The 72,089-nt window shown below is 32.1% G+C and overlaps 3 protein-coding genes and 1 non-coding gene across 6 annotated transcripts in view; all 4 read right to left on the minus strand.

Annotated features, from left to right (window-relative positions):
• Nucleotides 1-13,984: 13,984 nt before the first annotated feature.
• On the minus strand, nucleotides 13,985-15,001 carry LOC107175441 (vinorine synthase-like). The gene has a single exon (XM_015526849.1). It carries the CDS (start codon nucleotides 14,999-15,001, stop codon nucleotides 13,985-13,987), a length of 1,017 nt encoding a protein of 338 aa, XP_015382335.1.
• Nucleotides 15,002-22,630: 7,629 nt separating this feature from the next.
• On the minus strand, nucleotides 22,631-26,544 carry LOC102627975 (probable WRKY transcription factor 13). Of its 3 annotated transcripts, none has more exons than XM_052444141.1 (4): nucleotides 26,282-26,544; nucleotides 26,098-26,188; nucleotides 25,406-25,627; nucleotides 22,631-23,327 (listed from the first exon to the last, which is right to left on the minus strand). In XM_052444141.1, exons 1-4 carry the CDS (start codon nucleotides 26,391-26,393, stop codon nucleotides 23,153-23,155), a joined length of 600 nt encoding a protein of 199 aa, XP_052300101.1. In that variant the 5' UTR covers nucleotides 26,394-26,544; the 3' UTR covers nucleotides 22,631-23,152. The 3 variants fall into 3 exon arrangements, with proteins under 3 accessions (XP_052300101.1, XP_006464514.1, XP_006464513.1); XM_006464451.4 differs by having other exon boundaries at nucleotides 26,098-26,191; XM_006464450.4 differs by having other exon boundaries at nucleotides 26,098-26,544.
• A 17,791-nt stretch (nucleotides 26,545-44,335) lies between these two features.
• On the minus strand, nucleotides 44,336-44,441 carry LOC112496374 (small nucleolar RNA R71). The gene has a single exon (XR_003062912.1). It is a non-coding gene; the product is annotated as a small nucleolar RNA R71 (small nucleolar RNA).
• A 27,154-nt stretch (nucleotides 44,442-71,595) lies between these two features.
• Nucleotides 71,596-72,089, minus strand: part of LOC127898889 (disease resistance protein SUMM2-like) — a 3,441-nt gene continuing 2,947 nt past the window's right edge. The window contains exon 5 of the mRNA XM_052431393.1: nucleotides 71,596-72,089. This exon is cut by the window's right edge and continues 484 nt beyond it. Coding sequence (XP_052287353.1) covers nucleotides 71,596-72,089 — 494 coding nt within the window.

The following is a 72,089-nucleotide window of genomic DNA, read 5'->3' on the forward strand; positions in this document are numbered from 1 at the left end:
TTCTGTTGTTAACCCAATGGGCATTAGAGTGTTCTATTCACTTCACAGATCCTAAAGTGTAAAGTTTTGAAATTGTTTGAATATTTAATCCGAAAAGTATGCAATTACTAATTTGCCTTCTTAGCCTAACCTTATACGAAACTATATACTAACGGTAGGGGAGGAAAGTGGAGATAAGTTGATACAATCTCTCAAAGTGGAGGTACGGCAAACCTCAAGGGAGGAAACTGGAAATTACCCAAGAAAAAAATTGGTGTTTGAAGCTTTTGAAAAGGGGGGCGCCATTTGACAAAGTTGTGCATCGACAGGAAAAGAAAAAAAAATCATTTTTTGGAGAGAAAAGAGAGAGAAGTATGTGGACATTCTAGAAGGATTGTCAGTGCCTGGATTGTTTTATCACGTGGTTTTTCTTTTTCATTCAATTCCTTGGAACTTTGAATGTCGTTAGCTTTTATTTTTGCTTTCTATTTCGTCATACTGGGTTAGGATTTTATTTGATTAAGGTTCATTTTAAAGGATTAAAATTCTCTTCTGATCTGATTTTATTTTGAGTAATTTTTATTAATATGATTGATGGTTAATAAATTAAAAAAAAATTTAAATCTTAATCATACACTAACATTAAAAGACATATAGCACAATATCTGTAAAAGATCAGGAGTGCTCATATCAAGAGAAGATCTTAATCCGATCTCAAAACCCCAAACATATTATACAATTAATAATGAATTTCAAAAATTTAATTTATTTAATTGAGATTGTTTATTTTCTTATATAATTATTGTTTATGATTTTAATCTTATCTTACTTGAGTGGCCAATTAGATAAGACTTGAATGAATTATATTATTAGACTTAAATACTTTATTTGTAATTGTCTTAATATTTTAATCATTAATAGCAAATTGAAATCGGCGATTGCAATTGGATAACATAACCTAGGTTATATAATCCTAGCTTGTGTGGTAATTGCCTTCATAAACTTAATATCTTTCTCTACTTGATGCTTCCATTATCTTAAATTTAGAGAGTTTGTTTTAAATTATTTAATGGTTAGAGATTAGATGAAGTATTCATTTTGCCTAACGACATGTTAAGAAAAGATATAGATTAATAGAGCTTATTGTTGTCTACAGTTGATAGTTTCAATAGAAATTAATGATAAAATTGATATATTGATTATGTGCTTATTTGGTGGTGGCGAATGATCTTTCAGCAAAAGTTCTCATTATTATTATTTTTTCTCCTTTAATTAAAATTTTTATTAAATTATCATTTTTGTAGTTTTAGTTTCTTGATTTCTTGCAATTTAGTTAAAAATTCATAAAACCATTTTCTTTTTTGGTTTATTATAGTTGGCATTTTCTTTAGTTAGATTTATTATTATTATTATAAATCTTTGTTTTAGAGTTGATAATAAATAAAATTATGCTGTGTTTACTAAATTGTAATCGAAATGTTCAGGAATGAGAATTAAAATAAGTTGTTTACTTGAACTGTAGGAATCAAAATCAAAATGAGTTGGATTGCTATAAATGTGTTTATTTTGTCTTGGAATCGGAATCAGAATGAGTTATATTGTAACAAATTACTAAAAAGTACTTAATGAATTATTGTCATAATTATTATTTTATATTTTAATTATAGTGATTATTTATTAAAAATTATTATTATTATTATTAATTGTTGTCAATAATATATTGATATATTAATTAATTGTAAAAATTATTAATTAATTAATTATAATAATATACTAATTAATTATAATAATTATATTAATAATTATTATAAAATATATTAATCAATAATATTAATATTACTTATTTAATTATAATAGTATATTAATTATTGTGATTATTTATTCAAAAACTATAATTATTAATATATTATTGTTAATAATGTATTAATATATTGATTAATAATAAGATACGAATTAATTATAATAATTATATTAATGATTATTATAATAGTATATTAATTAATTAATTATAATAATAAAAATATATCAATCATTGTATTTATTTATTCAAAAACTATAATTATTAATATATTGTTGTTAACAATGTATTAATATATTAATTAATAGTAATAACTATATTAATTAATTAATAATAATATATGAATTATTTATAATTATTATTATAACAATATATTAATTAATTAATAATTATATATATGAATTAATTATATTAATGATTATTATGATAGTATATTTATTAATTAATTATAATAATAAAATATATTAGTTATTGTGATTATTTACTCAAAAACTATAATTATTACTATATTATTGTTAATAATGTATTAATATATTAATTAATAGTAATAATTATATATATTAATTATTATTATTATTAATTATAGTTTTTATATTAATTAACAGTAATAATTATATCAATTAATTAATGATAATATATGAATTAATTATAATATTATAGTAATTAATTAATAATAATAATATATTAATTATTGTGATTATTTATTTAAAAATTATAATTATTGTTAATAATGTATGAATATATTAATTAACAATAATATAATAATTAATTAATTATAGTAATTATTAATTAATTACATATTTGGCTTTTTTATTTTTGATATTTATATTTTTTATTTAAAGGAGGGCATTTTAGGAATATTTGAATGTTAATGGGGGCAAAATGGAAACTCTAAGGATTGGAAGATTGATTTCCGCCTCCCTCCGTGGGAATCAATCTCCCATTCCCCATTCCCAAATAATGGTGGGTCTATGATTTCGATTTCGATTCCTGCTTCATTTTTGCGAAGTAAACACCATCAATCATTCCGATTTTGGATTCTAATTTTCCAATCCAGAAAGTAAATGCAGCATGAGTGTAGTCTTCGTGGGATTGACCCTTACTTACTCTATACTATTTGTTTTTATTATTAATGAAGTTTTAAATTTGGTGTAACCCAACCACACCACCACCAGGCTTGTTGTTTCCATAGTTGTTTCTTGTACTATAGTTTTTGACTAGGTCCTCTTCCACGTGAACCATGCTTACCACCCCTTCGATTTCTACCTCTTCCCTGCTATTAAAAAAAGGCTTGATTCTGGTTCACATTGACTTTATCTTGCTCTCCTTTTGGGATAACAACAGTCTCCTCGTGATTTTGAAGAGCCTGAATTAAGTGTTTTCAGAGAAGGATAGGACAACTTGGTGAGCATGGTCGTTTTAAAATCTGTGTATTTTGGCCCCAAAGCTCAAGTAATCTGAAGTATTTGATCTTCATTATTGACCAGCTTGCCAGTAGCAACAAAGTTGTCACATAATCCTTTAAATTTCTTTGGAAATTCTTCTATTTTCAACTATCCTTTCTTCAGCGAGAATAGGCCATCTTTCAGCCAAGTTTCTTTTGCCTTTATTGCTGGAAGCATGTTTTCTTCGACCGTAAGCCAGACTTCTCAAGCACTTTTTGCTCCTATAGTCATGCTTATCACGTCTTCTGTCATCATGCCCTTTAAACATGTCATAAGAAGGCAGTCGTTTGATTTCCAAACTAGGAATTCAGGATTGATTTTCTCAGTTTGTTCTTCTTTAAGAACTGTAGGTGGAGTCTCAACATCTGTGATATAGTGTTCCAGCCTAAGGCTGTTTACTAAGGGCAGAATTTGGGAACTCCACAGAAGGTAATTGTCACTTGTGAGTCTGATTGGAACCAAACTTGCACATCGGTGGAAGAATTGGAGACGCACATTTGGTCCAGATTTTGATCTAAAAGCCATAAGCTCTATACCAAATAGAATTTGAAGATTGAACGATATTGTTTTTAAGCATGAGTACAATGATACATATACATATTGTGGGGTTTTACAAGATGGAAAGCAAATGAAGTCTGTTGATGCGAGATTCTGGTTGTCCTCGTTCTACGACCAGGGTTTCTGCTCGATCAACTTCACCACGACCAGGATCTCTCCTCGTAAAGCTTTTTCTCCAGAGGTTCCTGCGCACACAGACAGGTCAGAGTACGCTGGTTGTTTTTCCGGCGCAAATCCTCCGACGCTCAAGTCAGATATGAAGGTTCGGGGAATGCTTGCCACAAATCTTATGGCTGTTAGGTTGTTTTCTCTCTTTTAGAATCAAAATTCCTAACCCTTTTACTTCGTTGGCTACCTTTTTATAGGCTTCCTCTGAATCCCAGTTTTCCGCAGTCTACGTCTGTTATCCTCCCACCTCTCGAACGTGGATTCTCCATTTCCGTAGTCGTGGGTGGTTGCGTGGCCTTCGTGCCTAGATTCACGGGCTGGAGAGCATGCCTCGCCAACTGTCGTTGACCGGGTCTCCTCGAATCAACCTTTAGCAAGAATACAGCAGGAATGGCTTTATGCTTCTTACAGGAAATTGGCCTCGCGAATGACGTGCTCGTGGATGAGCAGGATATTCCTGCCCCTGTTTCCCTGCTACCTGGCTCTTACAGGACACACCTGCTCGCAGACTTCTGCCATAAAAAATCTGCTCATCACGTCTGGTCTCGTCGGAGTATTTCCCTCAAACACCGGTCCCCCAGTTTCTGGTGTTGGGTAATGTAATGGACCAGCAGTAGAAACTTAGCGGTTCTTGGTCGCGTGGGACTGGAAGAGGCCTCGAGGAGGAGCTGACCAGGGTCAAGGAGGATCTTCAAAGGCAGAAGGCTATGTATGAGGCTCAGCTCGAATCTCTCCGTGATTCCCACCGGGTTCGGGTCGAGAACTTAGAGAAGGAGGCTGACAACTAGTACGACCAGGGACTTCGGCATTCCTATCGTTGCATCATGGCCGTCCTCGGGAAGCAACACCCTGATCTGAAGATGGATGACCTTGCAGCTGGTGTTGCTCAACATATGGACAAGGAGGCGGCCAAGGAAGACGCTGAAGGGGTAGAGCCGATCGTGATTGAGGAGGAAAACTCTCCTCCTCGTGCAGTACTTGCTGATGTTGGCGAGGCGAGCACCCCTCCCCCGGACGCAACTGGTGATACCCCCCTGCACCTGAGGAGGTCCAGCCAACCGATGCTGCTCGGCTTACTAATCCACCATCTTCTTGATACATTTCTTGTATTGTAATGAACAATGTTTGTGAAGATTATCTCCTCTGTTAATTATTAACAAATTAATAAAGATGTTTTTTATTACTTTCTTGTGTTGTAATCATGAGTTATTTTTCGTTTGAGAATCTGCTCGTCTTTGTCTGGTCGAGCAGGTTCTGGCTTAGCACATGGTTTTGCCACATGCCTTTGAAAATTTTTCAATGCTTGGGATTCTGCTCGCCTTCGCGTGGTCGAGCAGATCCTGGCATGCTTGGCTTCGTGTCTCGCCATAAGACAGGCTTTGAGACTTGGTGAGCCTTTGCATGCCTTGGGAATTTTTTCGAATGCTTTGGACTCTGCTCGCCTTCTCGTGGTCGAGCAGATCCTGGCACGCTTGGCTTCTGGTCTCGCCATAAACAGGCTTTTAGACTTGACGAGCCTTTGCGTGCCTTTGATTCTTCAAGGATTAGGATTCTGCTCGCCTTCTCGTGGTTGAACAGATCCTGGCACGCTTGGCTTCTGTCTCGCCATAAAACAGGCTTTGAGACTTGATGAGCCTTTGCATGCCTTAGTAAATTCTTCAATGCTTGGGGATTCTGCTCGCCTTCACGTGGTCAAGCAGATCCTGGCACGCTTGGCTTCTTTCTCGCCATAAAACAGGCTTTGAGACTTGACGAGCCTTTGCATGCCTTAGTGACTTCTTCGATGCTTGGGGATTCTGCTCGCCTTCACGTGGTCGAGCAGATCCTGGCATGCTTGGCTTCTGTCTCGCCATAAAACAGGCTTTGAGACTTGGTGAGCCTTTGCATGCCTTCGATTCTTCAAGGATTGGGATTCTGCTCGCCTCCGCGTGGTCGAGCAGATCCTGGCACGCTTGGCTTCTGTCTCGCCATAAAACATGCTTTGAGACTTGATGATCCTTTGCATGCCTTAGTAAATTCTTCAATGCTTGGGGATTCTGCTCGCCTTCACGTGGTCGAGCAGATCCTGGCACGCTTGGCTTCTGTCTCGCCATAAAACAGGCTTTGAGACTTGGTGAGCCTTTGCATACCTTCGATTCTTCAAGGATTGGGATTCTGCTCGCCTTCTCGTGGTCGAGCAGATCCTGGCACGCTTGGCTTCTGTCTCGCCATAAAACAGGCTTTGAGACTTGATGAGCCTTTGCATGCCTTCGATTATTTAAGGATTGGGATTCTGCTCGCCTTCTCGTGGTCGAGCAGATCCTGGCACGCTTGGCTTCTGTCTCGCCATAAAACAGGCTTTGAGACTTGATGAGCCTTTGCATGCCTTAGTAAATTCTTCAATGCTTGGGGATTCTGCTCGCCTTCACGTGGTCGACCAGATCCTGGCATGCTTGGCTTCTGTCTCGCCATAAAACAGGCTTTGAGACTTGGTGAGCCTTTGCATGCCTTAGTGACTTCTTCTATGCTTGGGGATTCTGCTCGCCTTCACGTGGTCGAGCAGATCCTGGCATGCTTGGCTTCTGTCTCGCCATAAAACAAGCTTTGAGACTTGGTGAGCCTTTGCATGCCTTAGAAGATTTATCACAGTTTCAAGTGAATGACATTCCTCGACGTTCCATTAATTGCAGGTTTTGATTTTACATGAACTTGCTTTGACGTAAAACATAAAAATAAAAGATAAAGAGCACGAGCAGAAATTGCTTTAAAATGTGAACAAGTCTTACTGGAAGTATTTTCGGAGGTGTGCTGCATTCCATGGGCGTTTCACCTCGTGGCCGTCCGTGCGAACCAGCTTGTAAGCTCCTGGTCCAACTAGCTGCTTGACTCTATACGGCCCCTCCCAATTCGGACTGAGCACTCCTTGAGTCGAGTCTTTGGTGTTCTGATTCACTTTCCTTAACACCCAATCTCCGACCTTGAACTGACGTATGTTCACCTTCTGGTTATAATAACGAGCAACCCTTTGCTGGTAAATGGCAGATCGACCAGCTGCTTGCTCCCTCTTTTCCGTTAGCAGATCAAGATTCAGACACATCTGCTCATTGTTGTCCTGCTCATTGAAATGATCTGTTCGGTGCGTGGTCGTTCCTATCTCAGCTGGCACGACCGCTTTATGTCCGAAAGCCAGGGCGAACGGTGTCTCCTCAGTTGCTGTTTTGTGGGTTGTTCTGGATGCCCATAGCACACCTGACAGCTCATCAACCCATGCACCCTTTTTTGCTCTAAGCCTGGTTTTCAAAAGCCTCTTGATTGTCTTGTTGGCTGCTTCTACTTGTCCATTCGATTGGGGGTGAGCAGGCGAGCAATACTTCAGCTCTATCCCGAGGTTCTGGCAGAAATCCCTGAAGCTGTGATTATCGAACTGCCTGCCATTATCCGTTACCAGGGCATATGGGATCCCATATCGACATACCAGGTTTCTCCACATAAAGTCTGTTGTTTTCTTCTATGTGATCCTGCTAAGGGCTTCGACCTCAATCCACTTCGTGAAGTAATCTATGGCAACTATTGCATGCGTTGCTGCTCCTCGTCCCTTTAGCAGCGGGCCGATCAGATCAATCCCCCATTGAGCAAATGGCCAAGGGGAGGCCATAGAAGTGAGCTTCTCTGGTGGTTGGTTGGAGAAACTTGCAGAACTCTGGTAGCTTACACAGCTCCTGGCCTTCTCTTGTGCATCCTGGTGCATTGTCGGCCAGAAATATCCCTGCCTTAGAGCCTTGTGGGCCAGGGACCTCCTACCAGAATGATTCCCGCAAATTCCTTCATGTATTTCCCTTAGAACGTAATCTGCGTCGTCCTCATCCAAATACCGAAGGAAAGGTAGTGTATACCCTCGCCGATACAATACCCCGTCAATCATCGTGTATCTCGAGGCCTGGGCTCTAATCTTCCGAGCCCGCAGCTTATCTGGTGGCAATACCCCGTCTCTAAGGTATGAAGTTATCGGGTCCATCCACGTGCATTTTTGTTCTATCTGCAATACCCCCAGATTCTACTCGATGCTCGGGCTGGACTTCACCTCTAGAGAGATCGGCTTTGGCATTTTTGGGTCTGCTACCGCTGCCATCCTGGCCAAAATATCTGCTCGACTATTCTGCTCTCTGGGGATTTGTATCACCTCCACTGCTTCAAATTTCCCCATCATCCGTCTGACTATCTTCAAATACTGTTCCATCTTCTCCTCTCTTGGTTGAAATCTTTCACTGATATGATTCGCGACCAGCTGGGAATCAGTTCTGATCTTCACCTTATCTGCTCTCACGGCCTTAGCCAACTCCAATCCTGCTATCAAGGCTTCATACTCTGCCTGGTTATTGGTGGCTGCGAATTCTAACTTTACAGCATAAGAGATCTCCTCTCCCTCAGGGCCTTCCAATACAATCCCTGCTCCTGAACCCTGCTCCCCTAACGACCCATCCACAGACATCTGCCATACTTGAGCTTCGCCACTATCTGTAACTACATCTTGCTGGTCTAAACACACTTCAGTTTCTGTGAATTCTGCTACGAAGTCGGCCATTGCCTGAGCCTTTATCGTTGCTCGGGGTTTGTAGTCTATGTTGAACTCGCTCAGCTCTATAGCCCACTTGACGAGCCGACCAGAAGCATCTGGCTTGTGCAGAGTTTGACGCAATGGCTGGTTTGTTATTACCGAGACTGGGAATGCTTGAAAATATGGCCTCAACTTCCGAGCCGCAACTACAAGGGCAAGTGCCCATTTCTCCAACGGTGGGTATCTGGTCTCAGCGTCGAGCAGGGCCTTGCTGGTGTAGTATATCGGATACTGAACTCCTTCTTCCTCTCTCACCAGAATAGAACTGGCGGCTCGATCCGATATCGCCAAATACAGATATAACTTGTCCCCATCCCTTGGTGTGGACAGCAGTGGAGCTTGCTGCAAGTACTGCTTCAAGTTCTGGAAGGCTTCCTCGCATTCTGGTGTCCATTCTATTTTCTTCCCCCTCCCTATCACTTGAAAGAATGGCTGACACTTATCTATAGCCTTGGATATGAATCTATTCAACGCCGCCAACCTCCCCGTGAGGCTCTGCATTTCCTTCAGGTTACGAGGAGACCTCATCTGCACAATCGCCTGGATTTTCTCGGGATTTGCTTCAATCCCTCTATGGCTCACCATGAATCCAAGGAATTTCCCTGACTCGACCCCAAAAGCGCACTTCTCCGGGTTGAGCTTCATCTTATACTTCCTCAAAAGTCCGAAGGTCTCCTCGAGGTGTCTGACATGTTCCTTCGGGATTTTGGATTTGGTGATCATGTCATCCACGTACACCTCCATGGTTTTCCCGATCAATGGCTTAAAGACTTTGTTCACCAGCCTCGGATAGGTGGCCCCAGCATTTTTGAGACTAAATGGCATTACCCTGTAACAGAACAAACCCTGGTTAGTGATGAAAACCGTGCTCTCCTCATCCTGCTCGTACATGGGGATTTGGTTGTATCTCGAGAACGCGTCCATGAAACTGAGCAGACCGTGTCCAGCCGTTGAATCTACTAGCTTATCGATCTTTGGTAAAGGGAAGCTGTCTTTTGGGCACGCCTTGTTAAGGTCTGTGAAGTCCACACACATCCTCCACTTGCCATTTGCTTTCTTTACCAACACCACATTCGATATCCATTCAGGGTAATTGACTTCCCGAATGAACCCTGCTCTCAAGAGCTTCTCCACCTCGCCATTTATGGCCTCATACCTCTCCTGGTTGAAGCACTCCTCTTCTGCCGTACTTCCCGAGCACCTTTCTTTATTGCCAACTTATGACATGCTACCTCAGGGTCAATCCCTGGCATGTCTTCGTGTATCCAAGCAAACACATCTGCATGAGCCTGTAAGCATTTCACCAACTCCTGCTTTTGCTCTCCCTTAAGAGTCTCGACCTGATTCTGATCGTCTTTCCCGGATTCTCTGGTCACAGGCTTACTGTTTCCAGATCCTCTACAGGTTCTTGTCTGCCGTTCTTGTTTTCCACTCGGGTATCGAGGGATGTTATCTGCATTGTTTCCCTTGCTGCCGAGGAGTAGCAGCTTCTTGCGATCCTCTGGTCTCCTCGTACTACTCCAACTATCTCATTCACCCGGTACTTCAGAGCCAGATAGTGGTTGGACAGCACTACTTTGCTCATCCTTAGAAACGGCCGGCCTAGGATCATCTGATAAGGACCTTCTTCGTCTACCACCACAAAGTCCAGCATCATTGTCCTTTCCGTCGAGAAGCTTCCGATTGTGATCGGCAGCTCGACCATGCCCAGAGGGATCAGTTTTCTTCCTCCAAACCCTTTCAGGGAGGTGTTGGTATATTCCAGCTTCCGGTCTGCTATTCCCATCTCCTCAAGGGTTGACTTAAATAATACGTCAACTGAGCTCCCTGTGTCAACCAATATCCTATCAAACTTCTTGCTAGCAACAGTGGCCTTGATGACCAAAGCATCCTCATGAGGGTATAAAATCCCTTCCTCATCCTCATCTGTCCACATGATTGGCACTTGCCTAACTCTTGCACGTTTGGCTGCTGGGGTGTTGAAGAATACCTCTTTCCTGGTCATGGCGTATCTAGCATAATTCTTCCTCGACCTGTTGGAATCTCCAGCCAATGTTGGGCCCCCGGCTATCACCCTTAGCGTCACGGAATCATTAAGCCTCATATCACCCCCTTGTGCACTACTTCCTCCTGCCTCCATTGCTTTTCAGCTACTTCCCTTCTCTTCTTGCTATCAAAAGAAGCTTTTTGCTCAGCTCCCCACAGACGGTGCCAAAATGTTGATGCGAGATTCTGGTTGTCCTCATTCTACGACCAGTGTTTCTGCTCGATCAACTTCACCACGACCAGGATCTCTCCTCGTAAAGCTTCTTCTCCAGAGGTTCCTGCGCACACAGACAGGTCAGAGTACGCCGGTTGTTTTCCCGGCGCAAACCCTCCGACGCTCAAGTCAAATATGAAGGTTCGGGGAACGCTTGCCACAAATCTTATGGCTGTTAGGTTGTTTTCTCTCTTTTAGAATCAAAATTCCTAACCCTTTTACTTCGTTGGCTACCTTTTTATAGGCTTCCTCTAAATCCCAGTTTTCCGCAGTCTACGTCTGTTATCCTCCCACCTCTCGAACGTGGATTCCCCATTTCCGTAGTCGTGGGTGGTTGCGTGGCCTTCGTGCCTAGATTCTCGGGCTGGAGAGCATGCCTCGCCAACTGTCGTTGACCGGGTCTCCTCGAATCAACCCTTAGCAAGAATACAGCAGGAATGGCTTTATGCTTCTTACAGGAAATTGGCCTCGCGGATGACGTGCTCATGGATGAGCAGGATATTCCTGCCCCTGTTTCCCTGCTACCTGGCTCTTACAGGACACAGCTGCTCGCAGACTTCTGCCACCAAACATCTGCTCATCACGTCTGGTCTCGTCGGAGTATTTCCCTCAAACAAAGTCTAATAAACTGTTTTGATTATGGCCACTGATTCAGGAACTAACCGTTGGAGAGTTAATGATAATCATGCTTGATTTCTGTAGGTGAGTTTTGCATAGTTTGAAATCGATCTTGTGCGAATCCTTTTGCCAAAACTCTGCAAATTACCAATGTTTATAACATTATACAATCAATATTTAATTACATATTATTTATTGTCTAGTAACCACTGATTATAATATTAAAAAAATTTAGTTCATCAATAAATCTAAATCCCAAGAAATCTAATCGAGATTTATCCAATTTTAATCATTCTTGTTAATGGTTATATATAATAGAAACCCAAAATGATCAAAAAAGAAATTACAAATATTATATATGCTCTTATTAATTAAAATTGGATATATCTCAGTGAGTTTTTGCCCAAAAAGATTTAAAAAAAAATCCATGTGAAACCAATTAATTTGTCTTCTTTTTATTCTTTTTCCTTTTTCTTTTAGGCCTTAGTTGCATAATTCTCCAATGGTGATGCTCATTATATCTTCTTAACGAAGCAGTATTTTGTTTACTACTTGCCGTAGTTTGGCATATGCGTAAATGTTTTCGCAAGAAATTATTCAAGGGCTTCCTACTTCCTTTTTCATCAACTTAGGAAATGTTAATTTTGTTTTAACATCATTAGAAATTATTCAGAAAAACTACACAAAAAGAAACAACAGAAGAAGTGTAATTAACAAATAATTCTTTATTCAAAACAAGATAAATAAGTAAATGAACATAGGTCCCGTTTGAGATTGAGGTGCTGTACTTTTTAAGCTACAGCTGCTATAAAAAAAAGCTGTAACTATTAAAGAAACGTTAATAATATGTAGTAAATGTAAATATTAAATAATAATTTTAACAAAATTATTAAAAATATAATAAATTTTTCATTATACAAGTTAAAAATAATATCAATATATCTTACAATTTACAGCAATTAGTGTTTACCAAACACTTTAGTACTGTAGTTTTTAAGTTACAGTTGCTCAATCTCAATCTCAAATGCACTCATAAGCTATGATGCTACGGTTTTGTTCGAATTTGTTCACTTTTTCCTTAGAACAATACAATTATATACATAAGCAAAATTCAAAATACAATATATAGTACACTCCCAAATACTCAACTCAGCTAACAACTAATTATATATTACAACTAAATCAGAAGTAAAAATATATATGCTATAAAAATCATCAAAATATATATGCTATAAAAATCATCTAGGACATAAGTTTGAAGTTTAGCTCAAAGTTTGATAGTGCAGTCAAGCTTCCATCAGAGCAGCTTTTGTAATCGGAACAATTGAATCACGTCCACCATCCATCTGTTCCCAGGCCCTGGACGTCAGTGAAGAGAATTATTTAGCATTTGAGCACCTACAGATTAGCTTCATCATGAGCTAATGGGGAAACAAAGCTTGATGATCTAGTGAATTTGGAGAAGTTTTAAGTCCTAGAAAGAATGATAATTTGAGGAGTATATGTTCAATGGGCTTGACTTTTATATGAGGACATGACATTGAATCTGACTGAGACAAATGTAGAGACAAGCGAGACACACTCCATGGATTGCAAGTCCGGTAAATCGCTAATCCGATTTAAAACAATAAAAATAAAAAGTTATTGCTTTCCTCAGTATTGGAATGTTTCTTGAGAATAATAGGCTGTTTTTTTGCCCTAAGGCACACTTATCTTTACTGATAAGTGTGAAATCTTGTGGAACAAATAACTAGAGTTTCAAAACCATGTCCAGTTTTTTTAATTTTGCCGGGACTTTTATGCATTCTAGAGAAGAAAGAGAAATTTTTCCTTGCAGAAAAATCTGTCAGAATGAGAAAAATTGGAGGAAAAATAGAGCAAGTAAAGAAAAATTTATTTTATTTTTTTTGTTCTTTTGGATTTGGAAATGAATGACACTGCAAATTGAAGTGTTACGAGGCAAATCATGGTTCAATAATTTTATTGATCTTTAACCGTTGAGATATTTGTAATTTCACTTTTTATCAGATCTTTTTAAAAAGATCAAGTATAACTGTATAAGGGACAAAGAAAGAAAAAATAAGTTGAATATTAGGATCCATACAGGACATTGATTAGTCGGCTATATATTGTTTTTCCTTGTTTCAGGTAGCAGTTCCTTTTACTTGTTCACCGTCAATAAAGTTAGCAAATTATAAATCCCAATTAACCTCGAAAGAATAGCACAAAATTGTTAGAGATTATATTTGAGGGAATTGAATTCAATATTGAGTTGAATTTTGTATGATATAGTGATTGATAATTATCGAATAAGAAATTTTATGTAATTAAATCTTAATTCTATACTATTAGAAGATTAAAGAAAAGATCAACACAACATCATAACCCAGTACTAGATCCAAATTCTTATTGAAAATAAATGACATCTTTAATTTATTTATCATCTCCTCCTGGCATAAATAACCATTTAGCCAGTTACACACAGTAGCATTCGACATAAAGATTGCAAGGTTAATTGACGACCACTCTTTTGAATTAAAAACAAGATAAATAACGTCACTTTGCTACTTTTCTATAAGTATGCTAGGGTTAGAGGAAGCATAAGCCATGATGCTAGGGTTTTTTTCAAATTTGTCCATGTCTTCGTCGTACAGTGCCACCCATGCTTCTACTCCTTCACCATCTTTTGTATCTGATAAAAAAGCACCATTAGGTACTGAAATCGACCCATTACTATGCCAAACAGGCTTTCCCCAACCAAAATCAACTTCATAATAACGCAATCCAAACACACTAGTTAAAGTTAACGACCTTGAATCTTCCCATGCTTCATTCATATCCTTCATGAAACCTAAATATTCAATATTATTCATCACATTGCTTACATTTCTCTTTTCTTTGATCACTTCTTTCACTAAACTTGTTACCTCTATGTCGTCATCCTCGGCTAGAGACCATTCTGCCCTTACAAACCGAAAAATGTTACCCATGCATTGTGGAATCATTGGTGGATTCATCTTGCTCCGCAAATTCACAGTATAATACATTGCATGAGAGTACAACTTGTTATTAATTGCCCTCTTTCTTTCTCGAACTATAGCAATGAAAGCACCCCAAATGAGTGATGAAACAACCATGAAACGCGATGCTTGTAACTCATGATCAAAACTGCCCACCATTATTTCTTTGTTCACCTTCTCTTTTAGAGCCACTATCTTCTTGCCATCAAAAAACAATCTTTTGAACACAACTTTAGATGTTGACTGTGGCTTTATATGCTGATCCTTTATTGAACTGTGCGGAGGAAACAAAGAGGTGCAATCTAAAACGACGTTATTGCAAATTTTTTCATTTACTCCACGATTGATCTCAGCCCACAATTTCATGAAGTTGAAGATTGCTGAACCATCTGCCAATCCATGCCATATACAGATACCAACTGCTACGTCACCGGGACTGAAATAATTTACTTGAACAACCAAAAGCTCTCTTTCAGAAGCCTCTAATTTCAATGACTGTGGGCTTGGTGGGATTAATTGTTGCATCACCTCCAAATTCGGTGGTCGAAGAAACTTCGACATATCACAACCAACATGAGCTTCAATAAACGTAACTCCATGATCATTACATTCAACTGAAAAGCTATCTATTAATGAATCTTCCAGGTAACGGGTAGTAGTGTGTTAATGTTTTTGCGAGAGATTGCTTCAGAAAATCAGAAATTTTCCTGAAATCTTGGTGCTCTTTGACTGAGTAGATGAAAGCAAAGGGCACGTACAAATTAGAAAACATTTGATCAAGCATAGAAAGTTTATATGTTCTAAGATGTTTTGGTATTGGAGATGAAGGCTTGATAGCTTCACTGGAAATGATTTGAACATCGTCCATGGCGAAGCTGGCAGTTTTGATACTTCTTCTTGAGATTATGACTTGAAATTTGGAGACAGTTTTGGAAATTGGTTTATTTCGGAAACTGTTTCTCAGAATCATTGCCATCTTTGCTCTTTCAGAAATTCACAAAGTGAATGATTTGTTATACGTGAAATCCATCCACTTATATGAGTAACGCTGCAGATCTTGAAATGTTATTTTAAATGATGTGGCATTCGTGAATTGTGTAATAAGATAATGCAATTAATTCACTTCAATATTGTAAAAAGTTATCAACCACTCCATGAATAAGATATCACATGCCACATTATTTGAGAATATTTTCTCCAATAGTTGGTAGGTGGAATAACTTTGACTTATTTAACCTTCTCGCAACCGTACTTATTTTACTATTTAAGCTTCCGGTAGCTGGACCTGTAAAACCTTGACTTATTTAAGCTTTCAGCAGTTGAGCCTCCAGTAGGCAGACCAAATCGACCTTTTTAGGACTTTTTTATTCCACTAGCTTAGTGATATAATCTTCTTTCTCATTTTTTGACTTTTCACATTTCATGGATACAAAAAACATCTATCATATTAGTAGTTTGAAAACGAAAATAATTCTTATGATTTAAGTCGAAAGATTACATATTTGGGTGACCTTGGGAAAGGTTTTGTATTTAAATTATAATTTGAGTTTTACGCCAGAGTTTAATAATCAATACTGTCAAATTTAAAGGGAAAAAAATCCCTTTTGCCCCTAAGGACTCTAGTAAGTGATTTCAAGAAATTTTCTTTTATTGATCAATAGAGTTCGAATCTTAAGAAAGGAAAGAACTAAAAATTAATTTGCACTTTTAGTAGTGCTATTAATATCCCTTTCATTATCCTTGTAACACAAAATAAGTGGTTTATTGTAGATGAAATCCATCTCAACATATATATATCCAAAAGGATGTTGCATTTATCAATTGTATGGTGGGATAATGAAGTTAATTCATTTCCATATTGTCAAAAGTTTTCAACCACTCATTGAATAATATATCACATGCCATATTATTCGTAATATATTTTTTCCAATAATTGGCAGGTGGATTAAGGGCCATTTGGGAGTGATTTTGAGAGGTTTAAAAGGGATTTTAAAATTTTAAAAGTTAATTTTGGTGTTTAGTTAAACCATTTGGGAGTGCTTTTTGCAAAATCACTCTATTCTATTATAAATTTTTAAAAACTGGGAAGGAGTAGCTTTTTAAATTTTGATTTTGAGAATCGCTTTTATACTATACAATTTCATATATATCCTCAATTTATTGTAAAAATCCAAAATTATCCTTATTAATTAAGAAACAAAATTACTAACCTTAACAGATTATTATTATTATTACTGAACAAAATAAAAATAAATTAATAATATAAAATATTTATTTTAGTTATCAATTATTATATGTACACAATTAAAATATTTTATATACACGTTTATAAATGTATAGATAAATTTTGTTCAACATTATGTCCAATTTAATCATTTATATTCTTACAACATTTCAAAAGTAAAATTTACCAACACATACGATTGCTTTTAAAATTTACAATACTGCTAAAAATGAATTTTATCAAATGTTTAACTGATTCTATTGACATCTAATTATTTTTAAAGCACAACTAACAATAATTATTTTTAAAGTTATAACATTACCAAATTAGCCATAATTTTCACTTATTTAAACTTCTAGCAACTGGACTTATTTTACTATTTAAGCTTCCAAGAGCTAGGCCTTTAAAATTTGGACTTATTTTGACTTAAAGTAGTAATATTTAATCCCCTCGTTATATCACATCAACCCCCACTAATTTCTTATTTGCTAATACCTATTTTATCTTTTTTATGAAATGACTTCAAAGGGTGAGTAGCTTTTAAGTGCACCCACATGATAATTTCTATTAATATCTAGTTTAGCTATTTAATTTCTTTTAATTTTTTTTAAATTATTATCTCTTTTCAAATATTATATACTTTAATTTTATAATCATAGAAGAAATTAATTTATAGTGGTAAATAGAGGATGATGAACAAGTATCAAATCTTTTTTAATGGTTATGGCAACAATGGACAAAACTTTTAAAAAGAAAGAGGGAGATTATAGTGATCAGGAGAGTTTTTTTTTCCTTTAAATAGATTTTATAAGTTTTATATGGTGAGTGCTTGGAAAAAAAGATAAAAAAATCACAATGAGGGTAAATTCAGGATTGGGTGAGGTATGTTGAGAGATAAAGATATGCTAAAATTTTTAATAGTGTTAACTGAAAAGTGGGGTTAGTGAAATATAATAAGGAGTTCAAATATCACTGCTCTTTGACTTATTTAAGTTTTCAGTAGCCGAGCCTCCAGTAGGCATACCAAAGTGACCTTCTTGGAAATTTTTTTTTTTTTATTCTACTAGCTCAATGATATCATTTCCTTTCTCATTTTTTTAATATTGCCACATTTCTATTATAATAAATGGGATACAAAAAAAGTTCTAGCTACCGTGTTAGCTATTTGAATACAAAAATAATTCTTATAAATGATTTAAGTCAAAAAGATCACATTTTTGGGTGACCATGGGAAAACTTTCTTGTTTAAATTATAATTTGAATATTACACCAAAGTTTAATATTCAGTACTGTCAAAATGTTTTTTTTTAAAAAAAAATTCCTTTTGCCTCTAAGGACTCTAGTAAGTGATTTCTATGGAATTTTCATTTATTGATCAATAGAGTTCAAATCTTGATGGGAAATTATCATTACACCATCTTTATTTTGCCTTATATTCATCCAACCATCATAAAATTTTAACATGATCTCTGCACCATCTTTCTTTTCATATTTGTATCAACTAGCCACTTTTGCACTAACACCGTTAAATAATTTAAATAAAATGAAAATTTTACCCCCAAATAAATTAAAAGACTATTTTATCTTATAAAAATTTTGAAAAATAAAAAATTATAATCATAAAAATATCCCTAAATTTAATATAAAAAATCCCAAATAAAGGTGCTCAACTAATTTTTACTAAATTTAGATTTTACAAAATTTTAATAATTATTTTTATTAAAAATTATAATTTTGCAAAATTTTAATTAAAAAAACTGAATTTATTTATTAAAAAATTATAATTTTGTAAAATTTTATTAAAATAACTGAATTTATTTCTTAAAAGAATAAATCCTAAAATTTTAATAATTTAGGGGATTTTTATTAAATCCCAAAATTTTACAATTATTTAATTTTTACTAAATTTAGATTTTACAAAATTTTAATAATTATTTTTATTAAAAATTATAATTTTTCAAAATTTTAATTAAAAAAACTGAATTTATTTATTAAAAAATTATAATTTTGTAAAAGTTTATTAAAATAACTGAATTTATTTCTTAAAAGAATAAATCCTAAAATTTTAATAATTTAGGGGATTTTTATTAAATCCCAAAATTGTACAATTATTTTTATAATTATAATTTTATATTAAAATATTTTTTTATTAAAAATAAAAATTCTAATTTTGGGATTTATTTTTATTAAATTTAGGGATATTTTTATCATTATAATTTTTTTATTTTTTAAAGTTTTATAAAATAAAATGGTCTTTTAATTTATATGGGGGTAAAATTGTCATTTTATTTAAATTATTTAACGGTGTTAGTGCAAAAGTAGCTAGTTGATACAAATGTGAAAAGAAAGGTGGTGCAGAGAACATGTTACAATTTTTTAGTGGTTGGATAAAAATAAGGCAAAACAAAAGTGGTGCAATGATAATTTTCCAATCTTGATAAAAGAGAAGGAAAAAGAGTTGAAAAAAAAATTAATCTTTATTTCGAGTAGTGTTTTGAATATCCCTTTCATTATCCTTTTAACACCCTTTCTTGATATAATTGCATCTAAGGACATACATTTAATCTCATTTAAGTACTTTTGTATTATCCACCTCCTTACTTCAAATAATAATAATAATAATAATAATAATAGTTTATTATAATTAACTACTCGATGAGTACTTTGTATAATAAATTGTAATACAAATAATGTAACAAACAACCAATGAATATAGGCCATTGATTTTGATATTCTTAAATCCAATGGATAAAAATAATTTTAACATAAAACAAAGTACAAGTGTAATAGATATTTATAGAGAATTTTTTTAATCATATGTTTACTTATTTTTTCAAATAAGTCCTCATTGATTTTTTATAATTAAATGGTTTTGTCATCCATGTTTTCTACATTTATTTTTACAATATTTTTAAAAGATTTAAATGATTATTATATTCATAAAGATCCACAAATTTTGAATATATTTTTGTACTTGCATTTATAATTTCTTGTCTCTCTTGAGACATAAACTAAATTTTTATTCTAACACACACACACACACACACATTCAATCTATTTTCCATCCTAAATGCATACCATCAATGTTGTCACATAGATTTTGTAATCTAAATTTACTATTCTGAATTATAAGAGATATTATATGTGATAAATATCTTATAAATCTAATGAATTATTAAAAAGATGGTACAATGAATAAATTAGCAAAGCCTCTAATGAAAAGATTGCAAGTCTTTAATCTGATCAATGATTCAAACATGTGAAGAAATAATCAATTAAATTGAATGTCACTATATTTATTAAATAAACTAAAAAACCCAAATTTATCTATAAATGATATAGAAATGGTAAACAAAATATTAGAAATTAATAATTTCAATGAAGGAAATATAAAATAAATTAAAAAGTTAAGAGATCAACTAAGTAAGAATTTAATAAAGTTAAACAATTCATAAAAGATTTCAACATTAAAGACCATGATATATTAAAGAAAGAGATCATTAATATAATGAATAAAAACTCAATAGATATAAGATTAAACAAGTTAGAGATTCAATTAAATAAAATAGAAAAAATTGTTGAGCAGTTTGGTACTAACTTTGCTATAAATATAAATGGAGAACTTCAAAAAAATTCAAATGCTAGCAGTAATGTTGCCTGACTGCAGCTTGGGGTGTAAACAGCCTGGGGTGTAAACAGCCGGGATATAAAGTAAAACTTTAAAATTTATCAACCTGTTTTTAATAATTATTATCTTTTGTAAGGGTTTGAAAATTACGTAAGCTTTGCCATTTTTGGGAAAGGTACGTACGCATGTCTGCGTTTATTGAAAAGGCAATTCGATAAGTAAGGAAACGCGAAAGTCAGTGAAGCAGGTTTTGAACGTGCGTAGGCGAGGCACCACGTGGTACTCTTCGATCGCCCCAGAAGTAGCATTCAAGAATGTAAATAGCTAATATGAGCATTCAGTTATGTTCATTATTATTAATATGAATTTTCCTAATATTAATGAGGCCTTATGTTTTTTTATTAAATAATCCAGAAATGGTTGAGACTTTCATATTTTCTTGGAAGTTTGAGAATAAATAATAGTAGATTATATGATGTTCTGTTATTTAGACATAGAAATCTGGACAATTAAAAGATTTACAGATGTGGGCATAATAAAAGTGACACATAATTTTAATATAATTCAGCTCTTAGTTTATGTCTTGACAAGAAGAAAATAAATGTTTTTACCAATAAAAGAAAGCTTACAATCAAGCTACTGCTCTTTTTTTTTTTTTTTTTGGCTTCTGTTGTTATTGTGTTTCTGTGTTGAGTGAGAAAGACTTACTATTTTTAACACCGGTAGACAATAAATAACTTAAAATTGAAACTCAATCTCTATGACTACTAATCTATCTTACTTTTTTAATGTGCAAACTTCATTTCAACTCCAAATAGAATGACAATCTTCATTTCATCATCTAGAAGTATGGAAACCTCAATTTACATTTATTTTCACGTAAAAGATGAGGGTAAATAGAGAACATGTTGATGATTTTTTTTAATTTTCTTAATAATAAATGACGATAACTTGATGTTTTCATAATTTTAGGAAATAATTAAAGATTGTCATTCTAAGTAAGGAATAATGATTTTTGGTACTTAAAATCAAATTTAAATAGAAAAAAGAAGCACATTAATTCTCTATCATAATATTAAATGTTGTCCATTGTACCCAACATGTATCAATAAATTATATGATATAGTGTTTGAACATGTATCAACTTATTTGTAGTGAAAATTCAAGTTTGATTTCTAAATTTTATGTCTAGAGTGTTCAATCAATGTCAGGTTTAATATAGAGAAACTGAAAAGAGTCTCTTTTATAGAAGAATAGAATAAAAAGAGCTCAAAATTAGATTTAGCTATTCAGGATTTTATGGTTGACAGTGGACATTAATTTTTTAATGATTTTTATTATTCTTGGCTTGGGTTAGATTATATGGGTTTACGAAAATGAGCCCAATCTAATGAATTTGATTGAAAAAAAAAAAGTGACCCCTCAAACCAATATAATCCATTCAACCCATTTAAATTTAATTGGATTAAATCCTTTGGATTAAGTTGGGTTTGTCCACCCTATCCTACACTCTTGAATCCAGCTGATGAACTCAACAAAATAAACGTTTGGGCTCTTACAGCCCAACAACTGTATTTTTTTGTCAACTATTGAAATTTTCTTTCAGCCCAACTATTGAATTTTTCTTTTGGCCCAATTTCTGAGCCCAACTATTGAATTTCTCTCGAATCCAGCTGATGGAATTGAACAAAAATAAACGTTTGGGCTCTTTCACCACAACTATTGAATTCCGAACAAACCTTGTGGATTCATCCTAATTCCTATGCAACTGCTGAACTTAACTCAACGGCTGAGCTGAACCAACCTTATTGGATTGGACTCTTCCAATCCAAGTGCCGAACAAAACTTTTCACTTCACCAGCCTCCATGACGTCATCCCCTCTTTTATTATTATAGCTTTCCACATATCTTATTACAACAGGCAATCACAGAGATACAAAATCTTCCATAATGTTTTTACTCAAGTTTGTACAAAAATTTAGATAGAACGTTGGGGGCGAACAGCAATTGCCTTTTAAAAGGCAAACTGGGGAGATTAAAGTGGGTTGACTCTTAGATGTCAATTCAGCAACGGGCTTGGTTGGAGCCCATTAAAATATAACACGTAATTGTTGCTGATAATGGTTGCCTTTATAAAAAACCTACACCACATACATTTAACGTGGCATGGTCAGAGTTGATTCAGATTTTTGTATATCAATATTTACATATATGCAGCTATACTTGTCCACTATAACTACATCACATTCAATCTTTTTTTTCCCCTTTCTTCTCATTTTCGTTTCCCAAACCATCGTACGGTTGCTGGTTTTTTGTTAAAAATACACATAGAGCAAGATTTTATTTAAAGAGAGAAATATGATAATAACGAGAAACAATTATTGTACAATAAACATACTCTCAAGATAACCATAAATTTCTGTAACAAAGAAAAACTCTTGGGAATTCCTAGTGCATTGCAATCTCTCCATTGTAAGAATTTAAGACTGGAGGGGATGCAATGCAACGGGAGTACCCAAGACTCTCTCTCTATATAAGAACACGTACAATAGCTACAAACTCAGCAAACCCTAGAGAGCATTAAAACCTAGCTGGGTAGTAGTCTTATTCATCACCACATATCAGCAGCCATATATGTGTATTTAAAGAGCTTGAGTGCAGCAAGAGCCTAAACAAACATGGCCATGCACACAAATACACAAGTAATACCATCAGCTCTCTCTCTCTGTTACTTCTAGTCTTCAACAGTTGTACTATCAGCTATGCAAGATACTCAACTTAAACACAGAACAATCATAGTGAACATTTTATAGTTATATCGGTGTTAATTAAAGGTGGATATTAACTGATGATTAGGTAGCTACCAGAAGAAATTATTGAGGTGGGATGAAGCTTGAGATGAATCTTCTTGATCATGCGATGGAGAATGCACGTGTCTTCCTTCGTAGGTGGTGATTACCATTCTTGGATCTTCTGCTAATCTCTCAACTCGTTTCTTTACGCGACAATTATCTTGTGTACAACGGTAATAGCTCCTGCATGTTTAAATGACAAATATGTAAGCAGTGAGCAGCAATGCAGGTTTCAAGTTTGGTTGATGATTGAAAATGCATTCATGCAGGCTGAAACGATAGCTCGTAGAGATTATTACTAGTTTCACTTGTGAAGTAAAATAAGCGACACGTAAAAGTTCAAATACATAATCTTAATTCTGGACTCTAGTATTTATCTGAAAATTGAGTCTATTATCGATATCCCTTGTATGCATCCATACATTATAAAATTCAAATTAAACTTCGCCCAAACGCAGCGCTATTTCATTTGTATAGAAGCCCATAAACATAACTCATAGTTAAAAATCAGCTAAAAAATTAAGGATTACCTCAAGCTGAGTTTTGAATAGTGAGTTAAAAGTCAGCTCGCAAATTAAGAATGGCCTCAATTTAAATGCACCAGTTATCCACATTTTTATTGTTGATTGAATCGAATTGGATATTTCTTACTGGCTTGTATTGATTTTGTAGTCTGACCTTTTGTTGATACAGCCAAACAGGATATTTCAGGTGGTGAAGGATATGAAGTTTGATACCTAGAATGAAGAGACTAAAAACGTCCTTAAACATAATTTTAGAAAAAACAAATTGTGATTTGTTTATTAAATATTTTTTCTATTAATTCACAAGATTATGGGAGTCAAACCAAGTTTATATATTTCAATGTATAGTTTACACCCATCCGCTTTTACCTCCCAGGCTCAAAACAACCACATTTTTGTGTTAAAATTTGATGTCAACTGGGTAACAATGAATTATGAAAACTATACAGAGATTAGAGGGTAAGTGCTAAAATTAAAAACTGTACGAGGGAAAGTGAATATCTCTCCACATAATTCCAAAGTCAAAGGCTAACCATACAAATAGATTAAAACTGTAGCTACCTATTTCTTTTCTACAGTAATACCGGGAAAGACTTATTTCAGCTCTAAGATGGAGAACATTGTTTTTGACTTTGCATTGCATGCAAGTCTTCGTATTTGTAGTTACCAAGAATTTCAAGAACACAAATGATTACAAAACAAATGACGTTCATGATTAATGCTTATGAGAAATCCAATCGTCCAGAGCTGAAATTATAGCATTAGAATTTTCCTTGACATTTAAGAGATCTTAACACTTAGATCAATGAGTACCTCTATCTAAGTTTTTATTTTTTATTATCACTAATAAAATCTCTCTCGTACCTCATACCATCAAGGTTTGGCCCGAAAAAAAGAACTTCACACTCATTATTAAAAAAAAATTATTAGTGCTAAATATAGATAATAGCTTTCAATCTTGTTATTCAATATGATTCAAAAGCCTAATTTTTATATATTAAAAAAATGAATGATCTATGATGAGAAAATATTCAAATACAATAATTTAGGATTCTTCCACATTTTTCATTCCATAACAGTTACATCATAATGGCATGATTCTTATTTTGATCATAATCTCTAAGAACTTTGTTTGATCCTATGACCTACATTTTAATTCTTATCAACTAATACCTACAGATAAGGTTTATGCATCAACATTTAACATTATGACTTGATAATCTTCTAACTATTTAAGTTTCTTACTATATTTCCATAATTCGATAACTGTTTTTGACGCGCAATTATAAACCCCTTATGAACTTAATTGTAATCAGTCTCAAAAATGTACCCAAGATAAATATAATTGATCAATTATATATCTTGGTTGGAGATCTTCTAGCTTCCTTGTTATAGTATTTAATAATTGATCAATTTGCAAATTTGAATAATTACATTGTGATTCATCATCTTTTAAAGCTAATTATTAGTTCTTTTTGGCTTTTGCATTAGATTATACATAGTGTCAAAAATGATTAATGTTAACTCATATATATTCAACCATTAAAAATCTTTTGCACTAGCTAAGCTCTGTAAAAGCCTAATAGTAATGATACCAACAATAATAATAAGAGAGAGATAGAAGACATAGCATGTGTATGGGGTACATCTAAGGCTAAAATCAAATTATATGTGAACTTTTCATAAGATTATTAATGATAAAAAAAAAAGAACAAAAGTAAATTTATAATTGCTAACCTGGGATGCTGTGTGTTCTTTACAACTTTCTGGCCGTACTTTCTCCACTTATATCCATCATCTAAGACATCAATATCACTCATTGTTTTGAAGCAAAACCTAGGCTCTCTGACCTTCCTTCTTGATTTTATTTTCTTCATTTTCATTGCGGCAACACCAAGATGATGATCATCCACCGTTCTCTTGTTACTCAAGCACTCATTTACATCTCCGCCCCATGCCCTAAAAAAGGTTGTATTAAAGCAGAAAATTGTTCATAATTAGAAGCACAAGAAAAGAGGATGAGAAAGCATTTGCATGGAAATTTTTCTTGGTAATTGAGTCAATTTACGTTAAAAAAATTAGCTATAGTAGATGCATATACATCCTAATCTTAGTATTTTCTTTTTTAAACCATATTAATGAAGAAAGAACGAACAAAAAAGTGCAAGAGTTAAAGAAAACTATTTTCCTTTCACCAAAGGATTATAAAAGTAGAAATAAAACTGAAAGAAATGGTTAATTTGAGAAAGCATCGCGAGTCCTCTAAAAGCTCTCTGTTGATGAGATTCTTGGGATAATTTATAAATTAATTGGAGTTATCAAAGAAAAAAGGGAACAATGAAATAGAAATAAACAGGAGAAACCATGGAAAGGAGAAACTTTTGCGTGATTAATTTTGATTCTCTTTGTAAAGTGTGAGATCCTTTTACCAGAGATTTGCACTTGATCTTTGCAATGAAAGAAGTTGGGCCCCTCCTCCCAAATTATCACAAGTAGTTTGTTTTAAGTTACCAGCTGCTGCTGCTGATGAAAGTAGGGTTTCAGTGAGGTTAATGGTAGAAGGCACATCAGCTGCTGCAAGTGATGAAGGAAAAGCTTTGAGAGATTGATTACCTAAAGGAGCAAAGTTCAAGTTTGAAGCAAAAGGAAAGAAACCCATTTGTGTAGGCATCTCTTGTCCTTCAAACAAGCTTTGGTTCAACATGGCTTGTGAAGTTGATGACATAAATTTCTCTCTTGATGACACAAGAAGATCAAAAACAAGTAAGCTCGGTACCTTAAATAGAAGAAAGCTATCAAGACTAGTGAGGTTTTGAGTCTAGATTAAAAGAATATAAGAAAGGGTTTGTTTCTCTTCAAACTTCTAGCTTTACAAATATATGAAAATTACAAAATACCTATAAGTTTATGTCATCACCAAGACCAACCACTTTCCCTCTTTGCCTTTAACAAATTTTGGCTGCTCCTTATTTTTTTTTTTAATTTTATTTCCTTTAAAAAATATATTGAGAAAAGTTAGCTGGCTATCGTTTATAAAAATAACTAAATAGATTGATTCTAACGGCAAAGAACTTAACATTCAACTGAAATGGTTAGTATTTTTGACCTCAAAAGTAAGAAAAAAATTTCATGTCTCCTATGGTTAGTGGAAATTTCCTATTATGTGAAGTCAACAATACACGACAAAGAGTGAAGCAGTGGCTGTTAATTTATGCAATCTAAAATGTACCTAAAAATGACTTAAATGATAATAGAAAAAATCGAAATCCTATGAGCATACAATAATAAAACATATTTCTAAAACGTTAATTACGTGAAAATTATTTGTTGATTTTAAAAAGAGTATAGACAAGAAGAGAATGATGAATATATTTAGCTATTAAGCTATATCATTTTCGTTTTCTAGGGTTTCTTTTTTATCTTTTCCTTTTTTAACTAGGATTTCTTTTGGGCAGCTAAAGGAAAAATGTACATTATTCATATATCAAGGGCAATGATGATAGATCTTGGGTGCAAATCTCTCCTCTGCATCAGATGTGAAGATATCATAATCATGATTGATTTATATATAGAGGCCCTATTTGACTTTTTTCAGAGAAAAAGCTTCTCGCCTTTTCTCATCTTCTTTTTGCCATTTTTCACTTGCTTTTTTTTTTAATTTTTTTCCCATTTTTTATGTATACTTTCTCAAATTACCCCACATATCTACCCACCATTTCTCAAATTCCAAAACCAACCTATAATAATGTTATCATCTCTTCAATTAAACATAATAACCCCTTGTAACTTTTTCCTTTTTAATTTTTCATGATTAAGTATAATTACTATTTCTTTAGTACCAAAGTTCTTGTTATGATATATATAGATATATCTATTGATTACACAATCCTTGCCATAAGTTAAGCTAATCTAAATTTCAATTATTATTTTAATGTTGTACTTGGTCGAAATGTGAAACCAAGATAAAATGATTTACATCATTTAGTAGAATATCATGCATGACTATATATTAATTTGATTGTTAAAAATCATACAGAATAATAAGTTTCTAAAAGCTATAATTTTACTTCAATGCTTGATCAGAGGGAATAGGAACTTCTGATGATGCAGTTATTTTGTATGCAATAGAAACAATAATTATGTTATTTTCATAGTAATAAACTAATAATTAAGTTTGGATCTTGATCTATGATTATTTTCTTCATAACTCTACACTAGTAACTAAATATTTTTATCCACTAATCCTCCTATATATGATAATTTCCTAATCATTTGTACCTATATTAAGAATTTCAAATAGGATGGTTTCGTGAGGTTCCATATATATTTACCCTGTTATTCACTTTGAAAAAATTGCTATTATATCTTCTAAACAAATTAAAAAAATTGCATATAAGATGCAATCAATACATGTCAACTTAACCAAAAAAATGAGAAAATTTATAATTTAAATAATGTATAAAAAGAGAATAAACTAAAACAATAATGATAATAAAAAACTATTACAAAGTTTGGATACAAATTAAAATTAGTGTAATGTTAATAATATTTCTGCATTTGAATTAATTTGTGACTTATTGGGGTTGTTGCTGGCGTGGAGCTAACGTAAAGCTGATGTCACAAGAGTACGAACCATGGGAATAATATCTCGCATCATCTACAGAGATCCCTTTAGGTTCTTAAAATTTAGGTTAAAATAATATTTAAGTACTCTTTTATTTTAATTAATTATATTTTATAATTTAGTTTTAATCCATATGGACCCTACGTTCGAACGAAAGAATGTGGGGTGGCAAACTTCATCATTTCTTTTTGTCTCTGTTTATAGGTAGCCATGATGCCACTTAGATTTTCAATTACTTTTTTAATTTTTAATTTCTTTTTAAATATTTTACTTTTTCTGCTTTTATCAATTTACATGTTTCTATTATGTTTGGTCAAAAAAAGAACTTTTTATTTTGTTTTTAATCTTAATTTGCTTTTAATTTAAAGGTGTTTTGGCCATCTTTTCAGGTTAAACATTCAGTTAATTAGTATACATTGGTACATAGCATCCAATGGGGAACTTAAATTGATGTTATTCAATGTTTTTTACGGATACAAAGGAATTAATTCAAAGTTGTAGTTTCAATTTTTTTTAAGATTAAAATTCCGTACTGAAGAATTTTTACTAAGTACTAAATTAATAATTATGATTTATTTTTATTTTATTTTTATTGCCTGAAAATTATGGATTCAATGCTAATCATTTCCCTTTTTTATTAACAATTTCAAATAAAAAATATTTAAAATTAGTTTAATTAATAAGTGATGATACAACCATAAATTCTTGTACAAATTTATTTTGTATAAATTGATTTGACATTAATTTATTAGTTAAATAAAAATAGAAAATAATAAAAATAAATCATGTGGATCAAAAGATATTTAATCCAATCAATTTAATCATGCCACATTAGTTTGTACAAAAAAAATTATACAAGAGTTTATAATTCTATTATTACTCTTAATAAAAATACATATATCATGATTATGAATATAGTTTCTGAAAAGGAATCAAAATATTTCTATTACTGACTAATTAAAGAATAATTGGGAGCCAATATATATATATATATATAATTATTTTTATTATAACATGTTGTAATATAATATTTAAAATATAAATGTAGAAATATTTTTTTTCTGTTTATAATGAAATTGTATATTTTAGACCTGCTTCTAGTTTTAGCTAGTTTCCTCTTGGGAAGATAAAAAGAAAATTAATGTGACTTCTGAATGGGACATGAGGCTATTATGGAGCTCATCAGAGACTGGAAGATTTCTGTATATTCACTTTTGTGTCTACAACGGATTTCTTTTGTAGATTTGTTCTGGTATTTTGGTATTTTATAGAATGAAATTTATGATTTGTGTTTTTTTTTTAAAAAAATATCTATAAATTATGTGGTAAATGAGTTAAAAATACAATTGTAACATGCATTTGAATAATTGAATGGCTCCAGTTCCGTGGAACGATTACACTAGAGATTATCATCTAGATCCCACAGTCTTTATAATTTACATATAAAGGCATAGCTACTCTATTTATTTTATATAGATACTTAATCGCTATTATTTTGATCCAATTACTATTAAAAACGATAGGAATAGTCGTGCATGCTTTCGATACATACTTCTCGTCTCTCAAGTTTTTGTCCGGTATGTACTTAGTCTTAAATGATTTGTTGAGAGATATATGTGATGAAAAATTTAACAAATAAGAGAGTATATATTAAAAAAATTTTAAGAATTTCTCTTGATAGTATATAATGAATTTTGAATATCATACTATAGTGTATAAATTTTTATGAAAAATGTATCGAATTCCTTTATTTTTAATACGGATTGAGGAATAAAACCATTTCTTGGTTAGATAGTTTTAGTTTTCATCTTAATTCTTCATTTCTTAATACCTTTATAGAATGATGCCCAATTCATCTAATAGTAATATGGAGTACTAAATTTCTCCCTCATTGAAGTAGATATTCTCACTGCTGCATAGATCAAATTATTATTCTAACAAATTTTATTATAGAATCATTTCACTTGTAATGTAATTTTAAAAAACAAATGTAAAAAGCAAATAAGGATACGTTGAATACAAATGGACAAAATATGCTCTTATTTGGGAAATTATAAAAAAATCATAGACCTAGACGATAAGAAGCCCGCAGATAACATAGCCCTGTCATTTTTTTTCTCTCTAGAATATCCCTCTCTCAGTCTTATCTAATAATATACATCTGAATGAATGAGACGCTGCCCAGACTCCAAATCCTATCTTTGCAGATGCTTCCCGTCCCCTGCCATGGCAGCTGTGTCATTGTAATTTGTATTATATACGAAGCTGTCATTGACATGACATCTCTATCTCTTTTTATCGATATTGTGCTTTGTGGGGATTCTTTTTTTTTTTTTTTGGTTCACTTGTACTTCTCACAAGCCACAACACATGCAAGCATGATGAAATTTGCAGTATCTACAGCTTCTAGCCGATGCTCACAATCACATGCTAGTTTAGAAGTGTTGGGTGGCGCAGAAATTTTGAAATCTAATATGGGCTTTTATGAATTACCTTGAGAAAAGATCAAAAGAATAATGGCTTATAATGATCTACAGGCAATTGAATGTTTGTTATACAAATGATATATACATATTTTTATCAATTAAACTATTTTCAGAGCGGCTTCAGTATTGTTGATAATAAAATGTATCAGATCCCTAATAATTGAGTTATCATGATTAAGAATGGTTGTGAAATAGAATTAAACAAGATCAGTATTTTTATCTCAATTACCGTGACATAATCTAATAATCAAATATCACTTAACACATGATGACAAGTAAGATTTAACACATGAAAACAAGTAAGATTTTTTAGCTGGCAGATGAATATTTGTTTTCTTTTGTTATTCCGGGTCTTGTCCTTCACAAGGAATAATTTAAAAAGGTTATTTCTCTAACAAGAAAAAAGAATAAATAAATTTTGTTATTAAGTAACTTACATTATTGCAAAATTATTATTAGAAATTCAAGAATAGTCTAATTGATTCTACTTTTAAATAATTAATTATAATTTAATGGTTAATATAAGTTTATCATAACGTAACTTAACAACACTATTCTTATGCTGCGTTTACTTTTTAGATTGGAGTGGGAATCCTGAGGAGTGGGAATCCTTGGATTAGGAGTGTGGAGTGGGAGTGAGAGTAGGGTATTTACTTAGACTAAATGAAAGTATGGATTATCAATTAGAATCCTAATTATTTGTTTACTTTGTCTTGGATTGTAAGTAAATTGTTTTAAATTATAATTTTATCCTTATGTACAGAATTATAATTTGTAATTAAAAAATTAATAAAAAATATATTTGGAAAATAAAATAAATATTTTATTATATTTATAAATTAATAATAATTACTAATATTCTTAATTATGTAAATCATAATTTTTTATTAATTTAAATTTAAATCATGTGAATAAAAATTATTAATAATAGCAACACAAATGAAATATTATTATTGATAATATATTACAAAATTAATATTTTTTAGAATAAAATATTTATTATTATTAATTAAATAAATAATTAATATTTATTAAAATTAATGTTTAATATTATTAATTTAAATATAATATTTATTTTTATTTTATTAAATTTAATAAAATAAATATGATATAATTATTATTTTTAATAAATATGATATTATTATTATTTTTAATAAATATAATATTATTTATTTTATTAAATATGATATTATTTATTTTATTAAATATTATATATTTATTTTATTAAATATTATTTATTTATTTATTTTTATAAGGATAAAATGGGAAGAGGGGAGAGTGGATTCTCACTCTCACCTCCCCCCATGAGAGTGGAAATCTTACTCCCCACCTCCTCCCATGGGAGTGGAAATCTCACTCCCCACTTCAAAATTAGGTGGAACCCACAGATTCTCACTCCCACTCCCTATTTTTTTAAGGTAAATAAATACTAAAATGAAAAAAATTCACACTCCACACTCCCACTCCAAAAAGTAAACATTACCTTAGAAATTGCGTGTTAATTCAATGAAATCTAATTAGAGAAGTGGAACGAGTGGGTCCAAAACCTATGTGTGTAAGGAGGCCACCTGAGAAAATAAGCTTTCTTTTCTGATGAACTGAACTTCAAAACCAAACGAACCACGCGCTGCCACTTGCCTTCAGTTTTTGAAGTTTTGGGAAACCCCTTTTTTCGGTTTTTGATTTACCCACTTTCTTCCTTGGTTTATTTTCATAATAATAGAAACAAATTGTTAAAACTTAAACTGTAACCTTTTTATTAATTATCATTTTACCATTTTATCCTTGGAGTAGCTGTGTAGCCAAATGAAATTAGGTGTTATGCCCTGGGTTTCAAATGTATTTTTTGTTTTTTTATCTTTCTTCTATGTATAGTCAAATCATTTTCAAGGAGAGATTAATTTATTTGGTGGTTAGACCAAATTATAATTAGATATTATATTATGGCTCTAGAGCCAACAACACACCAATTCAAATAAAATTTTTTTTTTGGCCTATTCAAATTGTTATTAAGTAAAGACAGAGTTATAGTTTGGCCTACTCCTAAAAGATTCATTAAAATCTCTAAAATTTTATAATTTTGTCTATAAGAATAGAGTTTTTGTTTCTCTCTCAATTATGTCCCTAAATCGATCTCTTCAATACGTACAAAAATAACTCAAATATTATCTTATAATCAAGTTTAATATTAAAATAGTAATTTATATTTTAAGTTTGAGACTTGTTTTGTTAAATATTAATATTTTGTTTAGAACAAGATTCTTAATGTCACATTATGAGATGTATGCATTTTTAACTCTTTTTATGCATTGACATTCACACAAATGTACACTAAAATTTTAATTTAGTCTAGCCTCATTGAAAATTTTAGGTCTACCTTTATTTTTAAATTATCTTATTTAGTTAAGCATCTGAATTCGAATCCTAAATTAAACATTTGATTTAGAGTCTCTTAACTTTTTTTTAAACAATAAACAAATAAATAATGGACCTATCATGCCCATGTTATACATTTGTGGACTTGTGTCATCGTGATTTTGCAAAAGACCCATTTACCCTTTGAAATGGAATATTTAATTTTAACAGACTAACTAACAAGGACTATTCGTTTCCAAAAACAAAAAACAAAAGAAAAAGAACTACTTTGATAATTTTATACAAACAAAAGAGAGCGTTTTTAGTTATTTATGTATCCGTTTGCTCTCTACTTATTCACAGATATTTACAAATCTAACTGAAAATTAAAGATATATGTTTTTCAAGCTGAAAATTCAAGAAGTTTAACTGTCATATGCTTTTCATCAAGAGTTTTATTATTTGAATAGCAGTAAAACAGTAAGAAGATAGAAATATAATTATTATTCATGCGATACTATATAAGAATTACTCATGTTATAATAACACGATAACATGTAAAATTATAATATTTTTTGTACTATAATACCATTATATTTCTATCTTTTTGTCGTCCCACTGCTGTTTAAATAACATTTTCTCCTTTAAAAAAAAAAACATTTTCCTCTATTTTTTTTTTTAAAAAAAACATTTTCCTCTCTAAAGGCCTTGTGACAAATAACAGTGAGGGGGTATCACTATCACATCAAGGTCATTTCAAGTGTGAAACAGACTGATCAATCTTTAGATGGAATGAAGGGAATGTGATCTGTGGAGGTGTTAGTGACTCTCCAATCATGTCTATTGATTCAATGGTGGATAGTGTGTCAGTCCGGTTCAGATCTTTTCAATTTTTAGAATTTTTAAAAAATAATTAATTAAGGTAACAATTATGAGTTGAACACGTTGCCACAGAGTCTAGTGCTCTAGCTATCATATGTACACGTAGCAAAAGAGAAGCAAGATTTTGTAAGCTAGACTAGCTTGTGGTGTATGAACTGTATGTAAGTTAAAAATTTACTGAATAAAAAATACCATACGATTCGAGTCCCATGGATACACTTTTCTCAAATTTGGTTAAGAGATTTTTAAAACTAATTCAATTAACGTCTTCAAGAGATTGCTTTGTCATTGTTTCAAATATACCCCTTCCCATCCACACACACACAAGTCAAAGAATTTCTCCCTTCAAGATTGGTGTGAGGGGGAAACCGATGACTTAAATTTCGACTATCCTTCTGAGATAAAATTATTTATTTGAGTTTGCCAATTTTTTTTTTCTTATATGCTCTTCGTTTTAACACTATTTTCATGTCAGCAAAGTTTGAGGGACAATGCCAAATAATAAATGCACATAATGACTTTAATCTCCCTCGATTAAAGTATCCTGAATCCAATCGTCTAAAAGCAACAAGATGCCATCATTTTTTTTTTGTTTTTGGTAACGCCTTATTCCATTAATTTTTCCTAGGCAGTTTACTAAAGTATATTTGTTGTACCAATTATCTTTCATGTTTGTACTTTGCAGTGAAAAAAATTGGATTAATTTGCATCATAAGAGATCAAAAATATGGAACCAATTAAGACAAACCGACCAAGATTTACCCAGTAGATTTGCTTAAAAGTAAACTAAAAGATCAAAGTAAAAGCCCTAGCTTGTTTGTCATATGTGTAACTTTTCTTTTCACTCTAATTAAAAATCAATTAATTGCTGCCTCCTTAATTGTGCTATCGAGGTGAGAATATTCTCCTTAAATATGAGCTTTCGTTACACTTTGTCTGATTACAATTTGATTTTGAACAGTAGATTGTCATATACGCGCCTGTCCTTTATCAATTTTCAAAAAATTATTAACCTATTCTCAAAAAAAAAAAATTATTAACCTACTTTCAAATATAACCATAAAAATTATAGCAACAGTTAGGAGTGTGCATTTCAAAATATTAAGGCTTAAATGAATATATGAATGTTTGTTAGTTTCTTTTATATTGCTTCCGGTCTATTTTGTTCCTATAAGCTTAGACAAGTGAATTTCAAATATTTTTGAAATAATTTTGAGAGAAAAATAAGTTAAAATTGATCGAGCTTTTGCCCACTCCCTCTACCTTTAAGGGATTAAAAAAAAGGATAACCAAAAAAAAATGAAAAAGAAAATTTGCACCAAACAAAAGTGCAAGGCCTAACCCTAGCTTATAAGGCTTTGTAATTATGATTGATGACATTATTTAAGGTTGTTTTGATGCTAAGTTATCACCTACTCTGCTCAAATCGGTCAATAATCTCACAAATCTAGAAAGCTTAATGAACTTGCTCATATTTTGAATTCTCCATTTAGTTCTAATTAATTGATCTTTAGTTTATCACCAAAAAAAAAAAAAAAGGTTGATTGATCTACAGATTTGTATTCGTTGCTAATACGATATTTGCAATATTATATGTACATTCCTTTATTTTTTTTACAAAGGGAGAACATGTTATGCATTCCGTTTATTGATTGATACATATCTCAAGGAGTTTTTGAAATAAATGATGCATATTATAAGCCAATTTGTTTTTTCTAATAACTTTATTGTCATCTAAAATTTTCTTACTTACATATTGTCTGTTTTTGTTCCAAACTTTTTAATCTTCCACGTAACTTCGTTACGATGAGGTTTTGAATTTAAATTTTAACACGAGTTTACGAAATATCAAATATTTTAAGATTAGGGATATCTTTATCACAAAAATTTATAATTTATTTTTCTTAATCCATATTTAAAAGTTGCTTTCTCTGTAGATTTCTGCCCGTTGGGAGTTGAGTAATATGATTGTTTTTATGATTCCAATTAACTCTGTTTGTATTGGTTCCTTTGTTCACCAATTTGGCGTCTCACTTTGATTAAAATAAAATTTATTTCAGTGTTTCATTTTCTAATCCGTTCATATGTCGAAATAGTCACCTAACGATTGAAAACAAATGATTGGAAATTAAACAACAATGAAATCAATTAATCTCTCCTTCCTTTTTTATGGTTTTTTTTAAATATATAATATTATTCAGGGGTATTTTAAGGTTTGGGGCCTACCATAAAGAGCAAAAAAAAATCATGCCATTAAAGTCTTTTAGTTATTATTACTTATGTTTGCCATTACAAGTTACCATGTCCATATTTTTCTAACAAGGCAATTATATTTGATATTATAAGGTTTGAAATTGGTGCATACATCCAAAATCATATTATTTTGTGACAATGAGTAGTTGTTAAATTTTTTGTATCTTCTGAAGAATTTTAATCTAGTTGTTCTCTTCATTACAAAAAAAAAATTATGTTTGACTTTTTGTTAAAGGGGTTGACTTTGTAGCTTGCTAAGACTTGTTCATTTGTTCTCAAAAAATTCAATGTTCAATATTGAAGAAATTTAGACAGTGAATATGATTCAGTTTTAGTCATATGTGATTTTCCTACTGAACGTTGAATATGATTCAATCTTAGTGATTCGGTTGTCTTAAAATTACAAGGATGAACTTATAAGAACAATATTTTTAAAACATTTCGTTTAGATATGATAAAATTTAAATTTTTCATTCAAATATGTTTAAACTTTTGTTAAAACAAATGCCACCTAGTAATTTTTTGGCTTCGTAATGAGGAAATTTGCAAAAAAAGAAAAAGAAAAAAAAGATCACTTGAAATGTATATTACTGTTCAAATACTCTTGTGATATTGCTAAATGACATGAATGACATAAATTTTAAGGGTGTGTTTAAGTTAAATTCTATGTAATTATGTGCTTTATATCCTAACCAAGTGTTGTACCCAAAAACTTAAGACATTCATCTAATTAAACATTAGCTGAGTTATGGATTGTAACTTATAGGTTGATGCAACTTAGCATGATTCCAATTTTAAATGAGTCAAATAATCTTGTGATACTGCGAAAATGACATCTATTTATATGAGTCACGTGTGCTTTTTGTTTCTCTGCACATAAGTATTCCCTCTCACAAGTTTTATTTTTCTTATTTCTCTTTAAGGTAAGCAAGGGCTATAAATTTTGTTGATATTACAACTGATGTGATAGTATTGATTGCATTAAAACATTAAATAACGAAGATAAATTATGTGTTGTCTTTTGTTTTCATTTAATTATTTTTTTATTTTTTTCAAGAGGAAAGTAAGTCTTTCATTAATGGTGTGTTTACTTGAGGGTTTAGGGAATGAGAATTAAACACATGTTTACTTGATGAATGTAATTTAATAATGAGAATAAAATGTGTGGATCCCACATATTTTGAGAATAAGGAATGAGAATCTCATTCCCACGGGGGATTGGAAATGAGAATGAAAGAGTGGAAATGAAACACATATTTACTTTCATATCCCTTTAATTTTTTCATATATTTCTGCATTATTCTTGTGCAAATCACAATTAATTTTATTATTTTAAATGTCATTATTATTATTATTAAATTTTATTAACTTTATTATTTTAGTTATTATTAATTATTAATTATTGTTATTTTTATTTTTATTAATATTATCATTACTAACATTTATTATTATTATTATTAATTTTATTTTTTCAATTAATATCATTTTTATAATAATATTTATATATGTATCTAGTTAATGAAAATTACATTATTTAATACTATGGATATTTTGGTAAATTAATTTTCATTTCCATTACTCATTCACATTTATTTTGCTAAGTAAACACACAATGGCATTTAAGCATATTCTCATTCTCATTTATTTTTGTCAACTAAACATTAGAATCTCATTCACATTCCAACACATTCTCATTCCACCTCATTCACATTCCAAGAAGTAAACGCACCATAAAAGACTAATAATGATAAAAAAAAATACATCCCATTAGCAATGCAATTTAAGATCATATCAATCTAAGTACATTACATAGTTAAGATCCAAGACTCAAGTTTAAGTTAGGGTAATCTCTAATAAATAAAACACAATTATAAGCACCACAGATTTTTCTAATAACCAAAGGAAGAATAAAGGATTTCATAAATTAAATTACTTAAGACCAGGAGGAATTTTAGGAGTTGGCCTACCCACTTCAACTTATATGGATCAAACCCTTTTCCAATTGAAGAAAGAAAAATCGTAGTGTGTAATAATGCAATATACAACAACACAATACAAACAACAGAACAAAAACAAAAAAAACCTCAAAATCTCAACAAGAAAAAACCACCCCTCCTAGAGTATTCACAAAAAAGTCTATTGATGAGCCCTCAACTCAGGACATTAGCAATTGACCCTAGGCCCATTATTATAGCCAATCATCGACTCCAATACAGGGACGCCCTCCCAACCTAGACATTAATATGATCTCAATCTGAACATTGTCTACTGCCGCTTGAAGTACCTCAAGAGGAGGAGAGAGCCAATACCCAACAACCATTTGGAAAAACAAACCTACAATAAAGAAAAACAATGTAAAAAGAAAAGGCAACAGAGAATAAGAAAAAAAAGGGAAAATCTAAAAACATAAAAAAAAAACAGCCGACCAAAATATAAAATAAAAAGAAAGAAAAATTAAGAAGGAAAAAAAAAAAACATCGGCCGAGAAGTCCTTGTTCTTCTTCTAGTAGCGCTGTGGTGGCAGCTAACCATCGTCGAATAGAATGTTGTGAGTACGCCGGTGATGGCAACCGACAAAATGAAGTGATGTCACCAAAGTATATATCTAGGCCTAAGATTTAATTTACCATTAATTTTAAAATAAAATTTTAATTATTACAGAGAAATAATTGATTTCTTCAAAGGGAAAAAGGTAATCCGATAATAAGGAAAGGCCGAATTTGAAGCGTAATTATGAATGTAACCATGCAAATTATAAGGGGCGCCAAATTGCATAAAATTAATCATTTTTAAATATAATTATGTCCCAATAAAGCACTTGGAATTTTGTCAATAAGTGAGCAGCTCACGGGACATCAGCAACAACTTTGCAATAAAATCAATTTGTTGTGTGATAATTATTTACTTGATTGATGATGGAAAGCAGCATTAATAATTTCAATCAAATTATCGATTGATGTTACATATGATTTTATGTGTGGGTTGATTTTGTTCGGTAATCGGTGAAATCTTGCAATAATTTTAATGTCTCAACTTAATCCAATTTGATAAAGGGAGGACAATTGTGTTTCTTATGAATTTATTGTCGTCATGCCATACGCTAGACTCATAATAACACGCCTTTAGCTTGTAATATGAAACATAAATTTTACAGACTTGATATTCTAGCAAGCATATCAAACCAAAAGTCTCACTTTTCTTTTAGCTTGATACATTTCAATAACCCTTTTTTCACAAGATATTAAATTCTCTCCCCATTTTTCGAAAAAAATTAAATCATTTTTTGCAATTTGCCTCCACTATTTTCAGCAAAACAAGCAAGAGCTTATTAAAGGAAACCCAGCTTCATGGGCTACTCTTAGGTGCAAGAAACGGGCCTAATTAAGCAATAGCCTCCTATTTCTGTTAAAAGCAACACTCATAATCTGATTATATCCAATTGATGAATAAGGGAGAATCATGCTGTTGTATAATATTAAGGGTAGCTTGGGATTGCCAAGGTTAATGAAATAAACTACTTCTGCACTATAAATGAAATAAGTAGTTGATTAAAAGAGTAATTGGGTGTTTGATTAACTGTACTATTGTGGTTGCTCTAAGTGTGAAAAGTAGAGAATATGCATTTGGTAAATTTCATTACAAAAGTATTGTTTTAATTTATAATAACTAAAATAAATATAATTTAAATTTCCTTTTATTTTTTAGAGTATGTTTAATAAATTATATAGACATGTCTTTTTTCTTTTATAAAACACACAATAGTACATAAAGTGAAAAAACTCAATTAAATAATATCTAACAAACTTTATAATTTGTTGCATAAAATATACTAAAAATTCATACTAATATATAATCCAAATAAAATAAAAAGTAATATGCATTATATTCATATTAAACTTGTTACAATATTAATCCTCAAATTTCTCATTTTTGTGATCCATAGCCATTACTAATACTCTTCTTGTGTTTCTTTCTATTCCTTTATCAAAATTAAATTAGGATTATTTTCAATATTATCAAAATGAAGATCATATTGTGCATTCCTCCTCATATAATTGTGCAATGCCATAGTTGCGATGACATAATTAGTATTAGCGTATTGATTTGTGACAGTAATATGATATCTAATTGTTCATCTATTAGAGTTTGTGGAAAAATAAGACATATTATCTGGAAAATTCTATATTGTAAATTACACATAGAATTAGTAAATGTAAAGTAAAACCAGTCAATTCAAACAATATTATTAATTATTTAAAAATTAACATTGTTTCTATAGAATTTTAGTGAAAAATATTTTATTCATTTACAAAAAATATTTTCTTTAATTAAAAAAATATACTAAAAAAAGTGGAATAAGTTTTATTGAATTGGTTGCCATAAATTCTATATTTATTCTAGGACATTTGTTTGCTTTTTTTCTCCATTTTCTATAATGTTATCTATTTATTACACATGTTAATTAAGCGCAATTATTTATCTTGATGTGGATCAAGTAAAAAATAAATAATAAATATTCATATATTACTAGACACATATATGATATATCAATAAAATTAGATCTAATTTTGAGTATTATGCATATTTTATATAGTTTCAAACTTTTTACTTGTACTTGGAGACCATTTAGGATTGTTGTTGAGGAAATGTAGAAAGATGCAAAATAATTTGATCTTACAACAACTATGAAAGATATTAAAATAATAGTTTTTTTCAAAATCTGATTTTGAGCATAAATTTCATTTTTAATAAAACATCACTTGTGAATGCAAAACTAGCATTATTCAATTTAAATTAAAAAAATCAATAAATATATAAGGTAATAAACATTATACGAGTTTTTATTTTATTGTTGGTAAATTTTATAAGCAATAACTATCAATGCCAATGTGCAAATATACACAACAAGTAATAAAGTGATAAGTATTCAAGATCGTTTCCACATGGATTGATGTTATTCAAAATGCTATGGCACTCACAATAACACAACTCAACTTGAAACCAAAACAAACAATTGTCAAATAATTTCTATCGTAATCAATAATTGAAACAAGAAATAAATAAAACAATACTGTAATGAAATAAACTAGATTAACTGTGTCTAAGATTCGATTGAGAATATAGTAGTTGAATGATCAAACTCTCCTAATGGGGTGACTGTTGTTTACCAAATTAACACCAGTTGTTAGAATAAGTGTTGCAACATCGGGCAGAATAAACTGGCATTCTCAGGAAATCTCATACTTTTAAATCTACTAACAATGACCAGTTGTTCATATATTTATGGTATGATATTATAGACTTTAATCTTTCTACCCAACAAGGTGAACATCTATGTCTAGAGTGTCACAAATCTTAACTTCAAGTATTGCCCTTATGGGATTCAGGACAACCTAATTCAGGAAACTCGACTTAGACACAAGTAATACTCTAATAATGTCCGCTAAGACATGCCCTTTTGCTGCTCTATCTTAACTGAAATTATTAAATGGGTGGTCAACCGAAATAACGGTTATATTCATAAAAGCTATTAGACTAAAATGCTACAGCAATATCAAAGCAACATATAAGAACAGTTAAGAACCCATTGGATTATTTGTCACTCAACTACAAGTAAATTTAGTTCATAATCTGGATGAGAGAAATAAACATAAACATATTGGTCTCGGAATACATCAAATCAATTAAGGGAAGAAGATAAATATAAGTTGAGCCCGGTAAAAGTCAAAGCCAAGTAATTCTGCATGATTCTCCACTGTTGCCGAAACAACACTCTTCAATTCTCCTATTCTTCTTCGTTCCTTCTACTTATTCTAATGATAGTTCCTCACCTCCCCTCTTTATGGTGCACCTCTCCTTTTTATATTGCAAATTAGGTTAAACCAAAGCCCATGAGCGTGCGTGCGTTTAAATTAGGAAACATGCAGATCGCGATTTTATGGCTGACCCGCGCCTAAGTTTTCTCCCGCATTGCTCCTAGATTGCTACAGCACTGGTTGCTTTAACAGCTGCTACAACACTACCTTATTTCCAATTGTGCTTTGCTTCTTTTGTGGCCATCTTCCTTTCTCCTCTTGCTCTTTTAATGTCTCAACATCCTCTTATAAATTTAAAACCTACAATTTAAAACCTGTTTTTAGCACAAATTATTATGATTCAAGTAAAACTTATTAAGACTTAACTAAAATGAATGCTCATGCAAAAGGTAACCAAAATGTAATAAAAGCACCTTATTTGTTCTCTAAGTGACCTTGATTTAAGTCTAGAATTGATTTAAGTCTAGAGTTATCATTTACAATTGTAAATTCTTTTTTATTTGGAAGTAACTCTTGTATTAATTTACTTATTTTGCCTTTTGTTCATAAGTTTTATGCATAATCTACTAACTTTATGTTTTATTTTGCATTTAATGTTGATTTAATTATTTTATGTTATATTTATAAGTTTTTATTTTATTTACCAATAATATATCAATTTACCAGTTTTATAGTAATTTACTTATTTTACCTTTCTTTTACAAGTCTTATGTTTCATTTCTAAAATTTATGTTTTATTTTACAGTTAGTGTTGATTTACTAGTTTTATGATATGTTTACAAGTTTTGTTTTATTTACCAATAATACATTAATTTACTAATATATATTAGTTTACTTGTTTTACCTTCCATTTACAAGTCTTATGATCCATTTCCAAAATTTATGTTTTATTTTGCATTTAATGTTGATTTACTAGTTTTATGTCATATTTGTATGTTTTCTTTTTATTTACCAGTAATACTCAATTTACCAATTTTATAGTAATTTACTTATTTTACCTTCCTTTTATAAGTCTTATGTTTCATTTTTAAAATTTATGTTTTATTTTACAGTTAGTGTTGATTTACTAGTTTTATATTATGTTTGTAAGTTTTTGTTTTGTTTACCAGTAATACATTATTTACTAGTTTATATTAATTTACTTTTTTACCTTCCATTTATAAGTCTTATATTCCATTTTCAAAATTTATATTTTATTTTGCACTTAATGTTAATTTACTAGTTTTATGTTATATTCGTAAATTTTATTTATTTATCAGTAATACATCAATTTATCAGTTTTATAGTGATTTGCTTGTTTTACCTTCTTTTCACAAGTCTTTTGTTTCATTTTCAAAATTTATATTTTATTTTAAAGTTAATGTTAATTTACTAGTTTTAAGTTATATTTGCAAGTTTTAGTTTTGTTTATTAATAATAAATCAATTTACTAGTTTTATGTTAATTTATTTGTTTTATTTTCTATTTAAAAATCTTATGTTTAATTTGTAAAATTTATGTTTTATGTTGCAATTAATATTGATTTACAAGTTTTATGTTATATTTTCAATTTTTTGTTTTATTTAATAATAATACATTAATTTACTAGTTTTATATTAATTTACTCGTTTTACTTTCCTTTTACAAGTCTTATGTTTAATTTCTAAAATTTATGTTTAATTTTATAATTAATGTTGATTTACAAGTTTTATGCTAAATTTATAAATTATAAATTTTATTTACATAATTTATGTTCAATTACAGTATTGATGCCGTAATTTTAATCACGGCATCATAGAATGACCCTATCTTTTCGTTAAAATATTAAGGTTATAATATAAATTTAAAAAAGTGTAGTTGCTTATTAAATAAGCTCCTTATAAAAAAACAACTACTTACCAAAATTTAAAAGATGCTATCAAAATGAAGAAATTTATGAAATAAATAGATTTTACAAAATTTATCAAACACTATTTTTGTAAAAAATTATGAAATAAACAGCTTATTGAGTTTCAGCTTTATCCCAAACAGTGGGTCAATTCAATGGGCTGCCGAATGAAGATCCTCACCTCTATCTTAAGTTATTTTTGGAAGTGATGCTTTTAAAATTGCTGGCGCAACACAAGATGCTTTAAGACTAAGGCTTTTTCCTTACTCCTTAAGAGATCGAGCAAGAGCATCGTTAAATTCATTATCATCTGATTTCATCACTACATGGAATGAGTTGGCTGATAAATTCTTAATGAAATATTTCCCACCGACAAAAAATGCAAAATTACGGAACGAGATTAATTTTTCCATTAACTTGAAGATGAGAGTTTTTATGAGGCTTGGGAAAGATTCAAAGAACTGCTCAGAAGGTGTCCTCATCATTGCATTCCATGTTGCATACAATTGGAAACTTTCTATAATAGGTTGAATTCTAGTACAAGATTGATGGTGGATGCTTTAGCAAATGGAGTTTTATTATCCAAATCTTACACTGAAGCTTATCAAATTTTGGAGAGAATTGCTAACAATAATTATCAGTGGCCATCAACTAGACAGCTAGCAGCAAGAGGAGCAGTAGGGGTACATAATATAGATGCAATTACAGCTTTATCAGCACAAGTAACCTCATTGACTAACATAGTAAAAGCCATGACATCTGCTCCAGCAGCAGTAAAGCAAGTTGCTGAACTGTCTTGCGTATACTGTGGTGAAGAACATGACTTTGATAATTGTCCTGGAAATCCAGCATCAGTGAACTATGTGGGTAATTTCAACCGACAGCTTCAAAACAACCCATATTCAAATACTTACAACCTTGGATGAAAGCAACACCAAAATTTCTCATGGAGCAGTCAAAATCAAAATGCTCCAACATTGAATGGATAGAATAGGAACACTCAACCACTTGATTTTCATCAGCAGAGTCAAGTGCAAAAACACACCAGCCAAGATCCAATCAAACGCCGAAAAAAACAATTGCCAAACAATCATGTTCATTTAATACAGTATAGCATATTTGTTTTACAGTTATTTTTGTTGGCGTTTTCTTTAGCATTTTATTTTTAATATTTATTTATAATAGGCATTAGCTACAGTTAGCAGCAGGAGAACAAAAAGGTATTGTTAATCAAGCCAAAAAAATGGTGAATGATGCCACGTACAGACTTTAAGAGAAAGAGAAACAACAGCTTATAAGACTTATCTTGAAGAGAAGAAAATAGGAAAAACATGATACAAGCAATCCTAAAAACTAGGACTGTTTAAGACTTATTCAAACATAATCAAAACCATAATAAAATCCCCAAACTTTTTCTTCATTCCCTCCCTTAAACTAGTTACCAACTGCAACTAGTTTAATCAGGAACTTGACAAACTCTCAACTGACTTCGGAACCTCTGAAATGCATCCACTATGAGAGGCTTTGTCATCATATCTGCCAACTGATCTTGTGTTCCATAGTAAACCAATTCAACTGTTCATTCTTGTGTGAGATCACGAAGAAAATGGAATCACACATCAATGTTCTTGCTTCGACCATGTAACACAGGATTTTTTGACAGTTTAATTGTGGAACTATTATCACAAAGAATTATAATACACTTACTTTCCTCTAGACTCAGCTTCTCAATTATTCTTTTCAATCTAAACAACTTGACTAGCACAAGTAGCAGCAGCCACAAACTCTGCTTCAGTGGTTGAAAGTGTGACTATAAGTTGTTTTCTTGAAGACCAGGCTACAGCCCCAGACCAAACATGAAGATATATCCTGATGTGCTTTTCCTATCTTCTATATCTCCTATATAGTCAGTGCATATCCAACCAAACTTTCACAATTCCCTCTATTCTTGTAGAGAATTCCAAGTCTAGTAGTTCCTTTCAAATATCTCAATATTCTCTTGGCTGTCGTCAAATGCAACTCGGTTGGTTTGGCCATATACCTACTAATCAAACTTATTGCAAACATTAAATCCGACCTTGTAGCTGTTAAGTACATGAGGCAACCTACCATCTGCTTAAACAAAGTCTCATCAATACAAACCCCATTTTCATCTTTAAAAAGCTTACAACCTGGAACAACAGGATTATGAACCGAGTTGCTATTCTCCATTCTAAATCTCTTTATCACCTCCAAAGCATACTTTCTCTGGAAAATATAAATCCCATCTGATCTCTGCAAAACTACTATACCAAGAAAAAATCTCATTCTCCCCAAATCAGTCATATAAAACTCCCTCAACATGGAATTTTTAAACTCAGCAAACATCAATTCATCATTGCTAGTAAAAATTAAATCATCAACATATAAACTAACAATGAGAATTTTACCTCCCTTATTTGTTTTAATGAACAAAGTGTGTTCACTATAGCACTTCTTGAACCCTTTAGTTATAAAGTGAGCTTCAATGCGATTGAACCAAGCATGTGGAGCTTGTTTAAGTCCATATAAAGCTTTCTTCAATCTGTAGACTTTCTGAGGACTATTCTTCAACTCATAACCCTTTGGCTGCTCCACGTACACCTCTTCATTAAGTTCCCCATGCAAAAAGGCAGATTTGACATCAAGTTGATAGAGAGTCCACCTTCTTTGAGCCGCTAGAGCCACAATCATTCTTATTGTGTCCATTCTTGCAACTGGTGCAAAAACTTCTGTGTAGTCTATCCCTTGTTGTTGCACATACCCCTTTGCCACCAAACAAGCCTTCAATTTGTCTATGACACGACTCAAAAGTGTATTACTCCTAAGTATAAGAGTGTTTAGTTATAATATAACCCGGTGAGTCCGGGGTCGAACCACATGGAATTTTAAATCCAGTAGTCAATTTAAAACTAAAAAAATTAATTGTGGGGAAAAGAAATTATTTGAAATCAATTTAAAAATAAGCTAAGGTTACGGGATCCACTCTCAGTATTCAAACTATAATTTTAATACTCTCTCATTTTTAGCCTCACTTTTGCCAGTTAATTATTATATCATTTAATTTTCAACTAACTATGTGTGTGGATAAATATGAAATAAAGTACCTAATGTGCCACAATTAATATGTCGACATTATGTCAAAATACCATAAAATCCAGGTATTAGAATTTGTAATGAGATGTTTGGAAACAAAGAAAAACAGAGAAAATGAAATAAAAGATTCTCGATTTTATTAACCAAAATTTCAACCATTTGATAAGCTTACTTAGCTAAGCTTATAAGCTATTATTCTAACTAATTAACAACTCTAGATTTAGTTCATCCACTTAGCACTTGCCACATGTCAGTCAGTTATTTCCAACTTGACACGCCAGCTAAGTCTGTCCAGCTCAGCTGCAACTATATCTTCAACACCAGTGAGATTTATAAATTAACATGATATAAAAATAACTAGAAAAGAATAAAATAAACTTAAAAACTCATTTGAGAAAATAATAAATTTAATGGTTTGAAACATGGAGCTTCACCCTTCACCTCAGCTTAATAAAATTAGCCACTCATATTGAAAGAAAACACAACACTCTTTTTATTTGATAAACTTTTGAAAATATATTACAAAGAAAATTGATACAAACGGAAACAAGAATAGCAACAATGAAAGAAAGAAATTCTTCAGCTGAACTCTCTCTTGGCTTTTGAAAGATCAATTCTACTAGCTTTTGGCTCTCCGCTCTCCTGCATTTCCTTGCCTTTTATAGACAAGGAATACATTATTTTTATTTATTTTATTATTATTATATATATATATATGTACATTGAAATGTGTAATGGTCAAGTTTAGGCCACTTGACCATCACGAGAAGCCAAACAATTTGGTTTTTGTTCTTTTTTTATTGTTTCTTTTTTTATTCATTTTAATTTTATTATTATTATTTATTTATTTATTTAATTCTCCTCAATAATGCTTCCAAATCGCTCTAGTAGTCCTTCTTTGTTTGCGCTTTCAATTCCAATTTATTCCTGAAAAATATTTATAAGGTAAAAATTAACATATTGCAAATTAATTTAACACAAAAATTTATTTGGGGAGCATTCATATAATTTACAAGTTATGCGCACATTAATCAACACTTTAAGTGAAAAACTAATAATTTTATCCTTATTACACGTACACTTTTTAGTGTTAATCAGTCTACTTCTCCATTCTCCTTGAGTTTAGTTTTATAAACCCATTTTACTCCGATCTTTTTTGCTCCTGTAGGAAAATCAGTGAGTTCCCATGTGTTGTTCTTCTCTATTGCCTGTATTTCCCTATCCATACCTATCCTCTATTTGTCATGCTTCACTGCTTCCTCAAAATGCATTGGATCTGCTAAAGCAAACAAAGTCAGGTTGGCATTTACATCTTCTTCTTCCGAGAGCCCATCCCCAGTTACATAGTCTCTCATCCACCTTGGAGGCACTCTGTTTCTTCCCCTAGATGATTCGTTATTTTCACCAGTTTAAGAACTATCAACAACTTTTTCTTCTTTCTTACTCACAGCTCCTTCATTATCTGTGTTCACTGCCTCATTATCTTCTTCATCATCCCATTCCAGATTAGCCATTATATGCTCTTCATAACTCTTATCCTAGTTCCAGTACTTATCTTCCTCAAACACTACATCTCTGCTAACCACAATTTTCTTTGCAACTGGATCGTAGAGTCTATATGCCTTAGACTCTTCATTTACTCCTAATAACACACAGACAAAGCTCTTTGCATCTAGCTTTTTTCTTCTCACATCATGAACATGAACGTGAGCCATACATCCAAAAACTTTAAAGTATTCAACTGGAGGTCTGCTTCCGGTCCAGGCTTCCTAAGGTGTTTGATTCTTTACAGCCAAAGTAGGACTCTGATTTAGAACATGTATTGTCCAGTTTATTGCCTTTGGCCATAAAGTCTTCATCATCATTCTTCAGAAAGCATGTATCAAACCATGTTCAGTACTGTTCCACTTTTTCTTTTAGCTACTCCATTCTGTTGTGGAGTACACGTTGCAGTCAATTGCCTTTTGATGCCATGTTCTGTGCAAAACTCATTGAATTCAAGTGATGTGAACTCTCCTCCTCGATCTGTTCTCAAATATTTAATATATCCTCCTACTTCTTTCTCAACACAACTCTTAAATCGCTTGAACATGCTTAATGCTTCAGATTTTTCTACTAAAAAATATGCCCATGTTTTTATAGTAAAGTCATCAATAAAGCACATAATATACCTCTTCTTACTATTGGAAATAGAAGAGATTGGTTTGCAAATGTCTGCATGAACAAGCTGCAGCTTTTCAGTGGCCCTCTAATTGCTGTTCTGAGGGATTGAATCTCTGTGTTGCTTTCCAATCATGTAGTTTGCACAAACTGTCGTTAGAGTTTTGAACTGTGGCAGTCCATGCACCATTTTCTTAAATTGGAGAGTCCTCAATCCTTTGTAGCTCAAATGTCCATAACGACAATGCCATAAGTGTGCTAAATCCTATATGGATGTGTAGAGGCAGGCTTCCTTCTGTGGCACTGATTTTGCTAGCAACACAAACATCCGATTTGCTGTCCTCCCGGTTTGTATTATGTGCCCCTTTTTTGGATGATAAATCTTAAGCATTCCATGTTGAATGAGAATTGTCAACCCTTTTTCTTGTAATTGTCCAATGCTCAGTAAATTGTTTTTTAGTTCAAACACAAAAAAATACTTCACTCACAATATGTATAAAACCACTTACTCGCAAACATTGCCTTTTCCTAACACATCCATCCTTGTGTTATTTCTTAACTTTACCTCATGTCAGAAGCTCATTCAAATCACTAAACAGTTTTTTTGTCACCGCACATGTGATTGCTGCAACCTGAATCTAAAAACCAAACATCTTCTCTTCAAGCACCATTCATCTCCACATATGACATGAGCAACATCTCTTCTTCTTCTTCTCATTCTTCTCCTTATGCAGCAAAATTGGCTTCCTTATCCCATATTGGACATTCAAACTTAAAATATCCAAGCTGATGGCACTTGAAGCATTCCATATTTTCTCTGTTATTGGACTAACGACCTTATCCTCTTCCTCTTCCTTTACCTCTGTATGTACCTCGTCCTTGTCTTCTTGTGCTAAATCTGCCTTTAGAAATGATCTTGCGTGCATGTTCTTTTCCTGTGTGTTGCTGGAATTTTTGCTCATGAACAATCAGAGAACTCTCCAATTTATCAACAGAGAGTTGATCTATGTCTTTGGATTCCTCAATCGAGCAAACAAGGTAATTAAATTTCTCGCTAAATAATCTGAGAATTTTCTCCACTATCGTGACATCCTGCATCTGCTCTCCATATATTCTCATTTTGTTAACCACTGACAATACTCTTGAGAAATATTCATAAACTCATTCTCCAGTCTTCATCCCTGGAGTTTCAAACTCTCTACGAAGAGCTTGTAGATGTGACCTCTTGACCCTACATTTCCTTCAAACTTCTTCTTCATAGAATCCCAAATTTGCTTGGAAGTATTCTTGATGAGAATGGTATCAAATATTGTTTGATCTATGGCTTGAAATAGATAGTTCTTGTCTTTCAGCTTCAATTCCTCTATCTTCTTTTGTTGTGCTTCCGTTTGCATTGATCCACTTGCTGGTTTTTCATCCACTTGCTGGTTTAACACAACCAGTCTCCACCAACTCCCAATATTCCTTAGATCGTAGAAAATTCTCCATCAACATGCTCCAATGGTCATAGTGACCATCAAAGCGAGGAATGGATGGCTACACAATATTCCCTTCGGTAGTCATATTCTTTGCTGCTGCAAAAACTTTAAAGACTGATGCTTTGATTTATTAGGCCCAGTACATGCTCTGATACTAGAATGTTGTGAACTAAAGCACAAAAATATATTCTGGAATGACTTGCATTTTATTGAATAAACTTAGGCTTATAAATAGCCACGTACATACTTTAAGAGAATGAGAAACAACATCTTACAAGACTTATCTTGAAGTGCAAAAACAGGAAAAACATGAAACAAGCAATCTTAAAAACTAGGATTGTTTAAGACTTATTCAAACAGAATCAAAACCATAATAAAATCCCTAAACTTTCTCTTTAGGCACTATAAAAATTATGAAGCAACATAAAATAATTAATATAAAGGCATTCGATGAATTCAACATTTATTTGTTATACATTAAACGAACTAATTAATTTAATGAAATTATATATAAAATTTATATTGTTTTAATGCATGTCATGACTCAACCAGTTCATTGGCTACAAATTAAGATTTTGTTGTGGCGTAGGAAATTTTGAAAAAAAAATTCAACCAATTTATAAAAAAAGTACTATTTTTTATCCACCCACTACTTGTTCTATGTATAAAATTCATAATTAATAATTAAAGAAAACTTCTATGATACTATAATTAAAATTACGGCATCAATACCGTGATAAACATAAATTTTGTAAATTAAACATAAAACTAGTAAATGATAGGTAAAAGGAGTAAATTAATATAAAATTAGTAATTGATGTTTTAAAATTACAAACAATTCAAACACTTGTAAAAATAATATAAAACTTGTAAATCAATATTGAACTTTTATTAAACAAAAAATAGTTTACTCACTTAATTTAATTAAACAAAGAAAAAGTCACTCATCAATTAAAAAAAATTGTTTAGAAAATAATTGGAATAAGTTTTGTTGAATTTGTTTAACCATAAATTCTATATTCATTCTAGACATTCATAATTTTTCTTTTTTTATTTTCTATCATAGTGTTATTTTCTATCATAGTATTATATAAATTGATGCTAATTACGTAAAAAGTTTTTCCTTGATGTGAATCAACCTAAAATAATAATAATAATACATTCTTATATTAGTAGATATATATGATATATCAATAAAATTGAATCTAATTTTATATTTTATACTACTTCATGTAATTTTAAAATTTACCTTTTTACTTGTACTTAAAGATCATTTGGGATTACTGTGGAGGAGGTTTAGGAGGATGCAACATTTCTTATCTTACAAACAACTTTGAAAATATGAAAAGAATAACTTTTTAAAACCTTATTTTGAGAATATGTTTTATCCTTAATAAAATTTCACATGTATCATTACATGTATTACATAAACCCAAAACTATCATTATTCAATTTAGAAACAAAATCAGAAAATTTAAAAGTTAATCACTATTATAATGAGTTCTCATTTTCGTAAGTTTTTATTTTTTAATAATTTTTATATTAATTTAATTATTTTACTTTCTATTTAAAAGTTTTATGTTTCATTTACTTAATTGATGTTTTATTTTACACTTATTGTTGACTTACAAGTTTTATATTATATTTCTATTTTTTGTTTAACAATACTATATCTATTTATCGCTCTTATATTAATTAATTTATTTTACCTTCTATTTTCAAGACTTATGTTCCATTTACATAACTCATCTTTTATTTTATACTTAATGTTGGTTACAAGTTTTATGTTATAACCTTTTATTTTGTTTATAAATAACATATCATTTTACTACTCTTATATTAATTTACTTCTTTTACCATTCATTTACAAGTCTTATGTTCTACTTACACAACTTATGTTTGCTTTACATTTAATGTTGATTTACAAGTTTTATATTATATTGGTAAGTTTTTATTTTGTTTACCAATAATATACCGATTTACCATTCTTATGTTAATTTACTTATTTTACCTTCTATTTACAAGTTTTATGTTTCATTTACATAATTTATATTTTATTTTATACTTAATGTTGATTAAATGTTTTATATTGTATTGATAACTTTTTGTTTCGTTTACAAATAAGACATCATTTTACCACTCTTATATTAATTTATTTGTTTAACTCACATTTATCAATCTTATGTTTTGCTGTTTTATTTGACACTTATTGCTGATTATAAGTTTTATATTATATTTTAAAGATTTTGTTTTATTTATCATCGATACACCAATTTATCACTCCTATGTTAATTTACTAATTTTATCATTTATTTACAAGTTTTATACTTTATTTACATAATTTATGTTTTATTTTACACTTAATGTTAATTTATAAGTTTTATATTAAATTTAAATTTCTTATGTTTCATTAACACAATTCATATTTAAATGTGTACTGATGCTGTATGACCCTTGGTTAAAACATAATTAAACTTGGGAAGGGGTGTAAAATTAACGCACTCCTAAAGCACCCAATAATTTTAATTTCATTATTCCTCTACATTAGGTATTTGATATCCCTATTTTCTCTTTTTATATATTTTTTGATATTTAGTTTCTTTATTAAATTTTAATAAAAGTCCCTTCTTCCTCGAGGTTATTAAATAGAAGGAAAAAAAAACTTTGGGTAAATTCAATTGATATAAATATAAATAATGAGCTAGCCATCTCCAACAAAATATAAACCCAAAAATAAATCGATCAATGACAGAAAATGAAGTAACTTTGTCATCGTACATCTATTAATAAAGAAAATGATAAAGAGCCTTAAGGATGAGAGAATGATGACAAAAACAACATTACGTTTGGTTAGATTTACAGTATTAATTGGAAAATATTAAAAAATTTCGATTAAGGCTATAACTCCAGCGAAGTGCAAAGTTGTTTTTATCGCCATTGTGTTCGATTCTTTAATTCAAATATCAATGCTCATCACTAATGAGCTAAGCACTGATATTTGAATAAAAAAATCGGACACAATGACGAGAAAAACAACATTAAACTAACACTGTAACCTGCACAGGTCTAGCAATATTTTTATCATCATTGTGTGATCTTATCTTTAGGCTCTTTATCATTTTCCTCAAATACTATTAACATGAGTACCTTTTCATTACTGAAGCTCATCTGTGTAACTTGGCTTGAGTGCCAGGAAAGAAAATCTGAGAATGGGATGAATTTTGAACTAAAAACATCCTTAGTGGCATCACTAATCCACAACAGTTGGTTCCACCATTCTTCTCCTCGTATTAAAACCGTACTTTTATTTCCACTCTGAGAGTTCAATGGGAATTCTTTGAGATTTGGGCAATGACTTACGTATATATACTTTCGAGGGAACGAAGGGCCACGGCGCTGCCGCATATACTCTTCAGTTTTGGAAGAGCATGCAAATTCAATTGCTTAAGCTCAGTGAAATTTCCTTCAGTTGTTGACGGCCCAGCTTGATCATTAGCAATTATTTCATCCAATGTTGACGAGGCATGTCAAATATTTTATGGAACCATTGCTGATAAATAGATCTTGAAGGTTCTGGAAATATCCATCCTGCAGCATACTTGTCATAGATGACTTTGAAGATGATCCTGGGCGCCCGATGATTAGCCTTCCGATGCAACTCTAACTTGAAGGATGATTTGAATTTGCAGCCCAGAATCGCGATTTGATAAGACGACAGTTCATCTTGAATGTGTCTCGAGCTATCCAATTCACGCAATAGCAAGACACTAACACCAAAGATGGATAACATGTCAAAGTCTGATTCAATCTTAGTTGGTACCCTGCTGAAAACTTGTACTGCTGAAAGCATTCGTAACAGTCCTTCCCGAGCTGCTTTCAGCTTCTCTGTATCATCAAACAGTAGAATTATCAGTTGAGAGCATTCCTTAATCTCAATTGGCAGCTCTGATATATTTGAAGACGACAGATTAAGATACCGCAGGTTAATCAATTCACCCTACTGCACAGGCAACTTTCTCAAGGGTCTACTATGTGACCATACAAGAACTCCCAAGGCAGGCATCGATTGAAAGAACCTTTGTGGAACTTCCTTTATATTAGCATGTCTTACGAGCAGAGTTAAGGGAAGGGGACAAGGGGACGGTGTCAGGGTGGCGGGGGAACTCCTCAATGGCACTCGCGTGGGAACGAGTGATGTGATTGAATAACTAGACAGTCATAGTCGTACCGCCGTGTTCCAGCTAGGTAGCACTTTCTTGTTCATTAATAAACTCATCTCTAGATTTCACTGCCAAAATCTTGTTGTCCTGACCTTGGTAAGCTATCCACAAAGCCAAGTCACGAATCATCATATCATGCGTCTTAACAAAATTTCCAAAGTAAGTTTGAACCTCTTTCAATAGACAAACAAGTATCAGACTTTCAATTATATATTTGCCTTGCACTCGTGCAACAGCAATGTTATGAGAATCACGTATAAGTCCCTCTCCAATCCGGATATCAACAAGTTCATCTTTCCGAATAAGTTGGTTATTTAGGAAAAACAAGTTTTGTTGGTTTCACTGCTCAGGTGATCATAGCTGAACTTCAAGCGAGGAAAGGTACGATTCCCCATACCTGGGAATTCAGCCGGACAATTACACAAATCATTAACTGCATTTTCCCACGCATCACGGTTTCTACCATACGCCATGGCGCTTCCAGTAGTGATAAGAGCAAGCGGCAACCCTCCCTCCACACAGTCCAGCGGCTGTTTCAGCATGCTTTTGAATATCAGGATGGGAGATTAGTACGTCGTCTGTCATCTTTTTTGAACCCCTTTCCCTCATCTACCAAAATCTGCAAATCCTCGGTCATCTTAACTACGTCTAATCTAACATAGTATACGGAGCAACAATTCACCGAAAAATATCCCAAACATTACTTTGCTTTCTCTTCCTATTCACTTTTCCGTTTTGTTTGTATATTCTGGTACCGCCTTTTCCAACCAGCGTGACACTGTCTGTCTAGGCACGTCACGATCTTGTATTGCATGCTCGACCCTTTGATTGACTTCATCATAGACGACTTGGAGTTCACCATTTTTGCCACTCAAAGTATATACTTTGTCTTTGAGATCACCGTTGTAACCGAAAAGACGGAAAGAGCACAGGAAGCAATCTTTGACAACATTCCAGATGTCGACCGAAGACCTGATTTTGGAAGGTTACGAGGACAGAAATATTTCAAAATGGCGTGAATTTAAAATATTTTTTTACTCGATTAGGAACGAAAAATGTTAAGAACTGGCCAAGGGTGATTTCGGTTATAATGTTTAAGAGAACAAAAGGGTATTGAAAAATAATTTGTAATCTAAAATGTCAAGATATCTATAGCAATAACTAAAGAAAAATCTAGGAGATTAGTTGTTATAAGTGGTAAATATGTTAGCCAAGTAACTTAAGTTAGTGGTAGCTAAAATATCAGGCAGAAATCAAAGTTGGGTAAATTGTGTGGTAGAAAAATAAGTTACTTAAAGTTGTGGCTAGCAAGTGTTTTGTTAAAGTTAGTTTAAAGGCTATATGCCATATCTCTAATTGAAGGAGTGTAGCTGAAAACAAAAAAAATAGTTTTATCGAAAATCTTCTTCCACTTGTAAAATCTTGTCCACTTCCCTTCATCTTTAATTAAATATAATTTTAACTTTAATTATTCTAGCAGACTAATTTCCCCGCTCTAACAAAAGGTTGCTAATATGTATATGCCAATAAAACTATAATTGATCAGTTTCACCACTAAGAATTCTTTTCATGATCCGAGCACAGCTTAGTTCTGAAAGATTTTTTGACACGTAAATATACTTATTTATTTATTTATAAATCACACAAATACATTATTTGTACTCTTCTTAGTAAGCTTTAAAATCGCTTTTGCCGGTTCATATAATTTCGTCTTGTCTCTTTGACAAGTTTGTTGGTCTTGTCTATATGGCAAGTTAGTCTCGCTGTTCTTTTTGTTTATTTGCTCATCATTCTCTCGATCTCTATTCTTTTTCTTCTTTTTTACAAACTACGTAATGGCAGGATCAAGTGTTAATGCAGAGTTTGACTTGCATAATGCATGCGCACACTTGCAACTTGAGGAAGAGGAGGAGGGTGGCCTTAGAGTGACTGGAGATGAAGAGGAAGATAATGGGGTTTTTCAAGATTGACTCACGCTACTACCTTGTGGGGAGGTTCTTAACTAATAAGGTGATTAATTTTGCTGCTATGAAAAATAATATGGCGGCATTGTGGCAGCCGGGCAGGGGTGTTTGCATCAAAGATTTGTCTCGTACATTATTTTTATTTGAATTTTTTCATGAAATTGATATTAAGAGGGTCTTCGATTCTAGACCTCGGACTTTTGATCAGCACATTCTTCTCGTTCATAGGCTGGGAGCGGATGAACAACTTCAACAAGTCCCTTTATTTCATACTACTTTTTGGGTCCAAGCTTACAACATACCAACAGGTTTCCAATCGGAGAAAGTCTTGCAAAGTATTGGAAACTATATTGGCTCTTTTCTAGAATCGAATGAAAACAATTTTAAAGGTGTTTGGCGAAATTATATGCGGTTACGAGTGTTAATTGATGTCAGGAAACCTCTAAAACGCCGAATGCGTATGAAGCGAGCAGGAGGAGAATGGTTTTAGGTGGACTTCAAGTATGAATGACTCAACATTTTTTGCTTTATTTGTGGTCTCTTAGGTCATACTGAGCGAAATTGCCCTTCGTTATATGAAAATGTAGACGACCAAGTCACTAAACCTTATGGTCCTTGGATGAAAGATCCTACTGGGAAAGGCATGATGAATTTCGACGAACGTTGGTTAAGGAATGGGTCACCAGAGATGGAGGCAAGTAAATTTGGTAATAGCTCAAAATCTGGGAGTGCTATGATCATGAACGTGAATATGGCCATTAAATTCGTGCATGATGATAGGGAATCTCGTGGCAACGAAGTTGTAGATGGGAACGTGCAAATTCATAAGAAAAACCCAATTTTCCCCATAGTTAATAGTCAAATGTGTTTTAATGGACAAGATTTTGGAGAATAAGCTAATATCATGGCTCTACTCATTGAAAATGAAGCTAAATATGATTCTGAATTAATTGTTTTGGATACCAAGCGGAGGAGATCACAACTTGGGTAGCAAAATTCAGTGGGCCTTGAAGACTCTAGTAATGGTAATATGATAGAGATTACATCCAGTCCAAAAAATGGATCAGTGGTGGGACTTGTGAACCAGGCCCATCGAGGACAATGAGTTGCTTAAGTTGGAACTGTCGTGGGTTGGGCCACCCACGCACAGTTTAAGTTCTTGTAGACTTGGCTAGAATAAAAAAACCTGATTTTATTTTTCTAATGGAAACATTATGTCATAAAGATAAATTAAAGTGGATCAAAATTAAATTGGGATATGCTGGTTTATTTGTTGTAGAGAATGTGGGTCGGAGTGGAGGGCTGGCTTTCTTTTGGAAGACCAATTACAGAGTCAATCTTCTTAAGTTTGGTAGAAATTTCATTGACTTAGTTGTTGAAACACAGAGGGGGGAAAATGGGAACTCACTGGCTTCTATGGCTTTCTAGAGTCAAACCGTCGACGGGAATCGTAGAATTTGCTGCGGTCTTTGGCTTTAGCTTCCTCGTTGCCATGGGTTTGCCTCGACGACTTTAACGACCTGCTTACTCAAGTGAAAAACGTGGGAAGCATGTTCATTATCGTTGGAAGTTGCAAGGCTTTCAAGCTGCTGTTTCTGACTCGGGGCTTCAAGATTTGGGTATAAAGGGCTATCCATTCACATGGGAAATATCAAAGGGTACTGTGGATTGGGTGGAGGAGAGACTGGACCGTGCTTTGCCTTTAACATCTTGGATTCGCCTATTTCCGCGAGATAAGGTACACAATTTAGAAGCTTCCATTTCAGACCATCTTCCCATTTTTCTTGAACCTGCCCTTATGGTTATTCACTCACGGCTTAGGAGATTTCGGTTTAAAAATGTCTAGCTTCGTGAGCCTGATTGTATGGAAGTTGTGAAGGAAAGCTGGTTTTCTTCTGTTGAAATGCCTAAACAATCTAAGATTACTAAATGTGTTTCTGATTTGTTTTGGTGGGGTGATCACCTCTCGTGTGAGTTTCGTAATCGAATTCTGGAATGTAAAAGAAGGATGGGTTCTTTACGGGGTAAGCGAGATGATGATAGTATGGCTCAATTAACAGAAGTTCGGTCTATGTATAATGAATTGTTGCACAGCCATGAAGTACATTGGAAACAGAGGTCGAAATTACTTTGGCTTAAGGAGGGTGATATGAACTCTAAGTACTTTCATGCCACGGCTTCAACAAGGAAGAGAGTGAATACGATTGGAAAGCTCCAAAATAGTCAAAGACAATGGTGCACTCGTCCAGAGGAAGTAAATTAGTTAATTGCTAAGTATTTCACAAACATTTTCATCTTTGAAAGAGGTTCATGTCCTGAAGTTCTTCAGTGTGTTCATTCAAAGATATCAGCCGCTCAGAATCACTCACTTCTGGAACCTTTTACTGCCACAGATGTCCGAGAAGCCATCTTCAGTATGCATCCTAATAAATTGCCAGGCCCAGATGGTATGAACCCTGCTTTTTTCCAAAAATTATGGTCTATTATTGGTGATGATGTCTCATATGCTTGTTTAGACTTTATTCAAAATTGTGAATTCCCCACTAGCTTGAATGAAACTAGTGTTGTCTTGATTCTTAAAAAGTCTAATCCTGAGTATGTAACTGATTTGAGACCGATAACACTGTGTAATGTTATTTATAAAATCATTGCTAAGATGCTTGCTAATCGACTCAAAGGGGCCTTGGGGTCTGTTATATCTGATTTATAGAGTGCCTCATCCTAGGTAGAGTTATAACCGACAATATTATGATCTCTATTGAGATTATACATTATCTAAAGTGGAAAAAGCAAGATACGGATGGGTTAGCAGCTTTAAAAATAGATATGTCTAAGGCTTTTGACAGAATCGAATAGCCTTTCCTTAAGTCGATTATGCTTAAGATGGGGTTTGCTGCTGACTTTGTTAATTTGATTATGATGTGTGTAACTACGGTTACTTATAAAATTATGAGAGATGGGATGGAAATAAATCCTATTATACCTAGCTGTGGTCTAAGACAAGGCGATCCATTATCATCGTATCTATTTATTATCTGTGCAGAGAGGCTGAGTTTGTTAATCCATCATTATGAGAAGGCAAGATTTTTGCATGGGGCTAGAGTAGCTAGAGGTGTTTGTTATATCTCTCACATTTTTTTTGCCGATGGTTGCCTCTTGTTCTTCAAAGCTAGTGTCCAGAAAGCCCACTTAATGAAGAGTATCTTGTATATGTATGGGGCTGTGTCGGATCAAAGAGTTAATTTCCATAAATCTGCTATTTCCTTTAGTAGCAATGTGAAAGAAGAAGTTGTGCAATAAGTATGTGATTTGCTTGGGGTTCAGGCAACTGCTGACTATGGTACTTACTTGGGCCTACCTTCCTCTATAGGTCGAAGTAAGTATGTTGTTTTCCACTACATTAAAGATAGGGTTTGGAAATGCTTACAGGGCTAAAGTCAAAAGCTATTATCTAGAGCTGGCAAGGAGATTTTACTCAAGACAGTGATGCAAGCTATGCCCAATTATGCCATGAGCGTTTACATGCTTCCTCTTGAGCTTTGTCGGGATATTGAGAAAATGATGAACTCTTTTTGGTGGGGCAATAAAGGTACAAGTAGTAGGGGGTATCATTTGGATAAGATGTGATAGGTTATGCAAGTCTAAGACTCATGAGGGACTTGGCTTTAAGAAATTGCATCAATTCAACATAGCAATGCTTAGCAAACAAGGTTGGCGACTTTTAACTAATCCGAATTCCCTTATGGCTTGCTTATTTAAAGCTCGATACTATCCTAAAACTTCTTTTCTTGAGGCTTCTTTGGGCAGTAACCCCAGCTATGTTTGGAGGTCGATTTTGGCAGCACAAAAGGCTATTTCACAGGGTAGCCGCATTCGGATTGGTGGGGGCTAGAAAAGAGTCATTGGTCAAGCCCTTTGGCTTCCAGATCAAGATAATGGCTTTATAACTTCTTCACTGCCAGAACATCTTACTAATGCTACAGTAGACAGCCTTATAGTGCTAAATCATCGTTGCTGGGATTTTGATGTGGTGGCTGACATTTTCAATCGTATGAATCGAGATCTAATTTTACAAATTCCTCTTGGCTCTTGGATTGTCGAAGATGGTTGGTATTGGTTACCAGATTCAAAGGGGTAGTATACAGTTCGAAGTTGCTACAAACTGTTGGAGAATCTGCCCACTCCTAGCAGCAATGTATGGCGACAACTATGGCAGCTTCCAGTTCCTGGAAAACTTTTCTTTGGCATCCTATGGCCAATGTTATCACCACTGTAGCTAATCTTGTGCAGCGTCGAGTTGAGGTACACCCCTTATGTCCTATATGTAATGTTTCCAATGAAACTATCTACCATGTGTTGCTTGAGTGTCTATTTGCTAAATCTTGCTGGTTAGCATTTGCTGTTAGGTTTATTGGGAATTTTGTGAATGTTGGGGAATGGCTGGAAACTCTCTCTACTCGCTGCAGTAAAGATGATTGTAGCTTACCTATTGTGATTTGCTGGGGAATCTGGTTGAACAGAAATAATAAAGTCTAGAGAAATATCAATAGAAGGGTTAGTACTCTTATCAATTTAGCAGGTCAGAATTTATTTCAGTGGCAGCAAGTTTGTAAGAATCCTTACTTTTCTTACACTTTTGTGGCAAATGATCATGGTTCGATTTGTTGGAAATGACCTCAGGATGGATGGTTTAAGTGTAATGTCGATGCTGCCATCTCTTGACATAGAGGAACCATCAGTTTTGGGGCTATTATCCGTTCCTCAGATGGTGATTTTATTGCAGCTAAAAGTGCTTCCCTACGTGGTACATTTGCAGCTCGTGAGGCAGAGGGAATTGGCATGCGAAAAGCTCTCAATTGGCTTAAGAACCTCCCTGTCAGGCCAATTGTTGTTGAGATGGATAACTTACAAGTGTTTAATGCTTTACATGACAGTGTTGATTATTCTAATGGTTTTGGTACTATAATTGCCGATTGTAGAGCTTTGGCTCAATCTTTAGGAGAGTTTATTTCCTCTTTTGTTCGTCGATCTGTGAACACCGTTGCCCATACTGTTGCTAGGGTGGGGGGTTCTTTGTCAGGTCCGGGAGAGTGGAGACATGTTCCACCTTCATGGTTGATTAATTATCTTGGTTGATTTATAAAATTTACCTTTTATAAAAAAAAAAACGCTTTTGCCATGTCTTGTATTTTTATTTTTTATTTATTCACTACCAAAAATAGTTTTGTTTTCTCTTGTACTACAATAGTCATAAGACCGCATCCTTTTGTATAAATTTATTTTATAATACTTTGACGTGGCATAAATATATTTGTATAAATCATGTGGAGCCAGGGCATTTTCTTCAACCAAAATAGTTATGGCAGATCAATATGTGGGATCCGAATGCTTTTATGGTTCCGTTCCGAATCCTCTCTCTCGTTCCTCTTTCTCTTTTATTGCTCATTTGTCTCAGCAAGCATGTTTTCTTCAATAATTGAAGCTAAATTATTGGTTAAACTTTTTACTCTGGCACCCAACTTTTTGACATTGGAGAAATTATTGGTTAAAATGTTGAATTTGGCATCCAACCATTAGAGAAACTGGCCATTTGATAACTTAATTTCAACTAGGCATAATATTTAAACTATGTAACTAATCACAGTTAAAAATGAAAATGCAAAGGAAACAAAGGTTCTTATCATCAACACAACGACAATTTAGTTTCCGACTCTGTCGACCCAAAAATATGCTAGATTAGGATGAATATTACATTTATTAAACAAATATTTACATTTTTAAAAATATAATCGGTATTTTTTACACTCTAAATAGGAAAGAAACTAAATAAAGTTACGGTTCTCTGTGCATGAAGCACAATAAAAAATTGGCTTGCCTCTTACATTAACCTTTTTCCTTTCAAACCAGAAAGAAAATGGTTACTAGCCAGTTTGTACGAACTCAATATCAAGAAATATATGATATCCTAATCTTTTTAATTCTTTCTAGGACTAGCCCCTTTGATCTTCAAGCTCTGAAACCACTTTATGCTGGTTATTTGCTTGAATCAATAGTGCCAAAGAACAAGTATATCAGAAAAATAAAAAATAAAACAAACCACATACAAAACAAAGACTGCTGCTAAGTCACGTATAATACAACTTACGGCAACTTAAGTTAAATCTTAAAACTTATGATTTGCAAATATTTTTCATCGAAAAAACAAAAGAATATATATTTTTATCCCTGAAAAAGATTAAAAAAGAATAAAGTACATATCTACATATTAATTATATTGTTTTCATTAATGAATACATAATAAAACTAAATCCCCATAGAATTATGTCGTAAAACTCCAATTAAAATGCATTTTCATCATATTAACTTAACTTTATTTTTATTTTGTAGTTTACAACTAGTTTCGAAAATATAAAATATTATTAAATACCATAATGTAACATTGATAGGTTATGTAATTATTATACGATTGATACGTATAAAGAAATAAAATATATAATCAAATTTCTATAACCTTTAATTGTTGTGTTTGAACTCTATTCTAATTCTAATTTTTCTCTCTTTTTATCTTATTTCACCAATATGATCTCTTACCCATTATAAAATTTTACCAGTAAAGTTGTTGTAAGAGAGATTGTAACATTTTTAATTTTTTGGTTTGACATTCGAGAATAAAACGACTTGCTGTTTTTTGGAGAAAACGGCTAACTATTTAATTCCAGAAAGTATGTTTTCTATTCTACAGAAAACGATTAACCGTTTGGAGAAAACAACTAACTGTTTATTTCAGAGGTTATTTGAAAGTTGGCATTCTGGAATAAAACGGCTCGCCGTTATTAAGAAAACGGTTAGCTGTTTTCTTCAAGAGAGCGTGTTTTCATCAACTAAAAAAAATGGCTAGCGGGTTTGAGGAACAAGGAAAACCGGTTGTGAATAGATGCAAACTTCAAACCAAAGAGTGTCTTTGAAGAAATACTATTTTTTAATGGTTGTAATATTTCATATAAACATCTTATTCATTAAAATAGATACGCATTACTTAAAAAAAAAAACAAATTATTAAAGATTTCATATGTGTTCTTGAAATACAATCTTATTTGCTAGAGATTGTATTCAGGATTTGATATATCTTGGGGTTAATTTGCCATTAAACTCTATAGCATACCAAGAGTGGTGAGGACAAATAAAGCCTTAAAGGAAAGTGTATAAACACGTCTTAAATCCTAAAAAAATTCTTTGTTCTTTACCTCCATATTAAAAAATCTACCAACAATCTTTAAGGTTTTATATTCCAAATGGAGGCTGAGAAGAGTTTGACATCATTTCTTAACCCTAGTGTCCATCTCGACCGTTTTGATGGCACTAATTTCACCTTTGCAAGGGAAAATTGTTCTTTCTCCTTACTATTCTTAAAGTGGCATATGTTCTTGATCCAAAATTAGAACCATTTCCAGAACCAAAAGAAGATGATTCAGAAGTTGTTAAGGCTGCAAGGGAAAAGCATGAAGATGATGAGTTGATGTGTCAGGTCACATACTTAATACACTATGTGACAAGCTCTATGATTTTTACAATTCTATGGCTTCTCCATTGCAAATTTAGAATGCTCTTGGGTGCAAATATAAAGCGAAGAAGGAAGGTACTGATAAATTTCTTGTCTCAAAATATTTTGAATTTGTTATAGTAGACACAAAATCCATTCTTGATCAGATACATGAGTTATAAATTATAGTTCTTAAGCTTCGGGAGTTAAAAGTTGAAATTTCTAAATCATTTCAAGTTGGGGCTATTATTACTAAATTGCCTAAAAGTTGGAATGATTATAGAAAGAAACTCCTTCATGATTCTACTAAGGTTAATGTTATTGAAGCTAGTAAATTTTCAAAGAATTTCAAAGTCAAGAATGACAAGAAATTCAAGAAGTCCAGCACATAAGAGTTTTCTGGAAATTATTTCTTTTGTGGCGAGAAAGGCCATCACTAAAGTGATTGTAGGTACAAGAAGAAAAAGGAAGAAGTGAATTCCCATAAAGCTAATGTTGTTGAATATAAATCTAAAAAGAATTGTGTTATGGTTTTTGAAATATAAATTGGCATGATTACTGAAACTAATATGGCTGAAACGAAGTCCTATGATTCGTGGCTCGATTCGGGTGCAACAATTCATGTTTGTAATGATAAGAAATTTTTCTTATCTTACAAAGAAGAAACAAAAGGACAAGAGGTTCTCGCGGGGAACAATAATGCAGCCATAGTAGTAGGGAAATGAGTAGTTGAGATCAACTTCACTTCTGGCAAGAAAGTTACATTGTATAATGTCTTTCAGTACCTTCCATTAGGAAGAATCTTGTATCTGCTAGTTGTATGTGTAAGCATGGGTTTAAAATTGTGCTTGAGGGTAATACTTGTATTGTTTCAAAGAATGAGATATTTGTTGGGGAAGGGTATTCTTGTGATAGAATGTACAAACTCAGCATTAATATAATAATATCAACTTAGCTTATATCGTTGAGTCTTGTGATGTTTGGCATGATTAGCACATTTGAATTTTAGATCTTTGAAATACATATCTAAGTATGTTTAATTAATTACAATGATGTTAAAGGCCATAAGTGTGAAATATGTATCCAAGCTAAATTAACTAAGAAATTTTTCCCTAAAGTCGAACAAAATACTCAAATATTGGATTTAATACATACCGATATTTGTGAGTATAATAGCGTTTTAATAAGAGGAGGTAAGAGGTACTTTATCACTTTTATTGATGATTTTTCTAGATACACTTATGTGTTTTTACTTAGAATAAAAGATAAAGCTTTTGATAAATTTAAAATTTTCAAAGCTGAAGTTGAGAACCAAAAAGATAAGAAAATCAAAGTGATTTGAAGTGATAGATGTGGTGAATATTTCTCAATTGAGTTTGATAATTATTGTGAAAAAATTGGAATTATTCACCAAAAATCAGCTCCATTTACTCCTCAACAAACTAGTTTAGCTGAAATGAAGAATAAGATCTTTACAGATATGATAAATTCTATGATTCTTAATGCAAAACTACCAAATAATTTATAGGAGGAAGCAGTACTCACTGCATTTTATATTCATAATAGAATCACATCTTTGAAAACACATATATATCTCCTTATGAAATTTGGAAATGAAGAAAACCAAACTTGATGTATTTAAGTGTCTGGGGTTGTTTAGCATTTTATAAAATACATGATCCTTAATCATCAAAGTTAGGTGCTAGAGGTATGAAAAATGTTTTCATAGGATATGCTAAAAATTCCAAGGCTTATAGATTGTTAAATTTAGATTCTAATGTGATTGTGGAATCTAGAGATGGTGAATTTATTGAAAATAAATTTAAACATGATTCTAATATTGAATTAGAATCAATTATTGATCAACCATGGTACCTCCACCAATAACAATAAAATGAAAGAGTCTATGACATATTTCAAATCAAGGAGAAGCCAACGTGAAAAGAAAGAAAAGAGTTTAGCTTCGAATTTTATTTCATCACAAGCATTACTCTTCCCGGTTGAAGGGGATAGAAAGAATGTACTTAATAAAGTACCATTGTTGTTAAATGTTGAGAAAGATCCAAAGACATTTAGCGAAGCTATGTCTTCTAGAGACACTTCCTTTTGGAGAGAGGCAGTAAATGATGAAATGGATTCAATTATGTCGAATCAAACATGGATCTTGGTTGATCTTCCTCAAGGATCTAAACCAATTAGCAACAAATAGGTGTTTAGAAGAAAGTACAATAGTGATGGTTCTTTGCAAACTTTTAAGGCTAGATCAATAGCCAAAGGGTTTAAGCAAATAAGTGGTATTGATTATTTTGATACGTATGCTCCGGTGGCAAGATTAACATCTACAAGAGTGCTCTTTGCAATTGCTTCGTTGAACAATTTGCATGTGCATTAAATGGATGTTAAAATCGATTTTTTTAATGGTGATCTTGATGAAGAAATCTATATGGAACAACCCGAGGGATTTGTTTTGCCTAGAAATGAGACAAAAGTATGCAATTTAGTCAAGTCGCTTTATGGTTTAAAGCAAGCACCAAAAAAATGGCATGAAAAGTTTGATTCGGTAATCTTATCTCATGGTTTTAAGCATAATAGTGCTGATAAATGTATATACTCTAAGTTTAGGAATGATTTTGGTGTGATTATATGCTTGTATGTTGATGACATGCTTATCTTTGGAACAAATATGTAAGGAGTAAATGATACAAAGAAGTATGTAACTTCACAATTTAAGATGAAAGATCTTGGTGAAGTAGATACTATCTTAGGCGTAAAAGTGAAGAAACATAGTGGGATTTACTTATTGTGTCAATCTCAGTATATAGAGCAAGTGCTTATTAAATTCAATTATTTGAAATTTAAAAAAGCTAATACTCCATATGATTGTAGTATTAAATTACCAGAGAATTCAGGCCGAGCAGTAGCATAATTAAAATATACCAGTGCTATTGGTAGCTTGATGTATGCTATGCATTGTACGAGGTTGGATATAGCTTTTACAGTTTGCAAAATGTCAAGATTCACGAGTAACCTTAGTGTTGAACACTGGAAAACAATTGGAAGGATACTTGGTTATCTTAAAAGGACCATTAATTTGGGATTGTTTTATAATGATTATCCTGAAGTACTAAAAGGATATTCAGATGCTAATTGGATAACCAATACAAGTGATAATAAATCCACTTTTGGTTGGATTTTTACAATTGCTGGATGAGCCGTTTCTTGGGCTTCAAAGAAACAGACATGCGTAACTCACTCAATAATGGAAAGTGAGTTTATAGCACTTGTAGCTGCAAGCAAAGAAGCAAAATGACTGAGAAATTTGTTGTTTGATATAGTGTTGTCACCACACTAATGCCATCTATTTCTTTGTACTATGATAGTGAAGCTACATTATCTAGAGCTTATAATAAAGTATATAATGGAAAGTCTAGACATATTAGCTTGAGACATGAATATGTGAAACAATTAATAGCATATGGTGTTATTGATATTGCTTATGTTAGGACTAATAAAAACCTAGCGGATCCTTTAACAAAAGGTCTTTCAAGAGATTTAGTTAAGGATACATCGTTTGAAATGAGATTGAAACCTTTCTTTAATAAAGTCACCAACGACGATAACCCAACTATGTAGTAGTTATACCACTATTCCATAGTTAAATGAATAATAACAAGTTGTTGTTATGTGACTGGTTTGGCACCAAAAAAATAAATAATCTCATTCGAGATATTCAGTGCAAATAGCTACGAGGTTGAAGTTGAGTATTTACTTTTAATGAAGCTCAAGTCTTATAATAGCTAAAGACATGATTTGAAGCTTCACCTAAGTGAACATAAGAAATGGTACCGTTTCTAATAAGATCATGGTTTAATCTTGTAAATGTTTATGAATCCAAGATAGAGCACAAGGCCGAAATAGTGCTAAATATTGGAACATAACTTTGAAATTTGGGATAGCATATATGTGACATATCTCCAGTATTTACTTAAGAGACAAAGTTTAATGCTTAGCACACTATTGTCTTGTAAATACTTTGAAATACACTCACTAATTAAAGGTTAAAATCGAAAGATACCTTTTTGTACGTATAAGTTTATCATTAATAAATTTGGAAAAATATTACAATATAGTGGGGGATTGTAAGAGAGATTGTAACATTTTCATTTTTTGGTTTGACATTCTGGAATAAAAGGGCTTGCCGTTTTTGGAGAAAACGACTAACCGTTTAATTCCAAAGAGCATGTTTTATATTCTACAGAAAATAGCATGCTGTTGGGAGAAAAGGACTAACCATTTATTTCAGAGGTTATTTGAAAGTTGGCATTCTGGAATAAAACGGCTCGCCGTTATTGAGAAAACTGCTAATCGTTTTCTTCCAAAGAGCGTGTTTCGACGTCAATTGAAAAAAAAGACCAGCAGGTTTAAGGAAAAAAGAAATCTGATTGTGAATAGATGCAAACTTCAAAGCAAAGAGTGTCTTTGAAGAAATTCCATTTTCTAATGGTTGTAACCTTTCATATAAACATCTTCTTCATTAAAATAGATACACATTACATTAAAAACAAAAAAAAACAAAAAAAAAAACCAGATTATTACTGATTTCATATGTGTTCTTGAAATACAATTTTATTTGCTAGATATTATTTTCAGGATTTGATATATCTTGGGGGTAATTTTCCATTAAACTCTATAGCAAACCAAGAGTAATGAGGACAAATATAACCTTAAAGGAAAGGGTATAAACACGTCTTAAATCCCAAGAAAATTCTTTGTTCTTTGCCTCCATATTCAAAAATCCACCAACAGTTGTGCTCTATAAATAGTAAACTCTAAAATTATATTGATTATTTTATTTATATTACTTAATTATTATTGATCTACAATCACCCCACTATTAATGCCGGTATGTCCAATATAACATCATAGATGGATCCTTAAAAAAAATAATATTGATTTTTATATAATCAAAACCACGAGAACTAACAAAGATCATTTATTTTTATTTCTAGATTATAATATTTTTACTTTTACTAATATTCAGAGAGTCACCTATTTCATTCACATTGCAAATAAAGATTATTTATCTCGCTTATTTAAGGAAGGAAAATAAATTCGAATCTACTCCCTTAACAATATCTAAAAACCCAAGTAACACGGGATGGTTGCATTTAGGTGCACTCTTTTTTTTTTTCTTTTTTTTTTTACAACAATAATAATAATAATAATAATAATAATAATAATTATTATTATTATTATTATTATTATTATTATTATTATTATTATTATTATTATTATTATAATGACACTTTAATGATCTTTTGTAAGTCTAAATTCAAACAATGATAAAATAGTTCAGGTGTCTAACAAGCATAACACATGACATCGAAAGTTCATGAAACTGGGAGTGCGCGCAAGTGTAAAGCACAAGTGAGCATTTTAAATACATAATCACATTACGTGGATGACCAAACTTCTCGTACCAGACACAGCAAACTAATGCATATAATAAGTATACACGCAGACGAAAATCACAATCCAGAAGCAACATTTGGAGTCCACAAGGTTGCACACGAACACAAATCCGACGTTCTCTCTTTTCAGTCCACAAATTTCAAATTCTGTCATCATCACAGCAATCTAAAAAGAATTAGCAGACAATATCAGTTATCTAAAATTAACTTAATTCAGGCATTTATGGACGCAACCAAACAGGTTACGTAATGCAATGATAATCAATTATGCGACTAACAAAAATTATGTATTAGCAATGGTATTGAAAAATCAATGATATTGAAAAAGAAAAATCAGACTGAACGCTGACAAAAACAATTGTAAAAACCGTCAGGATTATTGTGTAAATTGAAAAATATCATTTAATACTGTATAACATATTTGATTCAGTTTTACAGTTGGTTTTGCTGGCGTTTTCTTTGACTTTTTTTTTAAAATATATATCCATAATAGGCATTAGCTATAGTTAGCAGTAGAAGAACAAACAGATTTGGTTAATCAAGCCAAAAAAATGGTGAATCGGTGATTTCTGAAGATCGATGTCAATGCATTTTGATGAATCGAAGCCTCAGAATTGGTAGAAAATTAAATTGAAAAGACGGGGTAATTGCAACGTACCAATAACAACGTACAAAGACAAGTTTCCCGTGAACATAATTAATATACAGGCATTCAATGAACTCAACACTTATCTGTTAGACCTTAAGCGAGCTAATTAATTAATGAAATTATATATAACATGTATATTTTTCTAATGCATGTCTTAACTCCACTAGTTCGTTGGCTACAAATTAAGATTTTGTTGTGGCGTAGGAAGTTTATGAAAAAGTTCAACCAATTTATAAAAAATTATTCTTTATCCACCCACTACTTGCCCTGTATATATACAAGTTATCATGGTTGGCTGAAACATAAAAGTGGGAAGAAGTAAGTACAATATTAATGTACTCTTAAAGCATGCAATAATTTTAATTTCATCATTCCCATTACATTAGGTCTTTGATATCCTTATTTTCTCCGTTCATATTTTTTCATTTTTAGGGTTTATGTATTTTCTTTTTTATTTTAATAGAAGTCCCTCGATCCTTGAGGTTTTTTTTTTTTCAAAAAAGAAAAAAGCCTTTGGGTAAATTCAGTCTGATATTAATATATATAATGAGCTAGCCATCTCCAACAAAGTATAAATGCAAAAATAAAAAGATATAGAAGAAAATTAAGTCATTTATATTGACCTACATTTATTAATAAAGAAAAATGATACAGAGCCCTAACGGTGTGATAATGACAACAAAAACAACGTTAAACTCGGCCGGGTTTATAGTGTTACAGTAGGTCGGGCGGGTTTATAGTGTTTAATTAAAAAAATTTAATATAACTCTAGCTGAGCGTATAACATTGTTTTTGTCGCCATTATTGTAGATCCTTTGATTCAAGCATCAATGCTCATCAACAATAAGCTAAGCACTGATATTTGAATAGAAAAATCGGACACAATGGTGACAAAAACAACTGTAAAATCATGTGGAATTATAATGTTGATTAAATTAACAGTGTAACCCCGCAAAGGTCTAACATTATTTTTGTCGTCATTGTGTGGTCTTATCTTTAGGCTATTTATCATTTTCCTAATATAATGTAACAAGTTTATAAAATGGGACTACCTTTTCATGACTGCCCCTTCATATGTGTAACTTGGCTCGAGTGACCAGGAACGAAAATCTGAGAATGGGATGAATTTTGAACTGAAAACATCCTTAGTGGCACCGGCAGTCCACGTCAGTTGGTCCCACCATTCTTCTTCTCCTATCAAAACAGTATTTCTTTTCCCACTCTGAGAGTTCAAAGGGAGTTTTTTGAGTTTTGGGCACTTAGATACATATACACTTTCGAGAGAAGAAAAGGCCATGGCGCTGCCGCATACACTTTTCAGCTCTGGAAGACCATTCATATTCAATTGCTTAAGATGAGTGAATCCAATTATTCGCTGCCCAGCTTGTTGATTAGCAATTATTTCTTCTAGCAAGGGACAGTTAGTTGCAAATAAGAATCGAAGGAGCGGAACATTGACGAGGCATGTCAAATATTGTAGGGAACAATTGCTGATAAATAGATCTTGAAGGTTCCGGAAATCGGCATCCTGCAGCATTTTTG

Source organism: Citrus sinensis, chromosome 7, assembly GCF_022201045.2.
Source record: "Citrus sinensis cultivar Valencia sweet orange chromosome 7, DVS_A1.0, whole genome shotgun sequence".
Classification (NCBI taxonomy): Eukaryota; Viridiplantae; Streptophyta; class Magnoliopsida; order Sapindales; family Rutaceae; genus Citrus; species Citrus sinensis.

Bases quoted from the DNA above. Each gene is read 5' to 3' on its own strand.
- LOC102627975 (XM_006464450.4), bottom strand. From the start codon at position 26,393: ATGTCATCAACTTCACAAGCCATGTTGAACCAAAGCTTGTTTGAAGGA. The intron at 25,628-26,097 runs GTAAAAGGATCT...AACCTTTTTTAG, and splicing joins AGATCAAGTGCAAATCTCTG to GGCATGGGGCGGAGATGTAA. The intron at 23,328-25,405 runs GTTAGCAATTAT...TTAAACATGCAG, and splicing joins AAGAACACACAGCATCCCAG to GAGCTATTACCGTTGTACAC.
- LOC107175441 (XM_015526849.1), bottom strand. From the start codon at position 15,001: ATGTCGAAGTTTCTTCGACCACCGAATTTGGAGGTGATGCAACAATTA.